Below are 72,089 nucleotides of genomic sequence, written 5' to 3'. Positions count from 1 at the left end.
TGAGTGCTCCAGTTCCCCTAACACAATAGCTCTATCCCCTTCGTCATTCAAGAGCTTATGAAAGTACGACTGCCATCTATTCTTAATGTGGCCGTCCTCCACCAACACTCTACCGTCCTCCCCCTTAATGCACCTCACCAGATCGAGGTCACAACCCTTCCTCTCCCTAGCCTTAGCGAGTGTAAAATACTTTATATATATATGGGTATATAACGGTGACTGAAAATTTCAAAATCCTCACTTTGGGAAATAGCAGATGGACGGACTAAGCTAGGCTAGTCAGATTTTTAGTGTTTTGGTGACGCGGCAGCGCCCGCTTGGTGAATATTGTGCTTGGTGAATTGATGAAGTGGACGTGAAAATATATCGGCCAATTTTAGCCTTCTCGACTGAAAGATAAGAATTGAGTTCGGATAAAATAAAGTTGAAATTGAATTAGTATTGGTTCAGACGCTCCTTTATTACTGAAACTAATTTTATCGATGTTTCCTGCATCCCTAAAATTATTTTAGTACGTACATACATAAATTACAGACATAATTTGTATACGCGTTCAATTTAATATCTTTGTTTTATTTATTTGATTTGATATTTAACAAAACATACGTATATATATATATATAGAAAGAATGCGAATGCAATTACCAAAAGATTACTTTTGTGAAAAATATTTAATTATATTGAAATATTTTATAATGTGATAGAAAAATAAATTCTCTTTTATTATTTACAAACTTGTATAAATAGAGACAAAAAATACGAACCTTATTTCTTATTTTCTATTTAATTAGTTAGGGTCAAGAACATCGATAAAATTAATTAGAGGGAAAGAGCGAGCTAAAATTGGGCGTCAACAGTGAGTCCTCATCTTTTGGTAACATAATGAATTATTTCAGTTATTTGGTAGTTTGGTACTATTCAGTCTTGGAGTTAGTTGGGGACTTGTCCCATCAACTCCACAGTCAGTCTGTTAGAGGCTTTTTTCAGACAGTCAGATAGTTTATTAGTCAGTCAAATTTTCAGTATTTTTGCATATATTTCAGACTTATGGATTCAGATGTATTGTTTTCAATATTTAAACCTTATGGCGTAACTAGTTGATTTCCGTACATATTATTTTTTATCTGATTTAAGCACCATACATGCCATTTCTGTACATGTCATTTCCATATATGTCTTTTCATACATGGGCTAGCTTGTGGTCACTTATGACCGTAAGCACCGTTGTCTCAACTAGGGAGTAGCTTTGGGTCGTGACAAAACTTAGTATTAGAGCCTAAGGTTTCAGAGAGTCCTAGGGAGTCTAAAAATTTGTGTTGAGTATAGTCTTATGCATGGGTGTAAAGCACGCCATACTTAAGGACAAAAGGCTACAAGATGTTTTAGGATAAGTTTCCCTTCTTTCAATATTCATGTTATGTGAGTGAGCATGATCTCTATTTAAAACTTTCTTTGTTACTCATTCTTCCTTCTATTTATAGATGATTCCTCCCAAAAGAAACAACAAAAGAAGGAACGGGATGCATCCCGCATATCCGACTATTCAGGAAGATCCCCTGAATGAGCATGTCTCTTATGCGGAATTCAAAGATACTTTCACTACCTTAGCTCATTCAGTAGTTTTTTAGAATAATCAGCAGGTTGTTGTCCCATCTAGAATAATGGTTCAGGATGAACAGAGTGAGGAGGAGGAGCATAGGAAGAAATTGGGAGAAAATAAGAGGACCAGAATAGGTAGTTTTAAGTGAAGGTCAAATAGTGGTAACCATTCTCGATTCCACAAAAAATCCTTAGACCCAACTCCTTTTTCAGCTAGTGTTCCAGTGATGAAGTTCAGGAATAACAGTCAGGATGGGACGCCAGTCTCCAAGACCCAGGATAGTGTGAATAACCGTTGTACCAATTTGCTTTATGGAAAATATGGTAGAAACCATTAGGGTAAGTGTAGAGCTAGCAATGATGTGTGTTTTGGGTATGGTAAGCTAGAACATAGGCTTTGAGAGTGCTAAGTAGTTGCTCAGAGGGGAAGGGAATTTTGCCAGCAGGGCCAGTCCAATCAGTCATCAGCTCTAGTAGGTCATCGCACTCGGGAGGGTACCACTTCTAGTGCCACTTGTAGTCAGCGTCAGAAAAGACAATATGCACTCCAGTCCCGACAAGATCATGAAAGTTCTCCTGATATGGTTACAGGTACGTTACAAGATATTCATCTTCATCTCTATGCTTTGTTAGATCCCGGGGCTTTGCTTTTTTTTACAACCCTCAATTCAACTAATGAGTTCAGTGTCATCCCCAAAACCTTGTAGAGCCCTTCACAATGTCTACATTAGTGGGTAAATCTATCCTAGCTGGATAGGTATACATAAACTGCCTCAGTATCTTAGATAATTACTTCAGTCAATTGCAGAAATAGAGCCGTTTAGTTTCAGTTTCCCAATGAACTGGTCTTGGAATCGAGGGGTAGTACCTCAGTGATTAGGGGTCAGATGTATTTTCAAATCCTTTCTCAGAATCTTGTGACAACATATGATCTACAGTTAGAGTATGAATTCAAAAGTTTAGAAGTAGTAAGGTGGGAATAGTATTTATTGATAGTTAGTGGATTATGTATCCATGGGGCTAGTTGTATTAAAGATGAATCAGTAGGCTTGAAATAATATATACAGGAATTTCAGTTAAGTTTGATGGTATGGATGTGCTTATACAGTTCCCTGGAGTACTAAGTTTGAGTAAGGCTAGTAAGATAGTAATTGATGTTTTTACCAGCTAAGTTATGGGCTATAGGATGTTGATGTCAGATGTTCACGTGTAAAGGTAATTATCATGGTTCAGGGAGAAATATAAGTTTAGACATGTGATGTTTGTAAGTTATGACAAAAGTAGTCTGGTTCATTAAAGGTTTGGGGATATCCACATAAAGTGTTAGAATCTAAGTTTGAATCTTTGGAGGATGAGCGAATAGAAAGAAGAGTTGAAAATTCTAAGTTAGTCAGCATTTAAGTTTTTACATGAAGATAGAACAAGTAACCAAGTCAGGCTCTCAGATCCTAGTAGTGATGCCAGTGTATTTTAGAACTACACTAGGGAGGAAAATGCCCAAACCATTCTTATTCCAGCCCTTGTACTTCAGTTATCACAATATCTACTCATGCCTTACATGTCGGCTCCATGATCATAGTTCATGTCCATGCCATTTATAAAAAATCATGCACTCTTCCAATCCCTAGTATAAGGAGTTTCAGTATGCTCATCAGTAAAAACCATATTCCATGAATGTATGAAGTCCTAACTAAGGTCATGCAGCTCATGACTCATGTACTCGTGCTTTACAATATTTTCAATTCCAGTACTCATGCTACACTCTCAATGATCAACGAAATTCTGAGCATTTCATAGATATCCTTAGTTAGATCTCTTCAATGAATCCATAATATCGATACTATATTCCCCAGGCCTCAGTTATGTGTCAAAGTTATTCTTTCATGCTTTAGGTCCTCATGTTCTAACCTTTTAGTGACCTCTCCTAATGTTAAGATAGTGATGATTTGCAATTGTTTAGATGGGAGAGAGTAAATATTTCATACTAGAAGAAATTATTGTATGTTTGTTTTAGCTAAGGTTGTAAGTTTGAAGTAAGATTAAGGCAAAGTTTTTGATATATGTCATGGTTAGTTGAAATTTTGTGCGTATTTGCTTAGGGTAGTGCATGGAATTTGTTGATGATAGTTGTTTGGAGGATATGATAAATATGCCTTTATGGGTGTTTGTTTAGAAGTCCATATGTGGTTATGATGATAGACTTGAATGTCATGTTTATATATATATGTGTGTGGATAAATGCATTGCGCGTCAGTGAATGGACAGTAAGAGGTTGAATGTAGTTGCTAAAGAGGTAATAAGAGTTTGTATGAGATGAGGAGTTTTGAGAAGGTAGGGTGTATTAAATTCATGATTCAAACTAGCGTTGCAGTGTTATGTGTGCACTTTATAGATTCGAGTAGGCTTGAACATTGTGGGAAAATTCAGTTTAGCTCAGACTTTAGTAGGTAGAGTTATCAGTGCCCAAGTGAATATTATAAGCAGCCTCAAGTGAAGTGTAGTTTTCAAGAGGAATGTATAGTGAGTATAATCTTTCAGTATGATTCAAACCATATAGCCTACAATTAAGTTTAGTAGTCAGATAAACAAGTTCCTATGGTTTTTTTATCTTTCGATCTAGTCTTACTATTAGAAATTTTGTGAATATTTCCATTCCAAGAGATAGTTTATTCGCATCATTGTAAATAGTAAATTCTGTTCAGTTTATGCATCATGATTCAGATTCAAATATTCAGTCATGATTCAGTTCATATGTGCCTCGAGCATTATCTCAGTCTTTCATTAGTATTTCAGCCATGTCAGTATCATTCGATGGACGACCTATTCTATGATAGAGATGTTGTAGTGCCCTGAGATTTTATGTCTTAAACCTCTCAACTTGTCTTCACAAAACCAGATCCAGCCTGAGGCAATAGTTACTCATAATATGACTATCTTATTTCTATCTCAACCTTATAACCATTCTCATGTCATCGTATGTATTCAAGAAATCAATTCAGTTCATGATATTCAATTCACGTATCATGTTTCAAACTCAGTCATGTAATCATGTTTCTAGTTATGCATATTCAGTATATAATCCCAGTTCCTCAGTATTCTTAGCTTAATCAGTCTTATTCGAGGATGAATGTTCCTAAGGAGGATATATTGTAATACCCCATACTTTTCTTAGTACAGTTCAACTCATAGTGCATGCATAAGAGGCTTAGAACCTGAAAATGTCACTAGGTGTTTGGGACTTAATCTTAGTTTTGGCCTCTTAACTTCAAGGATTTTTAAATTGGCCTTTCCGGCCCCGAGAAGTAAGTATTTGAGTTAATTTATATTTAGGGGTGTAAGGAGTATGTCTCAGGGAAGTTTCAGATTTTTTGGATGAGGATTAGGTCATGTTTAGATTTCGAAAATAGCAAGTCACTGCGACACGGTCATTAAAGCGATAGATGGCTCACGCATCATGGTACCTCCTTAATTCGCATTTCAGTTGCGAATTTAAATATCTAAGGGGCAGTATCATTTTTTCCCCCAATCCAAGTTGTCATAACACGACTTATATCAGCAATTTAGGCGTAATTTGCCCATTCTCCTTCAATTTTCTCTCAAAGAAACCCTAACTACCCCCCAAGAATCTCAAAATTTATTTATCTTCTCTTCAAGAAAACTAAGAACTCAAGCTTCCTAATTCAAGAACTTTTAAGATATCTTTCAAGATTGTGTTTCCCTTCCAAGTGTAAAGGTTAAAGGTATGTGTGATGTTCATCTATGGTTTCCTTTCACCATAGGGTTTAAGAATCCCTTTTTAAATGTTAAATTATGAGTTTTCCATGTTTTAAATGAATTATCTCCATGAATTGATTGTTATTTAGATTTCAAGTTAAGATTGCTATTGTTTTCAAGTCGAATGAATTATAATATGTTTTGGATGTTGAAGTTCCCATGTCATGTTCATGCAATTTAGGATAAATCCTCAAATTATGATTTTCATAATATAATCATGCTATCGCATCATGTTTAAAAGCATTCCCATGTTAAAGCCTTAATCCCCATGTTTTTTATGAACTGCCAAAGATAATGATTTGTAAACTGATTCCTCATTATTGTTTTTTGAAGCTTTTACATGCCTTTGTTGTTATTTAGAGTCAATGTTGGGGGTTATGAATACTCGATGCTTAGTTTTTTACCTAGTCTCGGTATATTTAGAATGATTCCAGATATATCATGACCATTACCAGTTCAGTCAGCAAAGCACAGTTAGTATTCCAGTGTCATTCAGTTGGGACTAGGATTCAACACCGAGCGAACCTAGAGATGAGGGCTCACCCACCAGTTAGGACTAGGTTCTTAGTAGCAGTCCCTAAATTCCAGAACTACGTACCCAACATAGGCTATGAGATATCACCTGCCAATTTAGGACTGACAATCTCTTGAGAGGTAACCCGCTAAATTAGGATTGACACTCTCTTTGGGGTCACCCGATAGTTTAGGACTGACTCACGACCATTGTTAGTACTCATGGCATGATACTAACACCCTTCCAACTAGGGTCACAGGTTAGACCCTGATCAGCTCAGACTAGGGCATGTCGGTTAGATGATACCTCCTGCAGTTTCAGTATTCAGTACAGAATTTAGTTCAGTTTTTCTTAACCATATCATACAATTTATCAGTTATTCAGTTATCAAATTTTAGTATTTAAGTTTACAAACTATTTCAGAATCATGTTATATGCTTGGTCATGCATTCTCAGATTTTATAGCTTTTACGCATATTATGCATCAGATATCTCATGTTATTCAGTCAGTCATTATCTCATGTTATTCAGTCAATTAGTATTTTATGCACGTGAATCTATGCATTTCAGTCTTACCTTATCTCATTTACCTGTACATTCAAAGTACTGACCGCATATTTTTTTTATGCAATGATGTCTTATATCATAGGTTCGGATGCTTAGTTCCCCGACTGCAGTTAGACATCCCGGCGTGACTCAGCAACAGTAGTGGTGAGTCCTCATTTTTTGAGGATATGATGAATTATTTCAGTTATTCGGTAGTTCAATACTATTCAGTTTGTCGAAGTTAGTTGGGAACTTGTCCCATTAACTCCACAGTCAGTTAGTTAGAGGTTTTTTCAGATAGTCGGATAGTTTGTCAGTCTCGTCAGTTAGATTTTTAGTATTTTTACATATTTTTCAGACTTATGGATTCAGATGTATTATTTTTAATAATTAAAACTGATGGTGTATTCAGTTGATTTCCATACATGTCATTTATTATTAGATTTACTTAGTGCTTAGAGCAGGTACCAGCTTGTAGTCACTTGTGACCGTAAGCACCATTGTCGTGACTAGGGGGTAGCCTCGGGTCATGAGCAAACTTGGTATCAGAGCCTAAGGATTTAGAGAGTCCTAGAGATTCAGAAAAGCCGTGTTGAGTAGAGTCTTTTGCATGGGTGTGAAGCACGCCACACTTATGGACAAGAGGCTATAAGACGTTTTAGGAAAAGTTTCCCTTATTTTAGTATTCATGTCGTGCGAGTGAGTATGATCTCTATTTAAAAATTTCTTTATGAATTATTCTTCCTTCCGTTTATAGATGATGCCTCCCAAAAGAAACAATAGAAGAAGGAGCGAGAAGCAGCCCGCACATCTACCTGTTTAGGAAGATCCCCTGAATGAGCATGTCTCTCATGCTGAATTCAGAGCTACTTTCACTACCTTATCTCATTCAGTAGTTGTTATGAATGATCGGCAGGTTTTTATCATATCTAGACTAATGGTTCAAGTTGAGAAGAGTGAGGAGGAGAAGCATAAGGAGAACGAGAGAGAGAATAAGATGGCTAGAATAGGTAGTTTTAAGTCAAGGTCTGAGAGTGGTAACCATTCTCAGTTCTGCTAAAAATCCTTACCCCTAGCTCTTTTTTCAGCTAGTGCGCCAGTGCCAAAGTTTAGGAATGACAGTCGGGATGGGGCGCCAGGCTCCAAGACCCAAGATAGTGTGAACAACGATCGTACCAATCCGTTTTATAGAGAATATGGTAGAAACCATCAGGGTGAGTATAGAGCTGACAGTGATGTGTGGTTTGGGTGTGGTAAGCCAGGCCACAGGCTTCGGGAGTATCGATTAGTTACTTAAAGGGGATGGGAATTTCGCCAGCAGGGCGAGTCCAATCAGTCATCAGCAATAGTAGGTCGCCTGACTCAGCAGGGCACCACTTCTAATGCCACTAGTTTTCAGCGTCAGAATAGATTGTATGCACTCTAGTCCCAACAGGATCAGGAAAGATCTCTTGATATGGTTACAGTATGTTACAGGTATTTCATCTTCATGTTTATGCTTTTTTAGATCCCAGGGCTTTGCTTTATTTTGTGACCCCCTATTTAACTGTCAAGTTCAGTGTCAGTCTCGAAACCTTAGCAGAGCCCTTTTTAGTGTCTACCTCAATGGGTAAATCTATTATAGCCATACGTGTATACAAAAACTGCTCAATTTTAGTATCCTAGAAAATTACTTCTGTTGATTGCAGAAATAAAGTCAGTCGGTTTCAATTTTTAAATGAACCTGTCTTAGAATAGAGGGGTAGTACTTCAGTGCTTAGGGGTCAGATGTGTTTTCACATCTTTTTTTGGAATCTGATAGTATGTGATCTAGAGTTATAGTATGAATTCAAAAGTTTGCAAGAAGTAAGATGGGAATGGAATTTATCGGTAGTTAGTGGATTATATGTCCATGGAGTTAGTTGTATGAAAGGTGAATCAAGAGGCTTGAAACAATGTATGTAGGAATTTAAGTTAAGTTTGATGGTATAGGTGTGCTTACGGTTCCCTTGAGTGTTAAGTTTGAATGAGGCTAGTAATATAGTAATTGATGTTTTTACCAGCTAAGTTATGGGCTATATGATGTTGATGTCGGATGTTCAGGTGTAAAGGTAATTCTTATGGTTCAGAGAGAAATGTAAGTTTAAAGATGTGATATTTGTAGATTATGATGAAAGTAGTATGGTTCATTAAAGGTTTGGGGATATCTACGTAAAGTGTTAGAATCTAAGTTTGAATCTTTGGAGGTTTAGCTAATAGAAAGAAGAGTTGAAAATTCTAAGTCAATCAGTGTTTAAGTTGTTACATCAAGATAGAACAAGTAACCAAGTCAGGCTCTAAGATCTTAGTAGTGATGCCAGTGTGCTATAGAACAACACTAAGGAGAAAGATGCCCAACCCATTCTTATTTCAATCTTTGTACTTCAGTTATCACGATATTTACTCATGCCTGACATGTCAGCTCCATAATCATAGTTCATGTTCATGCACTTTATAGAAAATTATGTACTCTTCCAGTCCCTAGTATAAGGAGTTCCAGTATGCTTAACAGTACAAACCATGTTTCATGAATGTATGAACTTCAAACTCAGGTCGTGCAGCTCATGACTCATGTACTCATGCTTTATAGTATGTTCAGTTCCAGTACTCATGCTACACTCTCAATGATCAATGAAATTCATAGCATGTCATGTATATCCTCAGTTTAGATCTCTTCGATGAATCTATAATGTCAATACTCAATTACTCGGGCCTCAGTTACGTGTCAAAGTTGTTCTTTCAAGCTTTAGGTCCTTATGTTCTAACGTTTCAGTGATCTCTCCTTATGTTAAGATAGTGGTGATGAACAATTGCTTAAATAGGAGTGAGTAAATGTTTTATACTTGGAGAAATTGTTGTATGATTATTTTAGCTAAGGCTGTAAGTATGAAGTAAGATTGAGGCCAAGTTTATGATATATGTCATGGTTAGTTGAAATTTTGTATGTGTTTATTTGGGGTAATGCATGGAAGTTGTTGATGATAGAGGTTTGAAGGATATGATAAAGATGCCTTTATGAGTGTTTGTTTAGAAGTGCATATGTGGTTATGATGATAGGCTTGAATTTCATGGTTATATATATGTGTGTGTGTGGATGAATGCATTGTGCGTTAGTGAATGACCAGTAAGAGGTTGAATGTAGTTGTTGAAGAGGTAATAAGAGTTATTCATGAAATGAGAAGTTTTAAGAATGTAGGGTGTATTAAATTCATGAAACAGACTAGTATTGCAGTGTTATGTGTGCACTTTGTAGATTCGAGTAAGCTTGAACATAGTGGGAGAATTAAGTTCAACTTAAACTTCAGTAGGTAGAGTTATCAGTACCCAAATAAATATTTTAAGTAGCCTCAAGTAAAGTGCAGTTTTGAAGTGGAATCAGTATGATTCAGTCCATATAGCCAACAATTCTATTTAGCAGTCAGACAGGCAAGTTCCTATGGTTTTTCCATCTTCCGATCTAGTCTTTCTATCAGAAGTTTCACGAATATTGCCATTTTAAGAGATAGTTTGTTCACATCCATGTAAATTGTCTATTCAGTTCAGTTCATGCATCATGATTCAGTTCATAAGTGCCTCGAGAATTTTCTCAGTCTTTTCTTAGAATTTCAGCTAAGTCAGCATCGTTCGGGGGATAAACTATTCCAAGAAAGAGATGTAATGCCTCGAGTTTTCATGTCTTAAACCTCTCAATTTTTCTTCACAAAATCAGATCCAACCTGAGGCAATGGTTACTCATAAGATGACTCTCTCATTTCTTTCTCAGCCATATGACCATTCTTATGTCATTAGATGTATTTTAGGAAATAGTTCAGTTCATGATATTCAGTTCATGTATCATGTTTAAGACTCAGTCATGTAATCATGTTTCCAATTATGCATGTTCAGTATGTAATCTCAGTTTATCGATATTCTCAGTTAAATCAGTCTCATTCGAGGAAGAATGTTCCCAAGGGGTAGATATTGTAATACCCCATACTTTTCTTTGTTCAGTTCAGCTCATAGTGCATGTATAAGAGGCTTAGAACCTAAGAATTTCACTAGGGGTTGGGGACTTAGTCTTATTTTTGGAATCTTAACTTCAAGGATTTTTAAACCTGCATTCCCGACCCCCAAATGTGAGTTTTTGAGTTAATTCATATTCAAGAGTGTAAGAGGCATGTCTTGGGGAAGTTTCAGATTTTTTGAATGAGGATTCGGTCATGTTTGGATTTCAAAAATAGAAAGTCATCGCAATAGCATCGCGACATGGTCATAATAGCGATGGATGGATCATCGTGTCGCAGTACCTCCTTAATCTGCGTTTCAGTTTCAAATTTAAATGTCTAAGGGGCAGTAGCTTCTTTTTCCTTCAATCTAAGTCATCATAACACAACTTATATCAATAATTTCGGTGTAATTTGCCCATTATCCTTCAATTTTCTCTCAATAAAACCCTAAATACCTCCCAAGAATCTCAAAATTTATTTATCTTCTCTTCAAGGAAACCAAGAACTCAAGCTTCCTAATTCAAGAACTGTCAAGATTGTGTTTTCCTTCAAATTTATTTATGAGTTTTCCATGTTTTAAATGAATTATCTCTATGAATTACTTGTTATTTTGATTTCAAGTTAAGATTGCAATTGTTTTCAAATGGAATGGATTATAATATGTTTTGGATGCTAAAGTTTCCATGTCATGTTCATGCAATTCAGGATAAATCCTCAAATTATGGTTTTTGACATGTAATCATGCTATCACATCATCTTTAAGAGCATCCCCGTGTTAAAGCCTTAATCCCCATGTGTTTTATGAAATACCAAAGAGAATGATTTTGTAGAATGATTCTCCATTATGTTTTTTCAAAGCTTTTGCATGCCGTTGTTGTTATTTACACTCAGTGTTGGGGGTTATGAATACCCGATACTTAGCTGTTTACATAGTCTCAGTACATTCAGAATGATTCCAGATATATCACGAGCATGGCCAGCTCAGTCAGCCATCATAATCAGTTAAACTTAGCTAATTAGTATTCCAGTGTCATTCAGTTGGGAGTAGGATTCAGCACCGAGCAAACCTAGAAATGGGGGATCACCCGCCAATTAGGACTGGGTCCTTAGTAGCAATCTCTAAGTTCCAGAACTATGTAGCCAGTGTAGGTTATGAGATGTCACCCACCGGTTTAGAACTGACTCACAGCCATTGTTAGTACCCATGGCACGATACTAGCACCCTTCCAACTGGGGTCACAGGTTAGACCCCAGTCATCTCAGACTAGGGTATGTCGGTTAGATGATACCTTTCACAATTTCAGTATTCAGTTTATTTTTGCTTGACCATAGCACACAGTTTATCAGTTATTCAATTATCAGATTTCAGTATTTCAGTTTACAGACTATTTCATAATTATGTTATATGCTTGGTCATACATTCTTAGATTTTACAGCTTTCGCTCATATTATGTATCAGATATCTCATATTATTCAGTCAGACATTATCTCATGCTATTCAATCAGTTAGTATTTCATGCACATGAATCTATGTATTTCAGCCTGACCTCATCTCATACACAAGTACATTCAAAGTACTGACCTCATACTTTCTTCGCACTATGATGTCCTATATTATAGATTTAAATGCTCAGTTCCCCGATCGCAGTTAGACATCCCAGCATGACTCAACAGCAATAGTGGCGAGTCCTCATCTTTTGGGGACACGATGAATTATTTATTTATTCGGTAGTTCGATAGTATTGAGTCAGTCGGAGTTAGTTGGGAACTTGTCCTACCAACTCTACAGTTAGACAGTTAGAGGCTTTTTCAGACAGTCAGATAGTTTGTCAGTCTTATCAGTTAGATTTTCAGTATTTTTGCATATGTTTCAGACTTATGGATTCAGATGTATTGCTTTTAGTATTTAAACCTTATAGTGTATTCAGTTGATTTCTGCACATGTTATTTATTATTAGATTTACTTAGTGCTTACAGCAGGTACCAGCTCATAGGTTAGCTTGTGGTCACTTGTGACTGTAAGCACCGTTGTTGCGACTAGGGAGTAGCCTTGGGTCGTGAAAAGGATGGTGGTTATAGGTCCTGCCTTTGCAAGCTACTGAGCTTGAGAAGGTCTATACACTTGGTACATTTGACTTGTATCAGATAGAGGTTGCTATTGGTTTATGTGCTTTTATTCATTCATATGCATTGCATATCACCAGTATAGTTGTTTGGTTTTTATATTTGTCGGTCTTATGGAGGATTGTATAGGTATAAACTATGATTGTCCTTAGCTGAGTGTTTGCTTGCACTGTTTGAGCTTATGGGGGTCCAATTAGATTATTATTTGTCTAGACTAGTCAGTTACTTTATTGTTAGTTATTGTAGTTAGTTCGTGGTAGGATGATTATGAAGTGGTACCCGAGATTGGTACGTTTGTGATCCCTTCTCTCTATTTTGGTAAGTTATGCCACTGATAGACTATCTCATGTTTAGTCATCCCTTGGTTAGTGGTCCTGATTATGGTAGTGTTAGCTTTCCTACTTTGTTAGAATTCCTTGAAATGTAGGTTGGCTTCCTTTGGGTATTACCTTTGAGTTAGTTCTTTATATGTGTGTATGTGTATATATACATACATACATATATATAGGTATATATATATATATATATTGATATTACCGTACATCTTTCTCCCTCCTTATATATTCATATCGTATATGTATTCATTGGCTTTGTATTACCACTATATATTCTTCTTTCGCCCTTCATTTGTATATTGACTAGTGATATACGGTATTACACGTTAGTCCTTGATTACTATTAGAATAGTCTAGTTTATCCTTATTGTTCCATTAGTATTATTATGTTTAGTTTTTGGATAGCTGCCTATAGTTTATATTTCTGCTTTACCTGTAATTTATACTTGCATAATCTTTGGAGCTCAGTCGGTCGATGTTTGTTGAGTACCATGTGTTTGATATTCATACTACACTTTTGCAATCTGCAGATCATGCTATGAGTTCTCACTGTCGATGTGTGTATGGAGCAACTATGGATCGGAGATTTGGTGTGAGCTCCTAACATTCAGAGTATTCCTGCTCTATCTCTTATTATTAGACTAGTCTCTATTTTATATTCAGAGACATCTTTATATATATATATATATATTTATTTATTTATTTATTTATTCTGTACTTTACTTGTACTCCTACTGTATTAAAAGCTCTTGTACTGACTTTACCAGATTTTGAGAATGAATTTACTTTCTTCTTGCTTCCTTTCTCCTTGTTATATAATTTTGCCTTCGCCTTTCCTACTAGTCCACTACTTGTTGTTTCAGATTATGAATTAATTTACCTACTGGTGGGTTATAGATGTCATCGTGACCTGAGAAATTAAGACATGACATGTAGTCACAACAAACCCCAATAACAAATAAAAAAAATCTAAAAATCAATAAAAGCTAATGACCCGAGAAAGAAAATAGCTGAAACATAGCAATAATAAAGCAAAACGGCCTTACATTAAACTCAATTGAATTCAAAAAGAATTATTAGTTGGGTTGTATTAGCACTTTTCCGGTGCTGCCCTTTGATTATAGTTATTGTAGTATTGACTCTTTCTCGCTGCATTAACTTGGTAATGTCAGATTCCTTGGTGGTGGTAAGAAAATTACATACCTGAATGATTCCTTGGTGATACTCTTCGTTGTATACAGAGTGAGAAATGACAATGAATTTCTTTGAGGGTAAAATTTTGGGGGAGAGAGGTGGGTGCAAGGATGAATATCACGCAGAGAATAGAGCACGAATGAATACCACGTGCGTGAGGGGATATTATGTTACAGTTGAAATGTTTAAACTGACCTCAATTTAAGTTTTAATTCCATGTAAGCAGTCATGTTGATACTAAATATGAATTCACTCCTTTAATATAGTAGAAAAGAAATAATCAATTGTGCAGTAATTTTACAATAGAAACAAAATAATTTTACAAATTATTTTTCTAGTTTATACCATTAAAAGTCATTTAACTTTAAGTTTATCACATCAAAATTAATTTTTAAAAATTTGTTAGGAGTATCACATAAAGTTATTTTAATTTTTTCAGGTTAACAAAAGAATAAACTTTATCTGAATTTGTTTTATTTCATTTATATTGAAATATGATGTGACATTTCAAAATAGCTACTAGTTAGCTCAATAAAATATATTAAATGTAATTAATTAATTTTAGTGACCTATCTGAAAGGGCTTATGTATTCATTCTATCTTCTTATCTTGACTTTTTATAACAAATTTGAAGCCATTAATATCTAAATCGTAGATTTATGTTCGCCATTGAATTCTTTAATTCCCTAAGAAAATATCTTTTGCTAATTAAAAATAGTGTTTATGAAATTCATTAAACAAATCAGCATATTAGTAAGGCCAAAATGATAACGAGCTAAATTTATTAAAAAAAATTAAAACGAAGAATTAAACTAATATCATAAATCACAACAAAGTTTAGGCTTATGAGGCAAAAAATTGAAAGAGGTTTTCAAAATTACCACAAATATAATTAATTCATTTTGCAGTGTCATGTCATATTTATGTTGCAAAATAATAAAAAAAAAGTAGGTGAATTTTTTTGTTTAGTTAACTTGGTCAAATTAAATTACTTTATGTGACCAAATTTATACAAAAACAAAAAAAAGAACTTTGATGTGATAAGTGATAACCCTTATGTTGGAATAAGTTATGCTGGATTAATTATATTGGAATTATTTTTTATTGAATGTTTGATTTGTTGTATTTAAAATGATATGCATTGTATAATTTCTAAAAATAGGTTAATTGATTACAAAAATACCATCCACCTTATTTAACTTTTTTTTATATAATTTCTTTTCAAGCTTTAAATATTCATTCTTAAAAAAAAAAAAAAAAATCATCTATTTAGCTTATTTTTGTGTGTGTGCATTCCCATGGTTATGTCTTGTGTATTTAAAAATAAAAATTTCATCTTATTTCGCTTATTTTTTTGTGTGTGTGCCTTCCTATGATTATGCCGTGCTTGTTTAAAAATAAATATAATAAAATTTTTAGCTTAAATTTATTAAAGTAAAAAGAGAATTTGTTGTTTATGTCACTTCATTTAAACAGATATCACTCATATATTATAAAATATTCAAATTTATTTTTAATTGATATCTACAATATCAATTTTCAAGTGATTAAAAAATTATTTAATTTAAAATATGTAATTCAACAATGAAGTCAACATTTTTATTATTCTTAAGAGAAATCAAATGTATAAATGAACATAATAAGTAGTCAAATAAATTCGACATCTAATATATTTATAAATAAAAAATATATTTAAATAGTGTAAATTTTTTAATAAAAAATATGAAGATTTATCATAAAATAATAAGTAGTGGAGGTTGTGATTGTTATTGTATATGATATTGAAAATATTGTGAATATGCATGAACGTGAAAAGTGATTATAAAAAGGATTTGTGGAGGTACTTTTATCATTTTAACTACTTTATCCAAGGTTAACTTATCCTGGGATTGCTATACCACCAAGAGGGAGGGATAACTTATCTCGGTACTAGTTAATAATTTCGAAATAAGTTATCCCAAGTTGTACAACCAAACATGAGATTATGAGGTTGTTGGATGATAAAACTGTAAGTCGAGAATTAATAATAATCGAGACAAGAAAAATATTGCAACAATCATTTTATTGATTTCAATATGAGTGCTACAATCTCTATGAATCCTCTAATTCGTCTTTTCAAATATAAATTCAAGGGCTTAAAGCTTGATCTTGAATTTGAACTTGATTTGTTGATTGATGGACTTGATCTTGACTTGTGCTTGAATTTAAGGGCTTTTGATCTTGTTTATGAATTTTGCGGTCTTGATCTTGAATTTTGATGAACTGAATTTGAATGCTTGAGATTTGTAGAGAAATTGCAGCATTTGATCCATGAGCTTTCTCTTGCTTCTTGTTAGAGTTCTTGGTTCCCTTTTTGAATTATGAGACTCCTATTTATAGTTATGGAAAGGGAAAGTCGTGATGAAGATGGACTTTTTTCGACCAATCAAATTCAAGTGACGTGGCGCCTTTTATAGGCTTTTGATTTCACTAGTCCTGCTGCATCATTTTGACAAGTGGCATGGTCCTATTGACTCCTTCACTTGATTTGGCATGCCATGTCATTTGACACATGACGTTTATTTTAGGCCTCTAGAATAAGATAACATTTTGGGCTTTGCAAAATGACTCATCATTTGTAGCTCAAATTAATAGACTAACACAATAAATATTGAACCTTATTTAAATCCATGTGTTTGAACTTAAATAATTAATTTAATTATATTAATTCACAATATTTATTTAGGACTAATATATTTTAAATTTCATATAATCCAGTTTTTGTGAATTTAAATTTAATAAAATTTCATTGCCCACTAATGTTCCTACTTCAAGACTTGTCGAGACATTTAATATTTTGGAGACTAGACTTGAAGTATTAGTAAAGATATTCTCTAATTTGTATAAGAATTCTTTTGCTTTCACATTTTTGATCGACATTTATAATTACCAAGGTAATTAATTTTTTTTTTGTTTAAAAAGGAAATTCTCTCTCCTTTTAAGAAAAGAAGTCAAATACACACAACTTAATGTGCCACGTGGAATTGACAAGCAAGTAAAGACCAATTCACTTTCAACTTTCAATTACACTTTGATTTATAGTTTATATACATAGACAGATCACTTTTTCTCGGTTGACATCAAATTATATTAGATAAGGCGATGACAATTTGGAAAACTTTGATATGCTTACCAAGAATATCAATTTACTGTTAGAAATGGATAATATCATCGCCTCAAATAAACTAAGTTGAATTATAAGACTGATTGTAATACTATCCTATAATGAAAATAAGTCTTAATTAATTGTCATTTGATGTCCATATAAACCCCGACTTCTTTATTTGTAAGACCAATTGTTGTTCTTGCAAGTCATAGCTGGGAGGTGTAGTATCGAGATAATTTCTTCTTCACTTTCTCTTTTTTTTTTATTTGTTTGTTTTGTCCCCCCTCCCTTTAATTGATACAGATAGCAATATGCAATCATCGGCTTAAGGTGTGAGAGTTTAACTTTGCCTCCATCACCTTGAGACCCGACTAATTTTGCTTCAAGATGGTGGCTACGCAATAATTGGTTTAGGTTGAGAGAGTTTAACTGTGCCTCCGTCACTCTGAGACCCGACTAATTTTGCTTCAAGATGGTGGTTATGCAACAACCGACTTAGGTTGCGAGAGTTTAACTTCTTCTCTCTACACTCTAATGGTGACTTCTCTTCAAGTATGGTCCCTTTCACCAATGCACTTATACAATGGTCTTCTTTAAGTATGGGCCTTTTCACAGATGTAATTATGCAATGTTTTTTTTTAAGTATGGGCCCTTTTCAATGGTCAGTTTAAGGTACGATAGTTTAAATTTGCCTCCATCACCTTGAGACCTGACAAGTTTGGCTTCAAGTATGGTCCCATAGCAAATTCGTTCAATTGTCAGCTTAAGGTGCAAAGGGACAAGTTTTGTCCGCCTTAAGGAATGAAAATTTTGAGATCCTTTTAAGGATAACCCGTGAAAGGCCAACTTAAGGTGCAAAGGGATAAATCATATCCACCTTAAGACATGGAAATTTTGAGATCCTTTTAAGAATAAACCCATGAGAGGCCATCTTGCAATGCAAAGGGACAAATTTTGTCCACCTTAAAGCATGGAAATTTAGAGATCCTTTTAAGGATAAACCCGTAAGAAGCCAGCTTAAGTGGAAAGAGACAAATCTTGTCCACCTTAAGGCATGAAAATTTTGAGATTCTTGTAAGGATAAACCCATGAGAAGCCAGCTTAAGGTGAAAAGGGGCAAATCTCGTCCACCTTAAGGCAAGAAATTTTGAGATCCTTTTAAGAATAAACCTATAAGAGGTCATCTTAAGGTACAAAGGGACAAATCTTGTCTACCTTAAGGCATGAAAATTTAAGAGACCTCAATTTACAGATTTGGAGATTCTATCAACTCCCATTTGCAAATTTGGCGATTTTGGCGGTTCAACTTTCAAAGTTAGTTAATTTAGAGACTTCAACCTGCAGACTTGAAAAAATTAATGATATCAACTTGCAGACTTGGTGGATTTGAAGTCTTTAGTAGATTTGGAGACTTCAGCATGTAGACTTGATATATTTTTTACTTCAAACTACAGGTTTGTAGAATTACGTTTTTAGTTATAGGCTTGGAGAACTTTAGCATTTCAAATCCTATTGAAGGAGCTTATTTTCTTTTTAACGGGTTCCCCCCATTGAGCCACAAATATTTGGAGTAAGTTCAAAATTTAAATAGAATATTTGTAGACTTAGCATTCATACGGCAGATAAGGTGGGCATACAAATTTTTGACACTCATATAACTGAACTCAGAATGAGATTCCAAGCACCTTCATACCTCAGTGAAGAGGATCAAGTCACAATGTAGTTCTTGGTGAGTGTTTTTTTAGAGTCCTAACTTTTCCTAGGCTGCCTCTTTTGAGGTTTTCAACCTAGCGGACTTTTTTTTCTTAAGCCATACATAGTTTATACTCTTATGGGCTAGGAGTGAATATTCAGTTTATACTCGTGCCTTAAGGAGTGCCTTCTTCCTTCAAGGATAGTACTTCTTTAAGAACTTGGCATTGATAGGGCTAGTCTTCACGCCATCTGCATCAACAAGCTTGTAAGCACCATTTGAATATGTCTTTTATACAATATATAATCTATCTCACTTTAGGGTAAATTTACCCCCAGACTTGCGAGAAGTAATAATGGGCATTTTTACTGCAAGAACTTGATCTCCAACTTGGAAGCACCTCAATCGAACTCTTTTGTTGAAAGAACACGATAAACGGGCTTGATAACATTCAAGATTTTGTTGAGCCTCCAACCTCTTCTCATCAAGAGCTTCTAAATCCGTAAAACGTAACTTAGTATTTTATTCATTGGTGAGTCCTTATTGAATAGCTAGTCTTAAAAAAGGTATTTGACGCTTAAGTGGCAGGACTGCTTCAACTCCAAAAGTAAGAGCATATGGAGTTGCTTGCGTTGGAGTACAATAAGTCGTTCTATATGCCCATAAAGCTTCTTCCATTCGTTCATGCCAATATCATTTGGACTTAGAGATGACTTTCTTCAAACGATTTCATAACGTCTTATTAAATGCTTTGGCTAGACCATTGACGGCAATATGACACATAGAAGACTTGCGCTGCTTAAAACCACAAAGATCACAAATCTTATTCATCAGTTTGTTATCAAATGGATTTTCATTATCGTTTATTATATATTGAGGGATTCCAAAGCGGTAGATGATATTCACTTAGATGAAATTCCCAGCATTCTCTTTCTTTACTTCTTTAAAAGTAACAACTTTGGCCCATTTTAGGAAGTAATCTATCGCGGCCAAGATGTATAAGTGTCCACCAAAAGATTTTGATAGTGGCCCAACAATATCCATTCCCAAAGCATTGAATGGCCAGGATGCTACAGTTGGGTGCAATACTTCAGGAGGTTGATGTATGAAGTTTGCATGGAATTGACAAGCTTTGCATCTTCTATAATAGGCCAAGCAATCTTTCACCATCGTTGGCCAATAGTATCCCATCCTTTTTATGTGAAAATAGAGCTTCAGTCCAGACTGATACGATCCACAAACTCTTGAGTGCACTTCTTGCAAAGCTTGAATTGCTTCTTCCTCTCCCAATCACCATAAGAGTACTCCTTCAAATAATCTTCTGTACAATGTGTCTTTATAGCAAAGGAAGCGAGATGCATGACGACGAATGTCAGTCCTTCTCGTTGGATCCTCTGAAAGTACCTCATAACATAAGTAGTCAATGATAGGTTGTCTCCAATCTTTCTTTATAGCTTCAGATATGGCGATGAGGTGCTCAACTTTATTTTCTACATCTTCACCCTCACTCAGCGGTGTACTACCCATTCTTGGCAAATAGTAACTTGTGTCTGATTCGGCAGAGTTGGGATTGAGGTCAAAACAGTTGAGGCATCAGCTTACTTATTTTCTTTTCTTGGTACGTGCTGGAGTGTCACTTCTCTTAGACATCCCATTAACTTTTGTGCATATTCATAATATGGTCTTAGCACAGGCTTTCTGACTTAATAACTTCCCAAAAGTTGTTTGACCACCAATTGGAAGTCACCAAAGACTTGTAATTGTAGTTACTTCATGTCGACAACCATCTCAAGTTCAAGTATTAACGTCTGATATTAAGCAATATTATTAAAGCAACAATTTATTAGGGTAAAAGAGTATGGGATGACCTGTCCTTATGGAGTGACGAATGCCACACCAGCACCAGATCTATCTTGATGTGCGACATCATCAAAGTTCATCTTTCACAGAGGTCTAGCTTCAATAACCATTATATCTTTGTTAGAAAGTTCATCGGTCAGTTCCGAGTCATCAGGTATCAGGTGGTCTACCAAAAAGTCAGCCAATGATTGTCCCTTTACAACCTTTTGGGGAACGTACACAATCTCAAACTATTGAAATTGGAGGTACCACCTTGTAAGTTAATCACTGAGGACTGGTTTCGACATTACAAACTTGATGGGATTTGCCCTAGACACAAGATGAACAACATGAGATTGAAAGTAGTATTTCATCTTTTGGATTGAAAAATCCGATGCCAAACATAACTCCTTGATCAGAGAATACTTCAGCTCATTTGGTGTCATCATTTTGCTCAGATAGCAAAGAGAATTTTCTTTGCCTTCACTATTTTCTTGAGCCAATAGTGCTTCAACTGACCTTTCTTGTGCTGCGATATAGAGTATCAATGGTTTTCCAGGTATGGATGCCGCAAGAACTGGAGGCTTCATTAAGTATGATTTGATACTTTCAAAGGCCCTCCTACAAGGTCCCATTCGAAAAGAATATCCTTCTTCATGAGACGGTTAAATGGTTGACATTTTTCAGCCAGGTTCGACATAAACCTTCTTAAATATGCTAGCCTTCCCTGTAGGCTTTTTAACTCATGAATATTTCGAGGCTCGGGCATCTTCAAAATTGCATCGACCTTGGCTTGATCAATTTCAATTCCTTGGTGTCATACAATGAAGCTAAGAAACTTTCTAGAAGTAACTCCAAAGGTATATTTCAATGGATTCATCCTAAGTTGATATCCTCGAAGCAACTCGAATACCATTCTTAGGTCTTTTAAATGGTTGTCTCTCTTACTTGACTTCACCACTAAATAATCCATATAGCATTTAACACTTTTATCGAGTAGGCCGTCAAAGATGTTTTGCATAGCCCTTTGATAAGTGGCGCCAATGTTCTTCAAACCAAAAGGCATCACCTTATAATAATAAATACCTTTAGGCGTACGAAATATAGTGAGTTCTTCATCCTTTGGTTCCATACGGATTTAATTGTAGCCCAATAAACCATCCATGAAAGACATTGCCTCATAACTAGTAGTGGCATCAATCATCAGTTTTGGTATGGGAATTGGAAAATCATCTTTAGGACATGCGTTGTTAAGATCCCAAAAGTCGACACAAACTCGATTTAGCCATTCTTCTTTCGTACCAGAACAATACTTGAAATTCGTGTGGGGTATTTAAATTTACAAATAAATCTAGCTTTAATGATTTTATTGACCTCATTTTCGATCAATGGAACCAACTCTAGCTTAAAGAGCCTCTACGCTTGCTTAACAGGACGAGCACCATTCTTGACTGCCAACTGATGGACTGCTTTTGGATCTAAGCTAGACATTTCCTTATAACTCCAAGTGAAGACATCCATGTATTCTTTGATTATATCCATATAAGAACTTTTCTCATTCATTTCTAGAAATACACTTAGGTAAGTTGGTCTTGGGTATTCATTGGTTTTAAGATTAACTTTCTTTAAACGATCTAGTGTATCTTTCACTCCTTCAAGTTGCAACGGAGCATCTTCAGCATCTTCCTTCTCTTGCGGATTATTATCATTGATGGATACGTGGTAACACCAGAAAGTATCTTCTATCTCTTTGTCAACCTTTATTTGAGATGAGATATCATTATTATTTTAGGTTATAACAGGATATAAGGAGTTAACACTTTCTTCATCTTTCTCACGCTTCTTGGTATAAACCACAGTATGAGGCTTAGATTTTAACACCTCATTGCATGAAATCACCAGTTCCGTCTGTCGCCTTATTATAAAAGGAATCAAACTTTGGAAATCTTTCTGGATCTTAGGTAAAGAGTATCTTATTGTGTTTAGACAACTTCTCTGGTGCTTGCTACTTTTCTTGGTATTTAGTGAACCCAACCTATTGGTTCTCCTAATCGATTAAAGATATAAGACCTTTTGTTGGATGCAGTAGACTTCTCTTCTACAGTGATGTTGTTACTAACCGCCCTTCTTATGGAGATGCGAATTAAAGGCGGCTACGTATATCGTAGGCCTTTACGTGCTTGCATGGTTATACCTTTTAATAGAAGTTTGCCCAATCTTGATGGATCATTAGGATTATATCCAGCCTTTACAAATAGTTTATAAGCATTTGGATAAGCCTTCTATTGTACGCTTGTAGGAAATGTCATATCTTGTGGCGAATTTTGAACCACATCCTTTTTAAGTAGCCTTAAGGATGGATTTATTATGTCAATTTGTTTGATAGGTAGAGTTATCCCCTTTAACACATTATCTTGGGCATCAGATGGGTGATCTTTCTTTTTCTTTATCATTGGTACGTAATGGAGAGTCCTTTTTTTTGTGAATGCGGTGCTTTCTTTAGTTGAGGTGAAGAGAGGTTTCTTGGTGGCAAATTTTTTGATAGTCACTGCGACCTTCTTAGATTCAAGATCATCATACTTGGTCTTGGTGATATTCTCAATCCTTTTCTCATTTATGACATAATTCTTCAAGTAGAATTTTGCATCAGCAAAGTATAATTCAGCTTCAGTGAATAGCTTATTATCGACTACTATCTTTATTTTCACTCCGCCTTCGAGATACTTTAAGCATTGATAGTAAGAGGATGAGATAATTTTATTCTCGTGTACCCAAGGCCTACTAAGTAATATATTGTATGAAGTTTGGACATCAATCAGATGCATCAATGCATTTGATCAAAAACCATCCATATGAATCCCCAACTTGATAGATCCCATGGCCCTCTGGCCTCTTTAGTTGAAGCCTTGGATCATCAATCGACTTTCGGCCAGTTCATCAGTAGCGATGCCAAGTTTCTTCATTATGAGGATAGGCAGGATATTGACTCTGGATCACTCATTATGAGGATAGGCTCTACCATGCTCACTATACGTCTTGTGCTATAAAAGCAATTTAGGAACTTAATGCTCCAATTTCTCCCAACTATCTATAGAGTTAGGCTCAAGGTCCGTATACCAATCAAAGGCATTTTTCTTTCGGGAATGAACAAATTGTTTGACAAGATAGTCATCATAAGTTCCAGCATTATTACATGTCTCAAAAAAGTGTGCGACGTGTTGTTTTAGGTTCTCTTTGCCCTCAAATTATTGAAATTTGGGGGGTTGATAGCTGGCAGGCATTTTAAGGCTATCAATTCTTACAGTGTAAGGCTTGGCATATGTCAGGGAAGATTTGATGACAATATCATACTTATCTTTGAGGGTCCTTTTAATAAATTATTTCAACTGATCAATCGAGATCATTCCCTTAGAAGAAACTTGTACCTCCTTAACTGTTGGTGCTTGTTTTCCAGGATATTCTGTCTCATGACCTTCCGGAGCTTTACCAGGTGCATGGCTAAACTCTCCGTCTATTAAGCCATCCATTCTGTCCACTAACTTATCAATTTGAGCATCTTGATTCTGAACATATTTGGTCAGACCCTCAATTGTCTTTGTCAGATTCGCAAGTTGCTCTCCATAGACGAAGCATCAATCGTCATTGCTTGTATAATCACTAGAGACGTTGGAGAGTAACATGGATTATCATATAAATTGATCTTAGAAGTGCTCAGCTTATGTTGTGTAAGTGGAGATGATGCATTTGTTGAACGGCCATAGTTCTTTACACCAAAGTATTTCGAACCAAAGTGCTCAAGTAGAGCAAGTGTCTTCTTAAGTGTTTCTACTACGTTGCTTCCTCCTTCTGAAGCACTTGCATTGGACTTCATTCCTTTTGGGGTTGAAGATCCGAAGATTGGAGTCGGAGCAAACAAAACTTAATACATTTATTGTCCTAGCATGCTCGCCTTGTTCCTTGTGACAACTCTAATGCTTCCAAAAGTAACACCCAAAATGCTCATTACTTCAGCAAAAAAATTGGAATCAGCAGCCTTGGAAGCAGTTGATTGAGAATTGACCTTCTTGGAAGACAATTCGTTGTTCTTAAACTTTGAAGTTGAAAAATTTGAGATGAGAGGTAGAGATTGTCCCACTGGGCGTGCCAGAATTTATTGGACAGTAAAATTTTGAGTTGAGAAATAATAATAATCGAGACAAGAAAAATATTACAACAATCATTTTATTGATTTCAATGTGAGTGTTATAATCTCTATGAATCCTCTAATTCGCCTTTTCAAATACAAATTCAAGGGCGTAAAGCTTGATCTTGAATTTGAACTTGATTTGTTGATTGATGGACTTGATCTTAACTTGCGCTTGAATTCAAGGGCTTTTGAGCTTGTTCTTGAATTTTGTGGTCTTGATCTTAAATCTTGATGAATTGGATTTTAATGCTTGAGCTTTGTAGAGAAATTGTAGCATTTGATCCACGAGCTTTCTCTTGCTTCTTGTTAGAGTTCTTGTTTTTTTTTTTTTGAATTATGAGACTCCTATTTATAGTTGTGGAAAAGGGAAGAGTCATGATGAAGATGAACTTCTCTTGACCAATCAAATTCAAGTGACTTGACGCTTTTTATGAGCTTTTGATTTCACTAGGCCTGCTGCATCATTTTGACATGTAGCATGATCCTATTGGCTCCTTCACTTGACTTGGCATGCCATGTCATTTGACACATGACGTTCATTTTGGGCTCTAGAATAAGATAACATTTTGGGCTTTGCAAAATGGCTCATCATTTGTAGCCCAAATTAATGGAATAGCTCAATAAATATTGGACCTTATTTAAATCCAAACCCATCAATGAAGCACAAAAACACTTGATATTCCCAACAGCCGGAGAGCATAGCTGGAAATCATCAGAATTTGAATAATGAATTGGATTTAGTTGGAAAATATAGTGAGAAGAGCATGAGGTATCTTCTTCTGATAGCTGAAATGCGAGCTATTTCACCAAAAATCCATGGAACATAGTTAATGATCCACAACAATTTCAAGAGGAAACAACATTTCTTCAGGTTGTGGTAGAAGTGTCGAACTGATGTTAGGAAACAAAAACCCTTGTTTTATGGGTATATGTAATGAACAAAGAAGGTCGGGTCACAGATTTGGATCATTGTCGGGATGGGCATTTTTTTTGTTTATTTTCAACATCTTATTTGGGCTGTAGATCTTATGATGGGTTGGTCCATTATTGTAAAACTATTAGTATTTGTTTTATTTCCCATTAATCAATAAAATACCAAATTAAACCCAGAAAATAGTGTTTGGACTTAAATAATTAATTTAATTATATTAATCCGCAATATTTATTTATGACTAATATATTTTGAATTTAATATAATCTAAATTTTATACTGGTTTAAATTTAATAAAATTCATCGCCCACAGAGACACTAAAATTTTATCCTGAGATTATTTATTTTATCCCTTACACCAAACGACCCCTTAAAGTAGAATAATTTTTATGTATGAAAAAACAAAAAAATCACGTTTATTTAATAAACACAAAGCTAATTACCCAATAAAATCTACTCGATCGATTACTTCGTGGTTTGGGATTAAAAATAACTAATTCTTTATTGACATAGACATAATAATCTTCGGTAGATAATTCATGTGATAAAAGAAAGTTAAAATAACGTACGGGAGACTGATGTTTTGTGCAGCTCAATGGTGCGTGAAATTTGAATCAATCTACAATTTCAATGGGAAGATTGATTATTATTGCAAGTGCATAAAATTTATATAATTAAAAAAAGATTGACATTAAAGATATTTTAATTGTGCTATTCAGTTGCATGTGCATAATTAATCTATATTTCAATTGATTTAAGATTCTAGATTTTAAGACTACTTAATAGTTTAAATAACCAAAATTTAATTGATTTTAAAGTTTTAAATATTATTAAAATAAATTAGATTATAATTTTATCGAATATAAAATATATTTATTGAGGTCAACGCACATGCAAGTATACACAATCATATAGATAATACTTATATAATTTCGAATCCACATATCATATTCATAGGGACTTGCCAAATTGATAATCTAGTTTGAACTATTATTTCAGTTACTCAAAAGAAACAAACAATTTTGGAATTTTGTTACTCTAACCTTAACAAGAAAAAAAAAGAAAAACTATAGCAAGTTGAGTTTTAATCAGGTGACGAAAAGGTCCAGGGTATTGCAAAATAACAATCTGGTTGAGTACCCAATCGTACACTTATTTATTTTTCCCACTCAATTATCTCTAATTCATATTCCTGTGATCTTTGGTTAATAGTAAAGTATATGTACATTTTTTTAGTATCAATCGAGTAAGAACATTTTTTTAGTATCAATCGAGCAAGATTAAATAATATATTTCTATCCTCATCAGCAAACGATATCCTTTTTTTATGAGGTTCACAAACAAGCTTTACTTTATCTTTTTACTCTCGTAACTTCCTCTTCTGAATCTAGTAAGAACCACAGATATTTGGTATCAATTACATACGAATTATTCCTTTCATTTAAAAAAGAATGATATACTTTTCTTTTTAGTTCGTTTCAAAATTGAATGATCTTTTTTTATTTTTATTTTTAGTAACATTTTAATTTTCTACTTGACATATTTAAAATTACAACTTAAAAATATTTTGATATATTTCAATATATTTGATACATCTTTAATTTACGATGAAAAAATTTAAAAATTTAATATTATTGTTATACTCTATATCAAATTAAAATAAATCCTTTTTTTTAAATGAAAGAAGATAGGAAGCGAGTAATGTGCACCCTCTATGTTTTATTCAAGCACTTGAGATGAAAATGTACAAAAAATCAGAAATACTAAGGGTAGATTTACCATTAACCCGCAATGAAAAAGGAAAAAGAACAAATTATCGCGGCAAAAATGGAAATAGTTAGAAGTAAGAGGGAGGTTTTGGAGGAAAGAGGAAAAACACATAAAAGGGGAAAGAGATTCACATCTCACCCGATTCTCTTCCTCTCATCAATGCTTCCTCCCAGCTTCTTCTCTTGCCTTCATTGGCTCTAAACTCTCCGATCACTTTTCCGGTGTATTCCTTCTCTCTCTGGTGGCATCACAGGTATATTTTCCCGTTAAATTATCAACACCGATTCGATGTACATGTATATTTTTGGTTTTATTGCTTCTTCATTTGCTTCGGATTGATTCTGTTATTGATTTTGTTACGAGTTGTTATTGAAATTGTGTTTTTTTGTTGAGGTTTATTTTGCGATCTTCACAGGCAGCTGTGATTGATGGACTAGTTTTATGTTGTTGTCACTTGTGAGGTTCTTTTATTTTTTTTTTTGGTTTCTCTACAATTGATTAATGATTCAGAGCATGAGTGTTTTGTGCTTCTGTGGTTAGGTTTAGTGGATGTTTGGTGTTCATTACTGGTAGTGTTTGAGTTCGATTTTCCGGTTCATCCTTTGTTGCAACTGACGGGTAAACTAGCAATTCAATACGGAACACTGATTCCATTAGTTTGTTTTATCTCGTTAACTGCCTGAAATTTTAGTGTTTGCAGACTTTTCAGTTTTCAGTGTGTTAGATGTGTGCTTTTTGTATTCTCAGTTTTATGTGTTTACTAGTGTTGGACATGGGTAATGCACGTGTTTCCCATGCTAATGTAGAAACATTTTAAAGCAATATAAATTAATCAGAATTAGTGGTCGATGAGTTGCACGAAATTTAAAGGAGAAAGTACAACTCCAGCAGATGAAAGGTGATCTTATTCGATCTATAGTTGTTGTCATTGGAAAGAAAATTTTTACTGGGATTGCCATCAAATGAAGTTGAAAAGATACCCTTCATTTTCAGGGGAGAAATAAACATTTCTTTAGTGCTATCGTTTTCTAATTCAGGTAATAAGGTAATTTATAATTGTACACGGTCAATTAGATCTGTATAACCTTTTTCTACATAGCTTCTATTAATATATCAAATATTCTAGGCAACAATTTACAGTATAGTACATTATGAAATGATGGGTAATAAGATACAAACACAGTGTAAGAAAACAGTTACACAAAATAGAAGAAAGCAACACCTAATCACCGCAATTTCACATGTCCAAGACACAAGACAACTCCATACATTCGTAAGTCAAGTATAAGCGAAAAATCACACAAGAAAAGATCATCAAGAAGCACATGCAAAGCTTTGCCATCTATGCACATATACAGAAAGAAATAAAAATAAGAATAAAGAAAGTGAGGGTCTTTCTCAGCAAAAAAGGGGATAAAAAATACTCCTAGACAGGAAAAAAATGATTTTGTTAAACAAAGAAAAATGTTTAACAGATCTGCGGTAGAGTAGAGGAACTTATGTAGTAGAAAGAATTGCCTAGAAAGGCCAAGCCGGACTTCAATTGATAATGGATATAAATGTATAATTTTTTCTTATAGAGGAGATCATTGCATTCACATTTGATTTAGTAACAGATGACTTTCTTACTGAATAATGATAACAGAGAAAACAAAAAGTTTTCCGAACCCATGCTACTCTTTAGTTCAGGAAGGGAAAAGACTTAGAATGTGATTAAATCCTTTCCAATTGACTCAAGAAGGAGATGTCGTAGCTATTGAAGGGGACAAAGATAGTTACTGCATGAGCAGAGGAGACTCAGACAGAGGACATGACTCAAGAAGGAGATGTCATGGCTATTGAAGGGGGACAAAGATAGTTACTGCATGAGCAGAGGAGGTGGAAACTTTCGAGAATCAGATGGTCACATACAATGAACCAGAACCTTTGACCCTAGAAGAAAATCTTACAGTAGAAATGATAGAGATGAGGGCTACAATCTGGGTACACCTTAATGTGATCAAATTAGGGCAAGCCTTTGGAGCAGCTTTCAGGGGATGTGAAAAAGGGGCCTATGCTTTGTACATGAAGCTGGATCAAAAGAGATACTTGAAGAGACATGCAGTAAAGGGCAAATCCTCAAATAGTAATAACAACATAATCCCAAAACAGCTCTGGAATCTAATCTTCGATATGGAATTCAAGGATGGTGAACCTAGAACCAGTGGGAGGAAACTAACCATTATGCATAGATGAGGCTAAAGATTGTGTCTTGGAATGTGAGGGGGCTTAGTGAGGAAACAAAGAGTGGGGTGGTAAGGAATCTGATTAATCAATGGGATGTAGATGTTATTTCTGTAGAAACAAAGTTGGGGGGAAATATAGATAGACTCATAGATAGTATCTGAGATAATAGATGGGTGGGAGAGATACATTTGGAGGCAAATGGTAGCCGGGGGGAGGAGGGGGAGGGGGAAATATTATCATATGGCACTGGAGAGTTTGGAAAGGGGAAATGGTAGAACATGGCAACAAAGCATAACATGTAAAATGTCAAGTGAAAATTCTGATTTCTTTTGGTTTGTGACAGCAGTATATGTAGAATGTAAAAGAGTGGAAAGAAGAGAGTTCGGGTTTGTGGGTGGGGGGTGGGGGAGCCATATTGAGTGGGGGGATGCAGGGCATTGGGTGGTGGGAGGTGATTTTAATGTAATCAGATATCCCAATGAAAGAACAAACTGTTTCAGAATAAATGGAGCAATGGCTGAGTTATCTGAATGTATTGACGAGTAATTTTACTTTTACGTTGAGGGTAAATTGGTCGTTGAACTTTTAAAGGGTATTTTGTAAACTAACTTTACACTAAGGGACTTCCCTTTTAGAATAAGTCTGACAGGATATGCATTTATAGGAAAATGTTTACAATTTTTTTTTGGTGGAACCCGAACAAAATTGTAAGAGCAACGGCTCATATCTTTTAGGGAAAAGTGTGCAATTTTGGTAACTCTAGTTTATTTGGCAGAATGAAGGTGGCAGAAATGCGGATGTTGCGCTGGATGTGTGGACTGACCCGAAGGGATAGAGCTCGGAATGAGACTATCCGGGAGAAGGTTGGGGTGACTTCAGTGGAGTGTAAGATGCGGGAAGCACGATTGAGATGGTTCGGACACGTGAAGAGGAGGGGCATGGATGCCCCGGTCCGTAGGTGTGAGAGGCTAGCGTTGGATGGTTTTAGACGGGGTAGGGGTAGACCGAAGAAGTACTGGGGTGAGGTGATTAGGCGGGACATGGAACAGTTACAGCTTACCGAGGACATGACCCTAGATAGGAAGGTCTGGAAGACGCGAATTACGGCAGAGGATTAGGGCCTGTTCGGGTCGCTAATGTAGGGAGGTAATTGGTGGGGGTGTATTCCTGGTATGATTCCGTATTCAATGTTCTGTTCCGTGTTCCGTGTTCTATGTTTGTTACGAATCTGTGTGCTTTCCTCTGCTTTATATTCCTGCATTCCTGCTTTACTCTGTTTTATATTCCTTATGGCTGCAGTATCTATGTTATGTCATCTGCTTCTGTGCTGTACTATGTGTTTGTTTGATATCTCGTAACTTGAGCCGGGGGTCTTTCGGAAACAGCCTTTCTACTTCATCAGAGGTAGAGGTATGGACTGCGTACATCTTACCCCCCCCAGACCCCACAAAGTGGGAATACACTGGGTTTGTTGTTGTTGTTGTTGTTGTTAGTTTATTTGGGTCCTAGCAACAACTTGGTTGGAAAGTTGGTTCATTTTGGGATTCTCTATCAAGTCAGGGTCTCCTGGAATCAAGTCAGGATCGTTAGGAATCAATCAGTTATGTTAAATGTGCTTTGAGATATATCATATGATACCAACAGACATGTTTCATGCCACCAAAATGTTGTTAACGTGTGGTACTAGTCTAATAACAGCAGTTTTTCCACACAAAGGACGTTAAGAGCTTGCAAGAAAATTGCTGAAATAATCTGGTAATAGAAATGAGAGTAGAATTCCTTTTCACAGAGAAATAAGCATGAATAATAGTAAGCTCACATGAGTAATTGAATGCTGCTTGTGGGTTGTGTAGTTATGAAACATGCAACATAGATGATTTTTTGGCAAGTAAATATCGATAACGAATGAGGTAATTAATTAGGGTTTTCCTTTTGGCTCAATGTAGGTAGTCTCTGTTGCACCTTATTGTACTTTTGTGGGCTCTCTCTCTCTCTCTAAGGCTTCTTTTTGTTGTGACGTGGTGATATTCCCTGTTTCTTTACTATTTTTACTTTAGGCTTATCTCAACACTTCTAGAATTTTGGAGTTTGGACTCGTTTAGTCAAATATATGGTTCATTTGTTCTCGATAATACATTATACTGAAAGTCTTATACACACAACTAAATATCTAATTTAGAGTGGTAAAGAATAACCAAGATCATATTGAACCAATAAAAAATGCACTACATTTGCAAATAAGGGCATCGATAACTGTGGTAATTCGGACTACTTCCAGTTGGTGAACTTTGATTGATTTCTTTTATGCAATTCTGCTGGTGATGTCCGAGTTATAGTGGATTCTATTCTTGGTGTTACTTTATCTTCTTCTCTTCTCTTCGTGTTGCTCGAGTTTTAAGCCTCCAACATGAAATCCTGTTTCGTGTTCTTGATTCTTAGTCATATTATACTACCCTTTCTATAGTGAGACCCAGAAATGGCTCAATGTACTTGTGCAATTCTAGCATTCATTACTTCTTAATAGCCCCTCACTTTGAATCCTTGAAACCCAAGTATTCTGCTCCATATTTCAAGAATAAAGCCATGTTTGTAGCCTGTCCGACATCGGCCTTTTGGGATTTAATAAGAACACTCTTCCTTTCATATGTTCATCTCTTCTCAACAAGAAGTCAAGTTTTACTGTGATTTGATTTTCTGATGGCTTAAAAATTGCTTGATATTCTTACTAGCTTTTGTTGAGTTTAGTTTGTGATGTAATTTAGTTTGGGAACATGCTACTCCACAGGTGTTTGAAATTTCAGTAGGGTTGCATTCTGTTGAATTGTGAAGATATTGAAATCACAATGAACCAGCGTTCCACAATCAATCTAGAACATGGATGGGACTTCATGCAAAGGGGCATTACAAAGCTGAAGAACATTCTAGAAGGGCTGCCCGAGCCTCAGTTCAGCTCAGAGGACTATATGATGCTGTATACGTATCCTTTTGGCTTTTAGACTTCCACATGTTAGAGGTGTGTATAACTTGGATTTGATTCACCTTTCATTTCCTTAAGTCTATTAACAGGACAATTTACAACATGTGTACTCAGAAGCCCCCACATGATTATTCTCAACAGCTGTATGACAAATATCGTGAAGCTTTTGAAGAATATATCACAACAACGGTAAGGGTAGCTGCAGTTCTCATTCTCATTTCACTTTAGTAGCAATTAAATGATGTACTACAATAAAACAGGAAGAATAAGAGTTGAAGAAGTATTTTTATCAATTTTTTTTTGATGTTTGCTATATCTATGTACTATTCTGGATTGTCTGTTCTCTATGTATCATTCTGGAATTTTTGGAACTTATAAAATGATTTCTTTAATAAGGAAAGGAAAATCATTAGTTTGGTGAGCCCTTTGTTGCCTCTTTTATGTTTCGATTTTAGGCATGTATATATAGAGGGCTTAGAACGGGTAGTTTTCTTGGTGCCCTCTATGTTTTTATTTAAGGAGGATCCATGTGCAAGTATCAACAGGTCTTTTAGGATCTGACTGTAATTCAGACACTGTTTTCCCCAGAAGTGTATTATTTTTAGATTTCATTCACACTATTGTTAAAACTGATTTTAAAAGTGGACTTACGTTGTATAAGATTTGAATTTAGAAGCTTCTCATGCTGCTTCTTCATTCCATATAATAATAAGAAAAAGGTATGGGGCAAGTGGAGAGAAGTTACAAAAACACAACTAAATTCCATGGATTTTTTGTATGTTTATTTAGGCATGCAATTTAGCTGAGTTTAAAATGATGGAAAACTCAAATTTGGCTTAAAGTTCATTCACCTAATTTTTTGTTTCTCTAGATAATTATCTCCTGACATTCTCTATATTTCAATACTACAATTCAGTTTCACTTTTTCTGAAATAGGTATTGCCTTCTTTGAGAGAAAAACATGACGAGTTCATGTTGCGAGAGCTGGTAAAAAGGTGGTCAAACCATAAGGTCATGGTCAGATGGTTATCGCGATTCTTCCATTATCTTGATCGCTATTTCATTGCCCGGAGATCTCTACCGGGGCTTAATGAAGTTGGACTAACTTGCTTCCGAGATCTGGTAATTTATGGTTCTCCTCCTCTTTTAATAATTTTTCTTCTGTGGGCATCTATTAAAACATCTTCACCTGATTGGCTGATTCCTGCGCGAACTTCAGTTTATGGCTTGTATATTGATTTTATTCATTCTATTTTCTGGTTCTTGCCTCTTTCAGAATTTAGTTTTCATTTTGACAAGATACTTGTGAGAAATAATGGAGAAAAATATTATTGAATTGTTGTCTCTAAATTATTACATTGAGACCCTATTTATAGACACTACATGCCAATCCTTTTCCTAATAGGACACTAGATTAAAATCTCTTTTCAAGTAGAATTCAATATGTTATTCCTATTCATATTCTAACACTCCCCCTCAAGCTAGTGCATACAAGTCATATGTACTAAGCTTGTCACAAATGTAATTAATACGAGGACTGGTGAGGGCCTTGGTGAAAATATCTGCAAGTTGATCACTTGACTTCACAAATATTGTAACAATATCTCCCTAGAGTATCTTTTCTCTGACAAAGTGACAATCAATCTCTATGTGCTTGGTCCTCTCATGGAACACTGGATTAGATGCAATATGAAGGGCTGCCTGATTATCACATACAAGTTCCATCTGTCCATTTTCTTCAAATTTTAATTCTCTCAGCAATTGCTTGATCCAAACTAGTTCGCAAGTTGCTGCAGCCATTGCTCGATACTCTGCTTCGGCACTAGATCGAGCAACCACACTCTGTTTCTTACTTTTCCAGGATACCAAATTACCTCCTACTAAAACACAATATCCAGATGTAGAACGTCTATCAGAGGGTGATCCTTCCCAATCAACATCTGTATATCCAATGATATGCTCATGGCCTCGATCCTCGAAGAGTAGTCCTTTACCTGGAGATGACTTTATATATCGAAAAATTTGAACAATTGCATCCCGATGACTATCACGGGGGAAGTCATAAACTGACTTACAACACTCATAGGAAAAGAAATGTCAGGTCTAGTCGCTGTGAGATAATTCAATTTTACAACCAACCGCCTATACCTGCCAAGATCACTAAGTGGCTCCCCCTGCGTGGCAGAAGTTTAGCATTTGGATCCATAGGAGTGTCAATGGGTCGACATCCTATCATTCCTGTCTCCTCAAGAATGTCTAAAGCATACTTGCGTTGAGAAATAACAATACCTGAGTTGGACTGAGCAACCTCAATTCTTAGAAAGTATTTCAATCTGCCAAGGTCTTTAGTCTGAAAATGCTGAAAGAGATGTTGCTTCAAGTTAGTGATACCATCTTGATCATTGCCAGTAATAACAATATCGTCAACATAAATCACTAAATAAATACACAGATTTGGTTCAGAATGGCGATAAAACACTGGATGATCAGCTCCACTACGAATCATGCCAAACTCCTGAATAACTGTGCTAAACTTTCCGAACCAGGCTCGAGGGGATTATTTCAAACCATAAAGTAACTTGCGCAATCGACATACAAGGCTACCAGACTCCCCCTGAGCAACAAAACCAGGTGGTTGCTCCATATAAACTTCTTCCTCAAGATCACCATACAGAAAAGCATTCTTAATGTCCAACTGATAAAGAGGCCAATGATGAACGATAGCCATAGAGAGAAAAAGACAGACTGATGCTATTTTAGCCACGGGAGAGAAAGTGTCACTATAATCAAGTCCAAATATCTGGGTATATCCTTTGGCAACAAGGCAAGCCTTCAGCCGATCAACCTGACCATCTGAACCAACTTTGACTGTATAAATCCAACGACAACCAACAGTAGATTTACCTGCAGGAAGGGAAACAAGCTCTCAAGTACCACTCGTATGTAAAGCAGACATCTCATCAATCATATCTCATCAATCATAGCCTGTTTCCATCCTGAATGGGAAAGTGCTTCACCTGTAGTCTTAGGAATGGAAATAGAGAACAAAGATGATACAAAAGCATAATGGGGTGATGACAAACAATGATAACTCAAGAAAGTATAATGTGGGTTAGCATTACGAGTGGATCTTATACCTTTTTGAAGTGCAACTGATTGACTAGGAAGAGGCATGTCCGCAGTAGGGGAAGCGTCAGGCACAGGACATGAATCATCTAGGACTGATGCTGGACGTGGGCATCGGTGATAAGTCAATAGTGGTGGCACTATGGCTGGAGATGGAGAAGTAATTGTAGATTCCTCCAAGATTGGTGTGGGTAAGATTGGAGGTATGGGTTAGAGATATTAAGATGATCAGAAGATGTATAGTAAGGTTGAGATTCAAACAATATGACATCAGCGGACATAAGATAGCGACCCAGATCAGGTGAATAGCATCGATACCCTTTTTAATCTCAAGAGTAACCAAGGAAGACACATTTGAGAGCATGAGGGGCTAATTTATCTTTTCCTGGGGCTAAGTTATGAACAAAACATGTGCTCCCAAAAACACGAGGGGGGATAGAGTAGAGATGTGACTGAGGAAATAGTATGGAATGGGGAACCTTATTCTGGATCGAAGATGATGGAATTCTGTTAATGAGATGGCAGGATGTGAGGACCGCATCGCCCCAAAAATGAGTGGAACATGGGATTTAATGAGAAGAGTGCGAGCAGTCTCATAAGATGCCTATTTTTTCTTTCTGCTATACCGTTCTGCGGAGGGGTGTATGGACATGATGTTTGGTGAATAATTCCTTGATAAGTCATAAACTCCTGAAACTGGGAGGATAAGTATTCTAAGGCATTATCACTACGAAAAGCACGAATAGGAACACCAAATTGATTTTGTATTTCAGCACAAAAACTTTTGAATATAGAGAATAACTTGGAACGATCTTTCATTAAGTAAACCCAAGTACATCTTGAAAAATCATCGATGAAAGTAACAAAGTAACGAAATCCTAACGGTGAACTGACTCTACTAGGATCCCAAATATCGGAATGAACTAATGAGAAAATAGACTCTGAGCGACTCTCAATACTACATGAAAATGTAGCACGGGTGTGTTTCCCAAGTCGACACGACTCACAATCTAATGTGGATAGACTAGACAAACTAGGCACCATCTTTTGTTGCTTGGATAGACTAGGATGTCCCAAACGTTTATGAATAAGATTGGGAGGATCTGTAGCGGAGCATGCTGTGAAGGAATTTAAAGCGGTAAGATGGTAAAGGCCTTGTGATTCATGTCCTATGCCAATTGTCTGTCCCGTTTTGCGGTCGTGCATTAAAAAAGAATCATAAAAAAAAGTTAATACTACAATCAAGGGCACGTGTCAAATGACTAACAGATGCAAGATTAAAAGGACAACCAGGGACATAAAGAACAGAGTCTAGAGTGACAGAAGATAGGGGTTTGTCTTGTCCAACTCCTTTTGGCTCTGTTCGAATTCCATTAGCTAAAGTAATAGCTGGAAGAGATTGTGAATAAACAATATCAGACAAAAGTGATTTATCACCAGAAATATGATCAGAAGCACTTGAGTCCACAACCCATGATCCAAAGGTAGGAGATTGTGCAGTTGGGGCTATTGGTAGAAATATATGCTTACTTGCTTGATACTGAAGATACTCATTATATTCCTTATCAGATAAATACACCCGTTGATCACCTGTGGTGTTAGACTGAGCAATATGAGCATTTTTAGTTGGTCGACCATGCAAAGAATAGCATATTCCATGAGTATGTCCAAGCCTATTACAATAACTACACTTAGGTGTAGAATAACATACACCACGAGTATGTCCAAGCCTTTTACAATAACTACACTTAGCACGAGATCTTCCAAATCGACCTTTCCCTCGTCGATTCTTCATGGACTGGGACGTTTGATTTATCTGATCTTCTCATTAAGGGCTCAGATTTAATCATAGACTTGAACTTTCAATTTCAATATTTTTGGAGCCAAAAAAAAAAAAATATCATGCCCAAAAGATATCTTGAGAATTTGACTTGAAAATCCCAAGAACCATATTTGAATTTCTGAACAAAAAAAAATCCCCCCAAAAAAAACTGATGTCGCCGGAATTAGGGTTCCGGCGGTCGGAATCTCAAAATAATTTTCGGAATCTGGAAATGAGCAAGTGGTTGGAGTCAGAATAGACCGGCGACCCTAACAGAAAATGAAACAACTCAAAAATCGACCGGAGATGGGCTCACGCGCCGGCGCGTGACGCAGATCTTGCCGGAATTTCTGGATTCCGGCTGGCGCGTGGCGGCGCGTGGAGGGTAATTTTTCCGCGGTTTTCGTTGGGTTTTTGTCGCCTGATCTTTCCGATCCTTTTGGTGGTGTTGTATTTTTCACACAACCCACAAAATAAAAATTGACTCAAATCAGTCCCCGGAATTGACGCACGGTGACCTAGTTATCTTTTCTGATATTTCTAACCTTCTCTGATACCATGTGAGAAATAATGGAGAAAAATATTATTGAATTGTTGTCTCTAAATTGTTACATTGAGACCCTATTTATAGATACTACATTCCAATCCTATTCCTAATAGGACACTAGATTACAATCCCTTTCCAAGTAGAATTCAATATGTTATTCCTATTCATATTCTAACAATACTCAACTGCTGCCATGTTCTTTTACGAAAAGATGTTATCATTTAGTCCCTCCTTTCCAATTTATGTGAAGGTTGTTTGACTGGGCACGGAGTTTAATAGAAAAAGAAAGACTTAAAACTTGTGGTATAAGATAAGCCCTAGAAATTTGGTGGCTATAAATCATTTCATCAAAGGCAAAATAGGATGTTTGAAGTTAATTGTTACTAAATATAGAAAGATGCCATTTTTTTTGGGACTGACTAAAAAAGAAAGAGGATCACATAAATGGGGACATAGATTGAGACCGAGGGAGTATCTTACTGGCAACTGTTTTCTATTTCAGGTCTACCAAGAGTTGAATGGAAAAGTCAGGGATGCTGTTATATCTCTGGTATCCCTTTGGTCTTGTTTTGAGTTCTCATTACCATTTCCTTTTTCCTTTTAATTATTGAGTATAACATTCCTCTAACCAGATTGATCAAGAGCGTGAGGGAGAGCAAATTGACAGAGCTCTACTGAAGAATGTGCTAGATATATTTGTTGAAATTGGAATGGGGTCGATGGATTATTATGAGAATGATTTTGAAGCTGCAATGCTCAAGGACACCGCAGCTTATTATTCTCGCAAAGCTTCTAACTGGATACTTGAAGATTCATGTCCAGATTATATGCTGAAAGTTAGTATACCGCATATGCAACCCCTTGTTCTGTCACTCTTGCTCTGTTGCTTCTTCTGTTTGTCCTTTTTCTTGTTAACGCCCATATGTTAACCTACATAATCATGTCAACGTTCCTTTAGGCCGAGGAGTGCTTGAAACGGGAGAAAGATAGGGTCTCTCACTATCTTCATTTAAGCAGTGAGACAAAGTTGCTTGAGGTTCATTCCAGCTCTTAATCTTTTTGCTTTACTGGAACTCTAGCCTTCAAGATGGAGGATGTAACTTCATCCTGTATTGACAATTTCAGCTTTTGTTGTTCAGATATTTTTTTTTTCTGGATCTTGCCTATCAACTTCAAATTAGTTGCAACTTTACTAGTCTCACATTTCTACAGAAAGTGCAACATGAGTTGTTGTCTGTGTATGCCACTCAACTTCTTGAGAAGGAGCACTCTGGGTGCCATGCGTTACTAAGAGATGATAAGGTAGTTAGCAGCGTCTTAATGTCCATGATTTTGAAATTTTTTTCAGTCACTGACCCAATCATGATTTTATCAGGTTGAAGATTTATCAAGGATGTATAGGCTCTTTTCTAAGATTCCTCGAGGCTTAGACCCTGTGGCTAATATATTTAAGCAGGTTTGTGATCTCATGACCTCGCATTGATTGTATGCTTATAAGTTACTTACATATATCCTTTTTTCCCCCCTGAATGCAGCATGTTACTGCTGAAGGTACAGCTTTGGTCAAACAGGCTGAAGATGCTGCTAGCAACAAAAAGGTTTGTACAATCTATCCTTTTTTCGAACTCTTTGATTTTGAGAATTTTTGGTTCTTCTTTATTTGGTGTTTATACACTTACTGACATGGAACAAGTCAAACCAGAAGTTTCTTTCTGCTATTTTAATATGTCAGGTTACTTGTATTCAAGGGTCTGATAACCTTAATTTCATATTTTACACATTTATCAATTATGAATTGGAAGAAAGGGGATTGGGAAGGTTGTTCCTTCTCAGTATAAATATTAGTGAAAGGAAAATCCTGCTGCTTCACAATATATCAAGTAAAAAGTGATTCTAAACTCAGTAAAAAAGCAAGTGACAACAAGTTGAGTGACTTTTATCAGAAAAAGCAATCCCTTGAAAGGGGGAGATGACCGCTATAATATAGTGTATCACATCCTGAGTTGTCAATTTGTGAGACTAGCTATTTTGTTGCTGATTAGAGCATCTTGCTATTCTTTTTACTTTTTCCTTTTTGGTTTCCCACCCGGTGTCGGTTCCTGCACTGGAGCCCGACTAAATCCGGATTCGCGTCAGGGAGCCCCATATTGGGTGTAAAGCGCTCCCTAGCAAAGGATACTCCGTACCCAAGAGTACTCAAACCCAAGACCTGGTTGGGGATGAAGGAGTACTTACCACTCCACCACAATTGGTAGCATCTTTGCTATCTGCTTGTTTTATTTTTCCAATTTGCACTTTTGATGAGGTTTGTTCAGAGATTTCTTGTTAACATCATATCTTCTCTTTTCTATCAAAAGCATGAAGTCACAAAGATTGACTTCATCTCAGTGATTGTTTTGTTTCATTTACTTTATTTGACCTTCTGTACATGATCATTAATAATTTGGTGGTTAGGAATGTTACTTCAAAGTGATGGTAAAAGTTTCTTTGAAACAGAAACCCCACCAAATTCTGTAGTTATCCTAAAAGAAAGAGCATAAGCAGTTGCCTAGGGAACCAACAAATGATTTTTGTTACATTTCCTCTTTGTATTTTAACTTTAACCCTTCTGCTGGTTAGAACAATGTCGGGATTAATTCATTTTCGCCTTTTTAGGGACGATTGTATAAAATATGAGACTGGTATTTGTTGTGATTTCATTCAATAGAAATTACTCAATGTCATGCATTCTTTCTGATCACCTAGTGTTCTTTAACAGGCAGAGAAAAGAGATGTGGTTGGTTTGCAGGAACAGGTGATCCCTTAGTAAATCTGTTATCTGATCCTTGAATATATTTTTGGCGGTTAATTTACTTCAGAATTTTTCAGATTTTTGTTCGGAAAGTGATTGAGCTTCATGATAAGTATATGGCATATGTGAATAACTGTTTCCAAAACCACACACTTTTTCACAAGGTATGTATTAGAGCACATGGCAGTTGTCTAATTTAATTGTTCTGCTATGTGCATTAAGGTTAAATAGCTAATATCTGTCCCCTTTGTCAATTTCTAGGCGCTTAAAGAAGCTTTCGAACTTTTCTGCAACAAGGGTGTTGCTGGTAGCTCAAGTGCTGAACTTCTTGCCACATTCTGCGACAATATTCTCAAGAAAGGCGGGAGTGAGAAATTGAGTGATGAAGCCATTGAAGAGACGCTGGAGAAGGTGAGCTCTTGCTCTATAGGTCCCTTCGTTTCCTCTAGAACATCTGCTTTTTCTTGGTACTATTGGATCTGGAAAAAATTGATAATAGATCTCACTTGCAGGTTGTAAAGCTGCTAGCATATATTAGTGACAAGGACTTGTTTGCAGAATTCTATAGGTAGAGTTACTGCTACTGCGTATCTCAACCACTACTTGGATAGTAGCTTCTCTGTTACAAGTTTATGGTTTCTTGTTTTCTTTTCCAGGAAAAAGCTAGCCCGGCGGTTGTTATTTGATAAGAGTGCCAATGATGAACACGAGAGAAGTATCCTTACAAAGTTGAAGCAGCAGTGTGGGGGCCAGTTCACATCAAAGATGGAGGGAATGGTAAGCTATCCAGATCAGTTATGCTGTATTTTTTCACCCACCAATCTTCTGTTGAAAGAAAGAAATTCCAGGTGCTTTGAAGGCAAGAGTTGCAACATCCAGAAGATTAAAATCCATTGCCTTGCCTTAGCTTATTTTTTTTCTTTTTTGGTGTAAACAGGAAATTGGGGGGGGGGGGGTTGAGATACCATAGATCTAGTAGATTTCATAGGTAACTTATAAAGTTTTTCTTTGCTTTTGGGCAGTCCGCTAGGAGGAAATTCCATTTGATTGGGAGTTGTAAGATCTATCTCTTGGATGATGAGTTTCTGTTAATACAAAGTTACCCTTACTCAAAAAAAAATGTTATGCTGCTTTTTTCTTCTTTTTATGGAGAAGGTCAAATTCAATTATGCTGTATTTGAGGCTATGTTCTCTTGTGACATTCTTCTCTTCCTATAGGTGACAGATTTGACATTGGCAAGGGAAAATCAAGCCAGCTTTGAGGAGTATTTGAGCAACAATCCAGCAGCAAATCCAGGAATTGACTTGACGGTGACTGTCTTGACTACTGGCTTCTGGCCTAGCTACAAGTCTTTTGATCTCAACCTCCCAGCAGAAATGGTATATCATATCAATCTGTTAATTGTCATTATGCAGTTGAATTGTCTTGGTTTTGGCCCTTCTTCCTCTTGCTGAAATTCTTCTCTTTGGGCGAAGAATGATGCATGCTTTTTACTTGAATCATTTTCTTGTCAAACATCCTGTCATTGACTCATTTTATGCTGTGCATTATCAGGTTAGGTGCGTTGAAGTATTCAAGGAGTTTTATCAAACAAAAACGAAGCACAGGAAACTTACGTGGATATACTCTTTGGGAACTTGCAATATAAATGGAAAATTTGAGCCAAAGACTATTGAGCTCGTTGTCACTACTTATCAGGTTAGTTGACCAGGTTGGCTTACTCTTTTCCATCAGATAGGCTTACTTAATGTGAAACATTATTATTATGTTATCAATGAGAAAATGAGACTGAGACTTCTTCCTTTTCATAGGCTTCTGCTCTGCTGCTCTTTAATGCATCGGATAGATTGAGTTATCAGGAAATCATGACGCAACTAAACCTATCAGATGATGATGTTGTTCGGCTTCTTCATTCCCTTTCATGTGCGAAGTACAAGATTCTCAACAAGGAGCCAAGCACCAAAACAATTTCTCCGACTGATGTCTTTGAGTTCAATTTTAAGTTCACTGACAAAATGAGGAGGATCAAGGTACAATTAAGGACGAGTTAGGTTAACCTTCTGTTATGAATTTTTGCACTACATTACTGACCCCGTGAGGATATTGCTGTAATGGGAATGCAGATACCTCTCCCTCCTGTTGATGAGAAGAAAAAGGTAATTGAAGATGTTGACAAAGATAGGCGGTACGCTATAGATGCTTCAATTGTGCGTATTATGAAGAGTCGTAAAGTATTGGGCTACCAGCAACTGGTCATGGAGTGTGTTGAGCAGTTGGGACGTATGTTCAAGGTATTCTCGGGGATGAACTTCTAAATTTTAATTTCGTTGTTCAAGTTTAACTGAGCTGATTAGTTTGTTTGGAATACTCCATAGCCTGATGTCAAAGCTATCAAGAAGAGAATTGAAGATTTGATAACTAGAGATTACCTAGAGAGGGACAAAGATAATCCGAACTTGTTCAAGTACTTGGCATGATTTGTGCAAGATCATAGTGAATGAGTGATGTTTGAATGGGCTCCTGCAATCGACATCAGGAGAAGAAACATACCACCTAAGATAAAGATGGATTTCTGTAACTCATACCCTCCTGGACCTTTGATTGCCTTGCATCAGGAGCTTGAAACTTTTTGTACAAATGGTTAAAATCCCAAGAAGTAGAATTGCCTCAGATACTTGAGATGAGTTTGCCGTAACTTCTTCCAATCTTATATGACCTGCTTTTTCTATTCTGTGTTTTGTCGGCTACCTGTTTGAGTAAATGTAATATTCCAGCAAACAGCTTACCCTCTCAGGATTCAACACAATGGTAATTTCTTTTTAGTACATCCTCAGCAATTATACTTTCTCGGTTCTTTGTAGATTGTGACTTGGACCTTGGTGATCTTTATGGGGTATTCTTTCAACCTTGTGCAAGTTTATTGGATTTGATAATGTTTTGGATCCTTAATGACTCACTTAACTCTCCTGAATGAATGCCCACTTGCCTAAATTTAAGGTCCATTATCCCACACTTCGCAAGCATGAAAAACTTGTAGCTTCGGAACGCCATTCAGGTCGGCATCTAAATTTTTATAGCTTTATGGATGGAACTATAGAAGATACTAACTCGTTATGACACATAAAAGTTACCAAAATATGCTTTTTAAAATTACAAAACCAGCTTATATAAGAAATTAGGAGAAACCATTTGTTTATATATTTGCAGAATTACTATTGGTAAAGAGTCATATTTAACTGTTAATCCAGAGAATTCTTGATTTATTTCAACCATAAAAATTATTTACTATAGTTTAGAGAACTCTCAACTTGATTTTGAGATACTAATCATTTAGATTGATATAAAATGGGTTCAACTCGAGCAACATTAAAGTTGATCCATACTAGTGTTATTATTGAGGCGTAGTTTAGAATCTTGGATCACAATGGTATTGAATGAGGGACAATTTCAAAAACTAGGTTTGTCAGAATTTTCATAATTAAAATGATGAAAACGCATGGGTGGTGGAGCACCTTCGGTGTATAATTTTCACGTTTGAAAAAAGAGAGTCTATTAAATATATTTACATTGAAGGTGCTCTATTAGCCATGAACGTTCAATAAATCTTTTACATTTTGAAGAAAGACTAATACAATCTAAAGTACCTTTAGCATTGATTTTACAATTAAAGAATCTGAAAGAAAAACCTTGTCATTTTCTGCATTGATGTGACAATAGAGATAACTTTTTCACCTCCAAGAGATTCATGTAGTTATATCTAAAGGTAATTTTTTTCTTTTATTTTTATTTTTGTAGTTACTTCAAAAATTTGTGTATTAATTTTTTTTTTTATCACATTTATTTTTTCATTATTATGTCTTTGTATTAATATTTTTTGCAATAAATTTTAATATGATGGAAAATAAATTGCTATCACAAATAAAATATGAGGAAACAAGAATTTTTATTAATATAATAATAGATTTGATTTCACTAGGCGTGTCAATTTATTTATAATAAATTTAATGTGATAAATAATAAATCACAATAACAAATAAAATATGAAGAAACGAGAATATTTATTAATAACTAATATTGGTATAAGCCTGTTTGTCTTCTTGATTCTTTTCTCTGATTTTTCTTCGTAACTTGAGGGTCGTTAGTAGCGTATTTTTCGAACGTAGGAAGGTTTGGATTTGATCTCCATGAAAGGAGGATTTTGTAGATCTTCTTGAAGTATTTGATTATATATCAAGAAGAGAGTTCTGATCTCATTGTGAATATTTCATAAGTTTATAAAATTTTTGAGATGCTTCTTTAAGGGAATATACCACCCTTAAATAGATGTAATTTCGGGTTTAGATAGATTGTCTTCAAGTTAGGTTTAGGGTGAAATATCATTCATACGCTCTAAATAAATTTGATTAATCTTGTAGAGTCCCACATATTTTCGATATCTATAAATATTGTTTCTTTTTATTTTATAAAATATAAATATAATAAAAAGTATCCCATAAAATCATCTTTTATAATATTAATTTATTTTAAGTTATTTTAAAAATTTTGTTTGTTTTCTCTTCTTTTCGAACGTAGGAAGGATTGGATTTGATCTCCATGAAAGGAGGATTTTGTCGATCTTCTTGAAGTATTTGATTATATATCAAGAAGAGAGTTCTGATCTCATTGTGAATATTTCACAAGTTTATGAAATTTTTGAGATGCTTCTTTAAGGGAATATACCACCCTTAAATAGGTATAATTTCGGGTTTAGATAGATTGTCTTCAAGCTAGGTTTAGGGTGAAATATCATTCAAACGCTCTAAAGAAATTTGATTAATCTTGTAGAGTCCCACATATTTTTGATATCTATAAATATTGTTTCTTTTTATTTTATAAAATATAAATATAATAAAAAGTATCTCATAAAATTATCTTTTATAATATTAATTTATTTTAAGTTATTTTAAAATTTTTGTTTGTTTTCTCTTCTTCACCTTATATGTATTATTGCCTTTTCATAGTGGTCATACAAATTATTTTGTGATTTATTTATTTGAATATGATGATAATTGAATTGTGGTTGCAAGTATGTACTTTGTGGTGAAGACTTTATTTAAGGATATCTTCATAATTTACTTGAATGTGCATTGATGCACACGAGCCTTTAGAGTGACAAAGTTGTCCCTATTATAACATCAGTGCAGAAAATGACAACTTTTTTAGATTCTTTGTTTGTAAAATTAACATTGATGGTTCTTTAAAGTGTATGAGTCTTTCTTCACAATGTAAAAGATTTATTAAAGGCTCATGTCTGTCTAATAGAGCACTTTTAATGTAAATATATTTAACGAACCATCTATTTTTAAACGTGAAAATTATATACTGGAGATGCTCCATCACCCATGCATTTTCACCATTTTGGTTATGAAAAATCTGATAAGTTCTTTTATTAGAATTGTCCTTCATTCAACACCATTTTGATCCAACATTCCGTAGTTTATCAAGTCAGGAAAATAAAAGATTGAAAATTCAATGATGTTTACACTTCTCTTCTGCCTTGGTCGGCTCTCTTGTCGCGATCCATCCTTCCAAGTTCCAACCATGAATATCTTAGTATGGACATGCACTAAATTTTACAACCACCCATGATGGTTGCCATCAAACTCGTGCGACATTTGTTGTCACCATATACGACTTTTGTTATGTTCTCCATCATTTGTAAGAGACAGTGCACTGAAAATTGGATATGACGCCAGAATTAATTTGGTGAAGATGACATCAAGAATGTCAATTACTTGTTGCATGGGCAATTCAACATTTAGAGCCGTAATAATTACGGTGTCTTGTGTGATAATATGTGAAGCGAAGCTCATCAGAATACCATCTGACCAAACAAACTCGCAAGTACTAAGAAGATAAATAAATTAGAACTATTGAAGAATCTTCCCTACAGTAGTTATCAATGTATGTTGGAGTTCCGTGCAAAAAAGGCACTTTTCAAAATTATTTTGCCATTTAGACACAAGTTTTTAAAAATTTGTCCTATATCCACTTTAATCCACATCATCAATAACTTTTTCAACTCAACAAATTAACCCATAAGTTTTGTAATAATACACTTTAACTCAATATTTTTAATTGAACAAATTCACTCATAAGTTTCTAATAATACACTTCAACCCACTCCATCATCCACAATTATATATAAACTATATTGGGTTTTCAAAAATAATTTTAATTTTTTTTCAAAAGCTTAAAATAGAAGCTTTCATTTTCGTCCAAAAAGCTCCAATTCAGACCCAATTTCGGCGTTATTTTCAGGCGATCAGCTCTAAATCAGTACACAAACATCATAAGTTTGTCCATTGCATCCATTGTTGCCCTATTTATTTGCTATCTTCTCAAACACACTTTACACCATTGTTAAAAAGCTTTAAATCACTCACATTACTCAAAATCTCTTTAGAAATTACATTACAGTAGCTCAGACATCTCCAAGTTCATTTCTCTGTTCCATAAACTCAACGATCGTTGATTAGGAGCAATATTTACAATTTGAAGGTTTTTGTACGGATATCTGCCCAGTCATCATCTGTCATCGGCCGTGCATACATCCCGACATAGATCCTCAGCATAATCTACCATCGATCAAAGCTTAATTCTAGAATGTCTATTGCAGAATTTATTTTGGTTTTTGGTGATTTCATGGGAGAATGGAATGAGACTCCCAAATGTTGAAAATAAAAATCTTTTACTGAGCTAACATTGTTCATTGCGGTTCACCGCAACGGCTTATACGACGAGTTGATTGCAAGCGTAATGGAGAGTGGAGATCTAAATTGCGCGTCGAGCGACGTAGTGATTAGTTATCTAATGCATTCGAGGGAAAAGATGCATTCTATGATCATAAATAATAATAAACGTGTATCGTTGTACATGATAGATGTTGATTGTTTTAGGCCTATTTTAAGGATAAATATAGTTAAGAGGCCCTTTGAAGAACCGTTGAATTCATTACCACCCCCACCTAGGCGTTCGACAGTCGACGATGATTTGAATGATTATGAGAGCGATGGCGATCATCCAATTAATATGGAAGATGATTCTATGCATATGGAATATGTTTCATCGGACTCGCAAAATGCGAAAGAAGATTGTGAAACAGAATCACAATCAAGACATTCCTTCGCCGATGAAACTAATTTCTATTGTGATCAAACATTCATCGATAAGAAAGAGCTGAAAATGCTACTAGACGGAGCATTGGTGAGGCAGTATTTAATTATTTTATGGAGAAGAGCTGCACCAAATTGTTAAAGGTGAAATATATATCTTGTGGTTGCGGCTGGTTATTACAGGTAAGAAAGTACAAATCCTCAGACAGATTTCGCATATACAAGTATTTTGGGTTTCACACGTGCGGTGTTGAACCTTCTACAGACAGGCATAAGAAAATCTCATCCGAGATGATTGCTTCACTATGTGTAAATTATTTTTGTGATGGTAAGGGTCCAAGCATAAGAGAAATTCAGAGAATTGTGTTTAGGGAGATGCTTGTTCAGTGAATATAACTGTAGATTGCCTTGATTAAATTCACGAAGAGTAAAAATTATGTGATAATAAATTTAGATCTCATATATAGTCTATTGTAGACAAGCAAATCAATCTACGCTACACCAAATAATATTTTATGCACTATCATCGATCTTAGACACTGTTACTCCTCGACCAGACATATAAGTCGAACTTAAACCCTATGAATCGATGAACCATTAGTAGCTTGTATCTTGAAAGAAAATAATTAAATTTAAAAAGTTTAAACACACAATCACATGATTTGGCGGTGGTGAAAGAAATAATTAAATTAAAAAATTTTAAACACATAATCACATGTTTGGGGGTGGTGAAAGAAAATCATTAAATTAAAAAAGTTTGAATACATAATCACTTGAATTGTTGAACTATTGGTTAAACAAACAATCTTAAACTGTTGGTGACACTTAATAGACTGTCATCGATGCTGACCCATGTCAATCCCATTTAAAAAATATACTTATGCTTTGAGGGTCCATCGATTCCTTTGGTCTATCGTAGACTTACATTGTAGATCGTGCATTGATTGCTCTCTTGATCATTCATAGATCACACAGATCTATGTACATGGTTATAAACCCTCACTTGGATGTTGTTTAAAAATGAATAATTAAATAAAAAATAAATAAATTGTGGGTTTCTACACATATGAAGGAGTTTAAGCAAGTCACATAATCTTGTTAGAGCTTACACAAATTAGGGGTGGCGATTGAAGGATTATGTGGATGGATAGTGGTTGAACAATCAACATTCTTAAAGTAACGTTTGTCAAATCACAAATATGTTTTGAGGACGTTGATTGTATTTGATGACTACATCTATACACTCTTTTGATTTGGGGGTGGTGATTGAACGAGTATGTGGATGGGTAGGCATCAACTATAATCAATATCCTTAAAATATACTAGTGCTTTGACAAACATTACTCTTAGGATATTGTTTGTTCAACCTCTACCCATCCCCCCACACCTTAATTCACCCTCCTAATTTGTATAAGCTCTAATATGATTATGTGACTTGTTTAAACTCATTCATATGTGTAAGAATTCCACACTATATTATTTATTTATTTATTTATTTATTTTTAATCAACATACTAGTAAGGGTCTATAATCATGTACATACATTTACGAGATCTACCAATGATTCAGAGATCAATCGATGCACTACCTACAGTGTAAGTCTATGGTAGATCAATTGAATCGATGGATCCTCAAAGCATAAGTATATTTTTTACTAAATTATTTTCTTTTTAAACATGTTATTGAGGGTCCATCGATTACGAGTGTCTATAATAGACTTTAATATCTCGTTGATGATTGACATAAGTCATGATCTATGAAAGTCTATTAATTTTCATGAATAGTTTAAAAAATACAATTACTATTCCAACGATAACAAATGGATAATTTTGTATTCCTTCAATAGCAACACTTCTTTTTTACTTCATATATAAAGTCCTCCAACCCTCATTATTTTATTTCATCCACTTTATTTTTATTTTAAAATTCTACAATGTTTCAAGCATCTCAAACATTCAATTCTAAAAAGGCTTTAATTTGCCATTGTGAAAATGCGATTGTCTTGAGGACAACACGCATAAACTCAAATTCAGGTTGCAAATTTTATAATTGTGTAATTGCGAAGGTGAGTCGTGTATGTCCTTTTTAAAATTAAGTAAATCGTTGTGTAATTATTTTTTTTAGAATAATGATGCATGCTAGTTTTTTAAATGGCTTGATGAGGTATCACCTCCAAGCAGTCCATCAACGTTGAGTCTAGAATTTGCGACGTCAAATTTTTATAGCGTGGCTAAATTTAATCTACTACAAAGGATCTGAGAATACAAAAAAAATAAAAATTTTCTCATGACTTTGTTCAAAAAAGTCAAAAAGTAGAGGGATCACTTGAAAGTATTGTTACAAGATACCCAAATTAAGAGGGATCAACTAAAATAAAAATTGATTTTGACCGAAGAAAGAGAGAATGACCTAAAATGATGTTATGTGGTATAATGCTAGTATTCTTTGTTTGGAACGGTGTAATATGTATGTAGTGCGATTGAATAAATAAAAATACTTTTATTTTTCTATAATGTCAATACAGTTTTTCATAGAATCATAGTTGATAAAACTACAAACCAACTTAAAATTGAATAGCATGGTAATGATAGACTATGCTAGCAGTATACGAAAAGTTAAATATGCATTCTATGATATCAATCATACACTGTATCAGTTATGACCACTCAATGCATATTCAAATTTTATACAACAATACAGTTTGATGAAAAACAGAATCAGTGCAGAATCCTAACAACTTTCATAAATATTAAAAAATATTTGTAATATCATCCCGACGGTCATTCAACTTTCTTGTTTCTCAAAATTTTAAAAGTCTTAAACATTAACAATATTAGCATTCAAATGTCTTCTTCCTTATCATCACAAATGTTATCGTTGATGAAATCAACGATATTCATGAACACATTTTTTTGCATATTTTTTTTTCTTCTTTCTGTTCATTTTTTTTATCTTCTCCTTCTTCATTGTTTGTTGTGAAAAATAATTCTGCCATTGTCAATTCATAGACAACAAGTCTACTAATAAAAACAATTCAATGCTCAAATGAAAAACCAATATAACTAAGAATTACCCCATCATGGAATAGTACACTACACGAAAATATCAAAACTGAACCAAAATTCAACAGCGTGATGAACGAAAATTTTTCAAACAAACATCCGGTATCAAAACTCAACTATTGCTACAAATCAAACTAATTATCTATTAATGTTTCAATTTTCACTATTTCATCAATCATATTTTAAAAGAATTTCATATACCTAAAAATTAATTTTAATCTAGGGCATTATTATTTCATAGACCACTAGTCTACGGACAAAAACAGGTCACTGTTTGAATTAAATAGCCAAAATAACTCGTAAAATAATAATTATCCCATAATTCAATACCGCAGTGCTAAAAAAATGTTAGAACTAAACCAAAACTCCTTAAAAAATATTTCAAAATTCAACACCGTGAACGACGAAAAATCTGTCAAAACCACAGAACCAAAAGTCAACCATTATTTCGGAATCAAGCTAATTACGTATAGAATTCACATATTTTAACTATTTAATCAACCACATTCGAATTTTTTTCTATACTACATCACTACGAAATGATTAACAATAAAAATCGATAAGATGAATCTACAAATAATCGCAACTTGATTTTAACTAACCTTACATCGCAAAAATGAGTCCTTTACCGCTGGAGAAGAAGAAAAATAAATAATAGAGTTTGGGAGAATTCTTGAGAGTAGTTGAAGTTGTGGAGGAGAGAGAAGTTTTTTTTTATATTGAAATAAGTGGAGGGTGTTAGGTGTATTATATTAAATTTGTAAAGTTGTAAAAATGATGAAATGGTCCCTTGACCCACGTGTGAGCCCCACTTTTTCAACTTTTCCCCACTATTTTCACCCTAAACCTAAAAATTAAATTAAAAAATATAAGTGGGTATATGGCAAAATAGTTTTGCCAGAAGCAAAATACATATACAGACCCCTAAACTATTCGGCTTTTTTCTGTATAGGCACCTCAATTAGGCCATGTACCTATTGAACCACTCCTTCACAAAATATTTCAATTAAGCACAATTACGGATGTAGCGCTAACATGACATGGCATGTGTAATACACTCTCCATTAGGAGAGTGAGAGACCATAATTAATCAAAAAAAATTAAACATAAAAACCCAACCAATAAAAAAAATATATTAAAGAAATAAAAATTAAAAAAATTATCATCATCTTCTTTTCCATAACTCACCATTTTCATTTTTTTTTACATACAAAAAATACATACACAGACGCCACACACACAATTACACATACTCCCCCAATTTTCATGAATTGACAGTGAACGATATCACAGTGAACGACCGAAAAATTATTGAATTGGTGAAGAATGAATTTGAAAAAAGCATTTCAACGTCGATTGAATTTCAACCAATCAAAAATTTCAATTTCTTTCTCCTTACGTTGCCTGTGTTCTTCCACCCATTTCCGATCATTTATGTGCTATTCTTTTGTTTTTCATCATGCTATTGAATTTCAAATAGCCAAATAATTTTTTTTTTAGAGATAAGTGAAAGAAATGCTTCAATGATGAAATTTCTTTTATTTAGAGATAAGTGAAGAAGAAGAAAATATCATTTTTTTTTACTTTTGCTTGCTCAATAATGGAGAAAGGGGTGTTTGGAAGGGAAGAGGAGGAGGGGGGATCCGGTAGGCAGCTACAGGGAGGGATATAGTAATTTTTATTTTAAAAAATTAGATTTGCTCAATAATGGAGAAAAGGGTGTTTGGAAGGAAAGGAGAGGGGGGGTGGGATTAAATAGGCAGCTGCAGGGGGGAGGGATCGGGTAGGTAGCTACAGGGGGAGATATTAATGATTTTTTTTAAATAGATTTAATTATATTAGAAAATTATTTTTATAATTATTTTAAGTTAAAATGCCACGTGTCGTTATTTAATTTATCACTTTGTCACATTATTAGCGTGTGTATTACACACATTTTTCAATTTTTGCCACATCAGCAGATTGTGCTTAATTGAAACATTTTGTGAAGGAGTAAAGGATTCAATAGGTACATGGACTAATTGAGGTGCCTATACGGAAAAAATCAAATAATTGAGGGCCTTGTATATGTATTCTTTATTTGCCAAAATATGATTTTGCCAACTTTTCCCATGTATATGTTGGTAGGTCTTTTAAGTTACAGATGCAATTAAACATAGATTATTAAAAAATCATACTATACTAACCATTATATTCAATTGTCTAAATTAAATTAAGCAACCAACTCCCCTCCCCTCCCCTCCCATAGAGAAGTGGAATTTTCCACGTTAAAGCAAATGGATATAATTATCAAAGTCAAATACCACCAAAGCTAATTCATCTTTAGAAATTGCAGGCCGCTCCTCTCATTATTTTTCCAAAACACAATACAATTTGGTCCAAATGGGGAAATCTTGCTGCTTTTGCCAATCAGATGATGATGGTAATGACAACTTGAAGATAATCCTAGTGGTGGTTATAGCTCTTTCGTTGATGGTCATTTGCCACTCTCCACCAAGAATGAGAGGTGTCTTGGTATATCGCTGTTAAGGCTTTATTTATTTTATGGCACATGTCACTCCTATACATCTTTTTGTTAATATTGTGCTTTAATCCATTGTATTTGTAAAATAAAACAATATAATTCCTGTTTTTCGATCTCCTAATTGTGTAAAAACTATACAGAAGATGCGTGTCTATCTGACTTCACTTTCATGTTAATTATTATGTACTTGATACGATAAAAGTTTGAAAACATAGAGATGTTGAAATGATGAAATAAGGAGCCAACATGCAGAAGATATAAATGGATTGTGTAGTGTTTGCTTCATATGGTTTCTTGATGATACGGTAAAAACTTGAAAGACACGAAATTGGCTCAAAACAGTCCAAACACACTCCATAAATAGTCCACTAATTCAAAGAACCGAGGACCCTTTTGGAGATCACTCTCGGATTCAAGAATGCAATACAAGAAAGACAATATTACTAGGTGTTTGACACCTTTGCAGCCAACAACAAACTAAGTTAACAACACAAGATTAAAGCACAATGAGAACAACAACAACAACAACAACAACAACAACAACAACAAAAATGGCTTCACAATACAAGATACAAAATGGATACAAGAATACAAAAGAAAAAGGATAGATAGATAGACCACATGAAGGTATAATGTTAAGAACCCAAGAATGGTAACTCTTGGATCCTTAACACTACATACAATAATAAACCTATCTCTTACAAAGACACAAGATCCGAATCCACCTCTCTAGCATTAATGCTTTCAAGTAATCAACAACAAAGAGAATCCACCCTATTGTTGTCTCCTAGTTTCGGTTTTGCCTCATCAAGAGAAGAGAGGACTTTGTGTTTTTCAAGTGTTTCTCACTTCAACATCCATAATAATATAAGTAAATAAAACCCTACATTGTTCTTTATATAACTATTATAAGATATAAGTCAAAATGACCAAAACATCTTCAAAGAGTGGGCTGCCCATCAAGTGTAAGTTATGGGCTTATTTTGATGTGTGTTTGGGCCTCTTCTACACTTAAATTGCACACACCAAGTCTCGAGAACAACGCGCACCCTTATAAGTCCATATCCGTGATTATTCTTGTATCACTTGACGTCAATAAATTATATCCATTGAGAAGAATCTATCATGAAACTCCCTATCATTTAGGTTAATTGACTCCAAATTGTACATGTACAATAAATGCCCAATCCTCATGGTACATGTGTAGTTGAACGGGGACGAGGTAGATGAATAAGGGGGTACAAAAATTATAGCCTTTTCATCTTCATATGAAGGGCTTTCTGTTTAAATTCCTTTAACTGATCAAATTGCCAGTTGACATGAAGAAAAATTTATCATAGGGCCTTACGTGCCTTGAAATCCACACTATTCGGGGTTAAGAGCACTTTAACCTATTGTATATTGGTTACTTGTCTCTTAACAAACTAAACACCTTATAACTTTGTATGTATTGTTTTATAGGATGGGTTTGTTGGGCAGGAAAACAATTTTTCTCATGTTTGATTAGTCAAAATTTTTGAAAAATATTTTCTTTATGATAACAAGCTTCATAAATGAGAAAAATGACTTTGCTTATTAATTATTAAGATATGTTTATAAGCGGAATTTCACATTAATTATCGCCTTCCTTCTTCCCTCTCCACTGCAAATTCCATAGTGTTTGCCTAGATTAATATCACATATTTTTGAGATGTATTTTCTGTTTACGTATCAAACACCAAAACTAAGTAAACAAACACCTATCATGAAAGTATTCCTATTGAAACCAGCCCTTCCAAAAGTCGATTTACAATTGTAGAAGGTATAGCATTTAGTTGGTACAAGTCGAGAAACGAGGGAGTTAATTGGATAGTTACAATTTACTTAGCTACACAGGTGGTACTTCACAAAAATAGTTATTATTGCCGCAATAATTTTCATGTAGCACTGTTTTCTAATAGGGGTGGCAATGAGGCAGGCCAAAAACAAAGCGGTCAAGTTAGGAGCTTAACAAGGTGGGGAAAGGGAGTACTTAAATGGAGTAGGGCAGGGCGGGGCGGGTCAAAATACATTTTAAGAAAAGTATAAATAGGACAGGGCAGGTGGTAAGGCAACAAATAAATTAAAATTTAAATTGAATTTGCTACATCTTCTTTGAGAAAAACATTTTACAAACGAGCTGCATTCTCCTATTGCTACAAGTATTTCAGCAAAATTCAAGGTCAAAAAAGTTTAAAGGCAGGGGCACTATCAAAGTGCACGACAGGGTAGCAACGGAAGAATACTCAAGTTTAAACTTTTTCTTTTAATTTGAACCAAGAGGAGATTAGAAAACCCAAACACAATAGTATATGACAACAAATAAATCAACCAAATAAATATGACAAGATGAGAATAAAACCAATAACAAGAGATGCCAAATTTACATTGAAAACCCTTCAATGTGAAGAGTAAAAAACTACAGGACCAAAACTTACACTATAATCACCAAGAGTTACAATATTGTTCTCCAAAATGGCCACTAAAAAAGTACCAAACAACAAGCAACAATACATAAACCACAACACCAAACACTAGAGAAATAAAGGAGCGGAAGCACCAAAATACAGTTGTTGTTCAGGGATGAAAAACAGGAGCTACATGCCACCAAATTCAACTCCATCAATTCCTAATCAAATATAAAGATGGGAGGAACAAGATATCCAAAAAAAAACTCAATCAAAAAAGAAACAAAACAGAAATCACAATTTGAAGTTGACAGCTATGGATGAAAAATTTGGACAAAAAAATGCTCTTCTCTCTTTTGGCTGCTAAAAACTCTCTTTTGTGAATAATGAAATAAGACCTAAAAATATCTATACATATGCCCCATAGTGATGGGCCTATGGACAAAAGTGGATTGATCCAAATTGGACTTTATTTATCCATATAGAAAGGAAAAAAGCCCCATATCCCAACAATTCTCCCTCTCCCGACTATGTGGAGGAGACCACCATTTCGACGATCATACAAAAATCTTCAAACTTCCCTCTTGACAAAGCTTTATTCATCATATCAGAACCATTATCATTCTTATAAATCTTCTCAAGTTTAAGCAACTTAGAATCTAACACATCCCGAATCCAATGGTATCTCACATCAATGTGTTTAGATCGACCATGAAATGTATAATTCTTGCCAAGACGTATAGAACTTTGACTTTCGCAATAAAGCACATACCTATATTTAGCACAATCAAGTTCCTCCAAGAATCTATTCATCCAAAGCAATTCTTTATAAGCTTCACAAAGTAAAGTGCACCACCATTTCACCTTACTTTAAAAGGACCACACAAATCAGAATGTATCAACTCCAACAAATCAACCTTTCTTGAAAGTGGATGACTCTGAAAAGAAACTTTATTCTGTTTACCAGCGAAGCAATGAACACACTTTTTTAACTTTGCTTGTTTCACTCCTGAAAGCAAAATTTTTTTTAGCCAAACTATCAATCCCCTTCTCACTCGTATGACTCAACCTTCTATGACATAACTCAGATGAAATATCATTCTCCATTAAGTTGACTAAGCCTCTAGAAGTGGAGCCCTAAAATATGTACAAGTTAGACAACTTGTCATCTCTATCCACAATCATCGAACCTCTAGTAAACTTTCACTGGCCAGCACCAAGGGTGTTAACATAACCTTCATCATCAAGGTTCCTTATAGAAATTAGATTCAAGCGGACATCTGGAGCATGCTTGACATTTTTCAAAATTAGTTTGGAACCATTGTTACTTTCCAAATAAACAGTGCCAATGTCAAGTACTTTAACTTCATCATTATTGCCTATTTTAACATCCCAAAATTACCTAGAGTATAAGAAGAAAATAATTTCTTCTTTGAAATAACATGAGAAGTAGCACCAAAATCCACAAAACAACTAGACTCATCACGAATAAGATTAATAGTATTTTCATCACAAGCAACAAGAAGAAGATCATTAGCAACAACAACAACACAATTTTCATTATCGCCTTGTTTCTTTTATTATCTCATATCTCTCTTAAGCTTGTAACAATATTTCATAATATGCCCCTTTTGTTGCAATAGTCACATATAACATTCTTAAATTTAGAATTTGACTTGCTTCTACTTTTATCTCTATCATTCGAACCTCTGGACTTATTTCTCCCCCCTCTTCAGTAACCAAAATATCAGAGTGTGAAGATAAAGAAGATGAGGCCTGAGATCTTCTTCTCATATCTTTATTCAAGACACCACTCTTAACATATTCCATAGTTACCACACCACCAGGAGCAGAATTAGTCAAAGAAACTCGAAGAGTTTCTCAAGAGTAAGGCAGAGTATTAAGAAGCCAAAGCCCCTGAATTTCTCCGTCGAACTTTACACTCATTCCGAACAGTTGGTCAAGGACACCCTGAAAATCAATAATATGATCATAAATAGGACTACCCTCTTTATAGATGATATTCATCAATTGCTTAAGCAGTAACAACTTGTTATTACCAGTCTTCGAAGTATAAAGTGTCTCGAGCTTGTCCCATAAACTTCTTGCATGTGTCTCATTCACAGTATAGTTTCTAACATTATTTTCAATCCATTGCCTAATTTAGCCACAAACCTGTAGATGCTCAAATTTTCAATCCTCATCAGTCATGGACTAAGGTTTAGTAGACACAAACACAGACAAATGCATTTTTCTGACAAAATTAAGATCTTTTATCTTATCTTTCCAAATATGATTATTACTACCATTCAAACACACCATTTTACTCATATTTGACTTTATCATTCAAATTAATAATCAACAACAACCTACGCTCTGATACCACTTTATTGAGAAAGGCATTTTGATTATGACCTTGCCTTTTCCAACAACTTTTAGTTGGTACAAGTCAAAAGAAACAAGGGAATTAATTAGATAGTTACAATTTACTTAGCTACACAGGAGACACTTCAAAAAATAGTTATTACTGCAGCAATGATTTTCATGTAGCACTGTTTTCCAATAGGGGTGGCAATGGGGCAGGCCACAAGTAGGGTATCCAGGTTAGAAGCTTACCAAGGTGGGTAAAGGGAGTACTTAAATGGGTCAGGGTAGGGCAGGTGGGTCAAAACATATTTTACGAAAGTATAAATAAGATAGGGTAGGTGGTAGGGCTACAAATAAACTGAAATTTACATTAAATTTGCCACATCTTCTTTGAAAATAACATTTTACAAATGATCTGCATTCTCCTACTACTACAAGCATTTCATCAAAATTCAAGGTCAAAAAATTTTAACACCCCCCCACCAACACTCACAGATTCCTGGCAACTTGCTTAATTGCTTAGTGTACCTCTTCCACTTCATTTATTAAATAGTAGTATTTATTTTAAAATTTTTGTTGTTATCTCCATTATCTATAACATTTAGCTACAACTATGAAATTTTATAAATGCATAAAAAATATAACTAGTGTCACCGTACTATGCGCAAATTAACATTTATTAAGATGATAATTTTTCATCTTTTGTCTTCTTTGTTTACAATTCTGTCTCTTCAGTTGCTAACTAAAGATTGCTAATGGATCCTTCGAAAAATCTCGTTACTAACATTAAGTACCATGCTGCAGCCTACTAAGTGAAAAATAAAGAGCAGAGTTTAATGGTCTATTTTTTTAAAAAAAATCAATGATATATGCTTTCATCATTTTCCCAGTTGTAATGTGATTTATTTTCCTATGAAACTTTCATACACTAACATGGGAAAGTTTTCTTCTGCCAATGATAATTTTACAAAAAAAACCTTTTCATCATGTCAAATCACAAAAATTATTTGAGTTGCAGAAAATAATAAAGATAGCTGTTACAAACTTAAAAATAAAAAGAGATAGATGAGGTGAAGCAGAACAGGCTAAATAGGGAAGGTTAGGGCAGGGTGAAAAAAAAATTAAGTAGGGCAGGGCAGGGTAGGTTAAATCTGTAGTAGGGGAAGGCTTCACCTGCCCACCCTTTTCTATTGCCATCCCCATTTTCCATTTAGTAGTTAAATTCAGTTGCTTTAGTTGTTAGTTAAGTAGTAAAGTTAGTTAGCTAGGTCAAATGTAGCTACTATTAGTACTAACTTGCAATAGTTCATTCTCATCTATGAAAATAACACTTCTATTTCCTTTCTCATTTTCCTTCCATCTTCACTAACTTGAGCTATCTTCTCAGATTAATTCCTGAGTAGCCACTGCATTCTTCAATTTTAGCTCCTAGAATTGACTGTTTTCATATTAAAAGTGTAATATTTGGTATTAGAGCTAGTGGTTCATGGCATGACAACAACTCGAAGGAAGAGTCAAGAATAATCTTCAGGAGAAATAAAGGATAAGTTGGCAAAAATTTAGGATCAATTGTAGAAACTGATGGAGGGAATGACTTTCATGAATGACAGGAATTAGGTAAGGATTTTTGGGAAATCAGAGAAACTATGAATCAATGAGGCATTAGGGCAAAGGAAAAAATTGGAAAGGTAGAATTATCAACTGATAGAGCTTGTTCTAGGAAAATTCAACATGAAATAAGAAACATGGAGAATTATCAATGATAATTTCCTTACTCGGTGCTAGGGTAGAATTTCCCAAATTCTCAGGCCAAAATTTGAGAACTTGATTGTATAAAGTGTATCAGTGTTTTGCTATGAATGTGACAACATTTTATCAAAAAGTTAAGATAGCTTTATCTAATTTGATAATGAAGCCAATGCTTAACATAGATCTTATAGAAAGTCTGGGAATTTTTTAAGGGTTCCTTCATGGACTTAGTATGTGCAGCTTTAAAAGAGAGATTTGGGAAAGAATTTGAAGATTCTATAGAGGCTTTAAAAAACTTAACTTAGACTGGTGGTATGAGGAAGTATCAAGATAAATTTGATAGATTGTTAACATGGTCAAATTTTTCTACTAAATTTTTCTACACTATCCAAACAAGTTAGCGACTAGCAACGTAACTAGTATGCCCTCACTACAAAGAAGTCCCACTTCACTTATATCAGACATCACATATGTAGCCATGGGGGAAATAAAAAACGCTCACTCTCAGAATAAATTTCCAATCAATGTATGCTAAATACCCAAGATTTTCAGACAAGTCAGCTAGGATCACTATAGGTCTTCTCTTTGGCTTGTAATGTAGGCTAGGGGTTGGTATGATACTCGATGATATTTAAAGTGACTAAGCCTCCTTGACACTACACTAGCTTCTGGGGTCTCACTTATTAACCTTTTTCTATTCTTCTCTTTTCTTGATCACACATATTCAGGATGGGTGGGTTCTTTTCTACAATCACTTTTTTTTCACAACTTTTCTTTTCTTGTTCTTTTCTACCGCACCCAGTTTTTATTCTTTTTCTTTTATTCTACCTTTCTCCATACTCATTTTACATCATGTACCCCTATGATATCCACCCTTAACTTAGGCCATTTGCCTAAGCCAAGATGCATAGTGTCCAAAGAGGACCAGAGCCAAAATAGGTTCATTATGATATAAATGGGATGGTGATAGGTATCATAAAATGAAATAGGTTATTCAGGATCAAATAGGGATCAAGGGATATTATGCATATAGGGAAGGTCATTTAGGATAAAATTTGGCTAATATCAAGATGACCTATGATCCTTTCCTAACCCCTATCCTTCAACCTAGGTAAGACTAATCGGGCAAGTTCTGGATTCAACATACAAAGGGAACTAAGTAAGATCTCACATGTACATGGCACACAAGTATATCACAAGTTACTACTTATCCAGTTCATGTAATTATTTAGCAATGATTCTCAAGTCACTAGAACTAATACCATAACAAGATGCACAGTGGTCGCAATTAGATGCAAATCACATAGTTAAACAATCAGGCCATTTGAGAGGTGCTCATAAAATAACAAAACTATGTTAACTGCCTTTGGTACTTGTATTTATCCTAGTCAACTACAAAATGTTAAAACAACAACTCACCCTACACCCTCAACTTAAAATCAAAGAAAAACTAAACTAAGGGTTAGGGTATACCTGAAGTAGATCAAGCACGGGGATCATGGGTTGCCTCCCATGTAACGCTTGATTTAAAGTTGCGGCACATCTCAGGTATCTCGATTACTTTAGACTTCATCAAGATAGATAGTAGCAATACTTTCTATCGAGTCTTTTGAATAGATATAAAGTTTGACTCGTTGCCCGTTAACCTTGAAGATGCTGTTATTTTTATTTTCAAGTTCTACTACTCCAGATAAGTAGACTTGACTAACTCTAAATGAGCCTGACCACTTTAATTTAAGTTTACCTGGGAACAATTTGTGTTTGGAATTAAACAAAAGCACCAAGTCACCTTTTTGGAAATCTCATTTCCCGATACTCCAATCATGATACTTCTTTATCTTTTCGTTGTATAGGTTTGCTCTTTCATATGCCCCGAGATGGAATTCATCCATCTCATTCAGTTGCCCCAGTCTTAGCTCTACTGCCTCTTTTCAATTCAAATTTAACCTTTTGAGTGCCCATAAAGACTTATGCTCTAGCTCTATTGGTAAGTGGCATGCTTTGCCATAGACTAACTGGAATGGTGACATGCCAATCGGTGTTCTAAAATCAGTTCGATATGCCCATAAGGCATCATCAAGCTTTCAAGACCAGTCTTGCCGACTAGCGTTTACCATTTTGGCTAGGATGAATTTAATATCTCGATTTGACATCTCTACTTTCCCACTAGATTGTGGGTGATTTGGAGTGGCTAATCTATGCTGTTTTACCCCATATTTTGCTAAGGCAGCTCGAAACACTTTGTTGAAAAAATAAGATCCTCAATCGCTTATAATAGTACGTGGTACTCCAAAGTGAGAGAAGATGTTCTTCTTGAGAAAAACAACAACCCTCTTTCCTTCATTATCAAACAAGGAAACAACTTTGACCCATTTCGAGACATAATTAATAGCAACTAAAATATACTTCATCCCATACGAACTTACAAAAAGACCCATAAAATTGATGCCCCAGAAGACAAATAATTCCACTTCAAGCATCTTAGTTAAAGAAATCTCATGTCTTCTAGAGATCGACCCCCGCCTCTAATATTGTCGCACTTCAGTATAAATTCGTGAGCATCCTTGAATGATGTTGGCCAATAGTAGCCACTCGGCAACACCTCTCTATCTATTCAGTCACCTGCATGGTGACCTCCAACTGGGAAAGCATGACATGCTTCCAATATACAGAATACATCCACTTCTGGCACACATCTCCTTATAATATTGTCAGCACATCACCAAAAAAGATATGGCTCATCCCAGAAGTAGTGTGTTACATCATGAAGGAATTTCTTTCTTTGATGGAAGGAAAGATTTTTTGGAATGACTTCACTCACAATATAATTTGCAAAATCAGTGTACCAAGGCATTTTCTCCATAGCAGCAGCCAAGATCTCCTTATCAGGAAATGCATCATTTATCTCTATTTCATCACTAACTACCTGCTCACCTTCTATTCTAGACAAATAATTCGCAAATTATTTTTTGCAACCCTTTCTATCTTTGACTTCAAAGTCAAATTCTTGTAGCAGTAATACCCATCTAATCAACCTTGGTTTTGCATCCTTCTTAGCCATCAAATATCTCAAGGCTGCATGGTCAGTGTGGACCACCACCTTGGTCCTAAGCAGGTAAGCCCTGAATTTCTCAAAAGCATACACTACAGCCAAGAGTTCCTGTTTAGTGACTGTGTAGTTTTTTTATGCTCTATTTAGTGCTTTGCTGGCATAATATATTGGATCAAACAGTTTTTCCTTCTTTTGTCCTAATACAGCTCCAAAGGCAACACCGCTTGTATCACACATGATCTCAAATAGTTTTGACCAGTCCGGTGCAACAATGATAGGGGCCTCGATCTGATTTTTTTAAGGCATTCAAATGCCTTCAATCAATCACCATCGATAGAGAACTTTACTTCTTTCTCCAAAAGTTTGCAACGTGCATTTGCAACCTTTGAGAAATCTCTTATAAACCTCCGGTAAAAGCTATCATGTCTAAGAAAACTACGCACTCCTTTCACTAAAATGGGAGGTGGTAGTTTCTCAATAACTTCAACCTTGGATAGATCAACCTCTATCCCTTTTGCTGAAATTGTTTTCCAGAAAACGATGCCTTCATTTACCATTAAGTGGCATTTCTCCCAATTAAGCACCAAAATAAATTCAACACATCGTTCCAAGGCTGTACTTACATTTGCCAAACACAGCTCAAATGAATCTCCTACCACACATAAATCATCCATAAACACCTCTAAGGTGTCCTCTACCATATTTGACCAAATAGATATTTTGGACCGTTGGAAAGTAGCAGGTGCATTGCATAACCAATCGACATCCTCTTAAATGCAAAGGTGCCATATAGACATGCGAATGTCGTCTTATCTTGATCTTAAGGAGCAATACAAATCTGGTTATATCCAAAATAACCATCCAAGAAGCAATACCACCCCCTTTCGGCCAATCGATCAAGCATTTGGTCCATAAAGGGCATCGGGAAGTGGTCTTTCAAAGTTCATGAGTTCAGTTTGCGGTAGTCTATGCAAACTCTCTACCCAGTCATAGGCCTGAGTGGAATCAACTCATTCCTTTCATTTACAACAACAGTCATGCCCTCTTTTTGAGGCACGCATTGAACTAGGCTCACCTATTTACTGTCAGAAATAGGGTAAACCACTCTTGCATCCAACCACTTAATAATTTCCTTCTTAACCATCTCTTGAATTGGTGTTTTAAGATGGCACTGTTGCTCGATGGTTGGAGTACAATCTTCCTGAAGTTATATTTTATGTGTGCAGATGCCCGGGGGAATGCCAATAATATCTGTGATAGTCCATCCTATTACTCTTTTGTACCTTTGAAGTAACAAAATAAGTGGTTCTACCTACTGCTCGCCTAAATCAGCTGCAATAATAATGGGTAGCATATTTTCATTGCCCAAAAACATATACCTTAAATGCCCTGGCAGTTCTTTCAATTCCAACACCGATGGCTTTTCGATGGATGGCTTAGCTGGTGGTGTTAGTCGATTAGCAAGATCAAGATCTATCTTCTTAGGAGCATAAGAGTATGAACCTATTCCCGACAAAGAACAAGCAGTCTCTTTGTACTCCTTAATACCTTCATAATCAAAATTCGTCAGAACTGCGGCTAAAAGATCGACAACAAGTTTCTCCTCTATTGACAGCTCCTGCTCATCCTCATAATATACATAAATAATTGAGAACACACTTATTTCTTTATGTTGCTTCATTGATTTGCACACATCAAATCACACCACCTCATCATTCATCCTAAATAAGAGCTCATTAGCTCGCAAATCAATCAACACACTTTTGGTTGCAAGGAAAGGTTGACCCAAGATTATTGGAACCTCGAAGTTCACCTTGCAATCTAGAATGATGAAATCTGTAGAAATATAAAGCTAGCTACCTTCACCAACACATCATACAAAATACCAACGGATCATTTTACCGACCTATCCGCCATCATGAGTTGCATGTTAGTGGGTGTGGGATTTCCTAAACCCAGCTTTTTAGATATAGCCAGCGACATTAGATTAATGCTCGCTCCCAGATCACATAAGGACTTAGCAAATTCCAGAGAGCCAATCGTACAAGGAATAATGAATGCTCCTGGGTCTGTCTTCTCCTGCACCAAGGAACTCATAGAAATAATGCCATAATAATGGAGATTATTCTTCGGTTCTTAGCTCACCGCTCTTTTATTCATTACAAGGTTCTTCATAAATTTAGCTTACCCTGGCATTTGCTCAAGTGCCTTCACCAAAGGCACATTTATTGTTAACTGCTTTAACATTGTCATGAATTTAGTAAATTTTGTGTCGTCATCCTTCTTCTTCAATCTTTAAGGAAAGAGAGGTGGTGGTATTGGGAGTGTTTTCACCACTACTTCCTTTTTTCTCTCTTTCCCCATTTCCAACTCATCAACCTACTGATGATTAGAAGGGATATCAATGCCACCCAACTTCTTAGACTCCAATGGATTATCTTTTTCAAGCTCACCATCTACTTCAATCATATTTTAACTCCACCTTTTCCACAGAAAGGCCAGGTAAAATCTTACAACTTTTAGTGGTAATCGCCATACATAAGCCATCATTCCATGAATTCTGAACTGTATCACTAGGTAATATTCCACTTTTTCTCTAGTTTAGTACTACAGAGAGTTGTCTCATTTGCTATTCCAACTATTTGATTGAAGTGGAGTACGAGTTTACCAACTGACTTATAGAGGATAGATCGATCTTCATGATAATCACCCTTGAGTTGGTAGCCTCCACTCTCTTTAACAATTTAGCCATTATGTCCTCCGTGGATATCTTCTCAGAACTTGTTTTAGCAGCCTCATAATTTCTAGGAGGGACATATAATCCGCTCTTATCATTATTGCTCCTCCAATTTCCTTACTCCTGGTTCTTATATCCAGCCTTGTCATAATAAGTCCGACCTTGATTTCCTTAGCTATTGCCTTGGAAACCCCCTGATTATTTACATAGTTTGCTTCTTCTTCTGAGTCGGACTCCACTTTGCCCTACAATCCCATAGTTTTCACTTTCTCAGTTTTACCTAAAGTAAATGCTTGGTTAGCAAGTCCGTTTGCATTTTTAGGTGAGCCATGTCTTGATCACACTCCTCGTCTCTTCTGTATTGTTCCATAGTCATACTAATAGAAATAGTAGGGCTTGCTACCACAGAGTCTCTGGTATGCCATACCCGACTCTGTTTGGTCATTTTCTCTAGAATTTCTGAAGCCTCTGGGAATGTAAGATAAACAAATGAACTGCCAGCAGCATTATCTACAATCTGTTTTATCACAGAGTTAAGAGCCCTGTACAAAGTCTCCATCAAGTGTATGTCCATCATGTTGTGGTTCAGACACTGCATCAGCTTCTTTTTGAATTTCTCCCAGGTTTCATGCAAGGCTTCAGTTGGGAGCTGTCTAAAGTTACTAATCTCATCCCTCAACTGTACCCTTCTAGAAGGTGGAAAGAACCTTTCTAGGAAATCTCTTTTCAACTATCTCCAGTTGGTTATAGAATTAGGTGTCAGCTCATTAAGCCACAATGTTGCCTCCCCAGACAGAGACAACGGAAACAATCTCAAATGGATAGCATTCTGACCCACTCCTGGGTTATCAAAAGATTTATAAATGGTGACAAAGTTCACCAGATGCAAGTTTGGATCATCCCCAGGAAGGCCACCAAACAACCCCTTTAGATGAAAGAGTTAAATTATAGTACTCGTAATGTTGAATTTCGCCCCAGGTGCTAACGGTGAAGGAATAATTGCACCCGTTGCACCTGCTCGATCCATTCCATCATCATCATCATTGAGGTCATACTGGATCGGCTGGTGATCTTGCCTTCCTTGGAATGGATGGTTCCTGTTAGCATTTGCTGTACTGGTACAGCTATTTGCTATGCACGCCTTGGGTTACCAGGGTTTAGCAACTCCTCATCTACTAAGTCTTCATCCTTAGGATTTGGATTCCGTACTTGTTGATCGTCATTCTGTATATTCACCTGAGCTCTAGCTAAGGCTGCTAACCTGTCAGCCTCCTGCTGGTCTGCCATTTTGTCGATTAGTTATGATTTCGGATTAAATGGTAATAATGGTTCTCCAAAACTTTTGGTTCTTTTCCTAAACCACAAAATTCCTGCAGCAAACAAAAACTAAAAGTAAGAATAAAACTAGGAAACTTGACTAACAGTTAATTAGCGCACACAAACTTTAATTTACAATCGTATTCCATGGCAACGATGCTATTTTTGAAAATGCTCAAATTACACCCCTCTTATGAAAATACAAGCGATCGTTGTCAATATATAACCCAACTAGGTTGGGGTCGAATCCCACAGGGAATATGGTGTGAATATGAGTTATCTGCTGGTTAATCAACTGATAGTTGGTAGTTTCCTGTGAATGAGGGCTTTTGGAAAGTTCACAAATAATTACTTCTCAATTCAGTGTTTGAAATCAATATGATAAGGGAAACTAGAGTTATGTTCACTATGGGTGTTGGGATTTGACAGACGCTAGCAACGTTTCAAGATTCTTGTGGTAGGTAGGAACAACAGACTATCCTTGTCAAAGTTATGTCTAAATATTTCTCAACGTATTTAGACATTTAACCACCTAATTCTTTCGAACTTAGGGAATTTATATTTCACAATAGGATGTTATCTCAAGTTAATTGATCTTGTTACAACATTAATTATTAAATGAAAGTTTGATACTTCCAAGTCCTTGTTGATAATTCGCTTCTTACTTGGGTTGATTTCTTATCTCAAGCAAATCACTAGTAATCAAGGCCTATTGTTTGCAACCAATATTCAGAATATAAAATAATGGAATTAACAAGAAGTTTCTACCACTGTTAGAATCTTGAACACTTAGCTACGTTACAAACCAACACCCATAGATCCCACAACTCGGGTTAAAGGAATTTAGCTAGTCATAATATAATAAGCAAGACAAAAAGTTGAATTCATAATTTGATAGATTAACTTACAGTAAGATGAATAGCAACAAGTATTTCTCAGATTTGATCATAGTGGAAAATCCCAAAACAATGGTAACAATCTCCCCAAAAACAATTCTCTTCTTAAAGTTAGAAAACTAGAGAGAAAACTTGATGAAAATGTCAAATTCAACATCCCCTAGAAAAACCCTAAATTATTCCTTAAATACTTTAGCTGAATTATGGAAACAAATCATAAATTACAGATCTTTTCTCATACAGATGACGATGAAGTGTGACGCCTTATCAGGAGTCTGATGACTTATCAGAAATATCATCAGCTTCTTCTTCAAGTTTCATGATTTCTTCCTTAGGCTGACGATGACACTCTGACGGCTTATGGGGAGTTTGACGACTTATCAGAATTATCATCAGGTCCTCTTCTACTTTCATGATTTCTGTCTTAGGATGATGATATTCTTGATGGCTTATTAGATACCTGATGACTTATCAGAATTATTGTCATATCCTCTTCCACTTTTATGATTTCTACCTTGGGATGACGATATTCTTGATGGCTTATCAGACACCTGACGGCTTATCAGGGAATGTTGTCACACTTCTGCTCCCACTTCCTCACACTGTCTACAGCTGATGATGATTCTTATAACTTATCACAAAGTTGACAACTTATCAGACAAGTCATCAACTACACTTTCTTGGCAACTTGTTCCAAATTCACCTCTTTTGTTTCTTTGCATCTTGACTTTCCTGTATTATCAAAGAGAAAAAAATAAAAAACAATAAAAGTTGCTTAAGACTTTGAAATTATTCTCAGTTAAAAGCCTTAAATGTATTAGCATCTGCTCACACGTCAACTCATTTTTTATATCGATCAAACTACACCTCTCTTACGAGAATGTAAGCGATCGTTGTCAATAAATAATCCAACTAGGTTGGGGTCGAATCCCACTAGGAATATAGTATAAATTTGGGTTATCTACAGGTTAATCAACTGATAGTTGGCAGTTTCCTGTGAATGGATTTTTTTTGGAAAGATAGTAAATAATTACTTCTCAATTTAGTGTTTGTAATCTATATGATAAGGGAAACCAGAGTTATGTTCACTATGGGTGTTGGGATTTGACAAATGCTAGCAACGGTTCAAGATTCTTGTGGTAGGTAGGAACAACAGACTATCGTTGCCGAAGTTATGGCTAAATATTTCTCAACCTATTTAGACATTTAACCACCTAATTCTTTCAAACTTAGGGACTTTATATTTCATAACAGGATGTTATCTTAAGTTAATTAATCTTGTTACAATATTAATTATTAAATGGAAGTTTGATGCTTCCAAGTCCCTGTTGATAATTCGTTTCTTACTAGAGTTGATTTCTTATGTCAAGCAAATCACTAGTAATCAAGGCCTATTGTTTGCAACCAATAGTCAGAATATAAAATAATAGAATTAACAAGAAGTTTCTACCACCGTTAGAATCTTGAACACTTAGTTACGTTACAAACCCAAACCAATAGATCCCACAACTCAGGTTAAAGGAATTTAAGCTACTCATAATATAATAAGCAAGACAACAAGTTGAATTCATAATTTGATAGATGAACTTACAGTAAGATGAATAGCAACAAGTATTTCTCAGATTTGATCACAGTGGAAAATCCTAAAACATTGTTAACAATCTCTCCAAAAAGAATTCTCTTCTTAAAGTTAGAAAATTAAAGAGAAAACTTGATGAAAGTGTCAAGTTCAACATCCCCCAGAAAAACCCTAAATTATGCCTTAAATACTTCATCCTATCATGGAAACAAATCACAGATTACAGATCTTTTCTCGTACTGGTGACGACAAAGTGTGATGCTTTATCAAGAGTCTGACGACTTATCAGAAATGTCATCAGCTTCTTCTCCAGTTTGATAGTTTCTAACTTAGGCTGGCGATGACACTCTAACGACTTATGAGGAGTCTGAAGACTTATCAGAATTATCATCAGGTCCTCTTCCACTTTTATGATTTCTGCCTTGGGATAATGACATTCTTGACGGCTTATCAGACACCTGATGACATCAGAATTGTAGTCAGGTCCTCTTCCACTTTCATGATTTTCGCCTTGAGATGACGACATTCTTGATGGCTTATCAGACACCTGACGACTTATCAGGGAATGTCGTCACACTTCTGCTCCAACTACCTCATACTATCTACAGTTGACGATAATTCTTATAACTTATCACAAAGTTGACGACTTATCAGACAAGTCGTCAACTACCCTTTCTTGGCCACTTGTTTCAAATTTACCTCTTTTTCTCTTATTGTCTTTGGTTTTCTTTGCATCTCGACTTTCCTGCATTATCAAAGAAAAACAATCAAAAATGACAAAATTTGCTTAAGACTTTACAATTATTCTCAGTTCAAAGCCTCAAATGTGTTAGCATCTGCTCACACATCAATTATAGAGAACTCAACCAATTGACCATCAAACACAAATTCTCTATACCTATTATAGTGATGTTCTGGATGAGTTAGAAGGGGTTGTTATATTCTCTAAGATTAATCTTAGAGCTAGATATCATCAACTGAGAATGTATGAGAAGGAAGTTCACAAGACTGCATTTAAAACTCATGAGGGGCACTATGAGTTTTTGATAAGGCCCTTTTGTTTAACCAATGCTCCCCCCTCCTTCCAAAACCTTATGAATTCAATGTTTAGACCATTGCCGAGAAAAGATATTTTGACTTTCTTTGATGCTATTCTTATTTACAACAAGACTATGATCGATCACATAGAACATATATAACAATATTTAAATTGATGAAGAAGATTCAATTATATGCTAAGATGTCTAAATATGCATTTGGGAGTGCTTAAAGTAGAGTATCTAGGTTATTTTAGCAGTGCATAAGGGGTTTTAACTGATCCTAAAAAGATTATTGTTGTGATAAAATGGCTTAACCCTAGCAATATTAAATAATTGAGGTGTTTCTTAGGACTTGTTAGACACTACAGAAGGTTTATTAGGGGTTTTGGATAAATATAAACCATTACATGATCTACCCAAGAATGATAACTATTACTGGAATGATGAATGCATTGCAGCTTTTGATAAACTGAATCATGCATTGATTTCTACTTATATATAGCTATGCCTGATTACTCAAAACCATTTATGGTTGAGACTAATACAACTAGAAAAGGTATTGGGGTTGTTCTATGCAACAAAGATATTCTATAGCTCATCTTAGTAAATCACTTGCCCCAAGATATCAAGCTATGTTTGTCTATGATAGAGAACTACAAGATTTTATTTTTATCGTATCTAAGTGGCTACACTATGTGCTGAATAATTATTTCATTAGCAGAACTAATCAAAAGGCACTCAAATATTTTCTGGATCAAGACATCCATACTGATTAAATTACTAGTATTTCTAAGATAATAGCTTTTGATTTTATTATTGATTACAAAAAGGGAGTGGATAACAAAGCTGCAGATATTGGTAACTACTATCTCCTAATGGTTCCTTGTATGACAAGATCAAGAATTCTTGGTCTACTGATGCTTCTTTAAAAGTGTTAATTGCTAAATTGCAGGATCAACCTTTTAAGTTTACTTGGTGTCGTAATTCATTAAAATAGAAGAGAAGATCAGTCGTGGGTGTAGACCTAGAATTAAGGAAGAAA

General features: G+C 35.2%; 2 protein-coding genes across 2 annotated transcripts; one reads left to right on the top strand and one right to left on the bottom strand.

The window, feature by feature from the left end:
- The first annotated feature begins 27,718 nt into the window (after window positions 1–27,718).
- On the top strand, window positions 27,719–43,969 carry LOC107842772 (cullin-1). Its single transcript, XM_016686798.2, has 20 exons — window positions 27,719–27,907; window positions 32,666–32,857; window positions 32,947–33,046; window positions 33,794–33,979; window positions 38,855–38,902; window positions 38,985–39,188; window positions 39,311–39,388; window positions 39,565–39,654; window positions 39,728–39,808; window positions 39,888–39,950; window positions 41,111–41,146; window positions 41,221–41,307; window positions 41,405–41,554; window positions 41,656–41,711; window positions 41,800–41,920; window positions 42,362–42,523; window positions 42,699–42,842; window positions 42,956–43,174; window positions 43,268–43,435; window positions 43,520–43,969. The coding sequence occupies exons 2-20, from the start codon at window positions 32,724–32,726 to the stop codon at window positions 43,619–43,621; spliced, it is 2,229 nt and encodes a 742-aa protein (XP_016542284.1). The 5' UTR covers window positions 27,719–27,907; window positions 32,666–32,723; the 3' UTR covers window positions 43,622–43,969.
- Window positions 37,051–37,877, bottom strand: LOC124896650. Its single transcript, XM_047408275.1, has one exon. It carries the CDS (start codon window positions 37,776–37,778, stop codon window positions 37,200–37,202), a length of 579 nt encoding a protein of 192 aa, XP_047264231.1. The 5' UTR covers window positions 37,779–37,877; the 3' UTR covers window positions 37,051–37,199.
- Window positions 43,970–72,089: the final 28,120 nt, after the last annotated feature.

This window comes from Capsicum annuum, chromosome 1, assembly GCF_002878395.1.
Source record: "Capsicum annuum cultivar UCD-10X-F1 chromosome 1, UCD10Xv1.1, whole genome shotgun sequence".
NCBI lineage: Eukaryota > Viridiplantae > Streptophyta > Magnoliopsida > Solanales > Solanaceae > Capsicum > Capsicum annuum.
Note: the sequence above shows the minus strand (reverse complement) of the source record. Positions and strands in the feature narration are given on the sequence as shown.

Coding starts and splice junctions, on each gene's coding strand:
- LOC124896650 (XM_047408275.1), bottom strand. CDS start 37,778: ATGAAGAATCGACGAGGGAAAGGTCGATTTGGAAGATCTCGTGCTAAG.
- LOC107842772 (XM_016686798.2), top strand. CDS start 32,724: ATGAACCAGCGTTCCACAATCAATCTAGAACATGGATGGGACTTCATG. Junction 39,189..39,310: donor GTCCAGATTATATGCTGAAA/GTTAGTATACCG, acceptor ACGTTCCTTTAG/GCCGAGGAGTGCTTGAAACG. Junction 39,389..39,564: donor GTGAGACAAAGTTGCTTGAG/GTTCATTCCAGC, acceptor ACATTTCTACAG/AAAGTGCAACATGAGTTGTT.